We start from the raw sequence: 72,089 nt of genomic DNA on the forward strand, positions 1-72,089 counted from the left end.
CTGTGTTAAGCCACCCAAGGTTCCAGCACAACCTACCTCTCGTCCCACTCAACTTCTTTAGAAGATTGCCATCGAAATATGACTGCATGATATGAGAAAAAAGATATGCAACTTTCTGCTTCATTACAAACCTCTTGGTCTTTGCCCTACAAATATGGTGCAGAATCACAAGGGAGTTCCTTCAATTATTCTTCTCTCTCATGCATGTAGCAGAAGAGTATTAATTGTTGGTCTGCCTTTTGGCTTGTAGTTTAAGTTTGTGTTTTTGTTTGAATCAATAAGTTGTTATTAGTATGTAGTAGCAATTATCTTAGCTAGGCGTACAATAATTATGTTGGACTGGCTTTTAAATGTGTGTGAATTGCGTAATAAGTTTGACATGTGCTCTACAAAACATGCTTCTAAATAGTAAATGATGTGTCTTATTAGTAATAAGTTTCACGACAGCTTTGAAATAGCACTAAAGTCCTTAACAAAGTGTCCATAAATTCATGCATGTCCCAACTCCCAACTACAACCGATTCCGTAATCAGAAACTTTTTCTTCTCCAAACTTGGTACTAAACTTGTCCCCGTGTAATGTTTTATAACTTTTTTACAATTGTTAGAGAAAATTATTTAAATGATGACCCAAATATAGAAGAATCACCCGTGAAGATTTTAAAAATAATCCAGACCATGTGAGAAAAAGAATATCATAAGGCTTTGAAAAGTAGTATGGGGAATGTAAGTTGTTTTTATATAATTTGAATTACATTCACGGAAAGCAAAAATAAGATATATATTTGAACAATCCATACACTAATTTAATATGTTTGTTTGTGTTCCTATGCCTAATATTTTAATTAGGATTAAACTAATTTAGTATTGAAAAACCTTTTTTTTAAATCCAAAATACCATATGATATTACTAAACTATCATTCTTAAATTATAACAATAGGATTAAACTGATTTAATTAGAATTGAAACCAATTTAATATTTAAAACTTTCAAGCCTTCAATGTCATTTTTTAAAGCTTTCGACCAACATATATTCAAAATGTAATAACATGTAAATGAATAGACAAAAGTCATAAAACTACATTATTTAATATAAATATTAATGTAAAATAAGTCTAAGAAAAACAAAATTCTTTTGATGTCAATGTTGGTTTAAATTGTTTGTTGTTGTTAACTTCGTTAATCAAATATCGACATAATGCTATTCAATTGAATCAATACCCATATTAGTAATCGCAAACCCTTTTACGCAATTGATAAACACACAAGTCTATAACACTAGATTTTCCCAAACTCCAAAGAACATCTAGTGAACGATACCAAAATGCTTATAAACACTCCAAAACATTAGATCTATGCATAAGAATCATAAATATTGAATCTTTATAACTTATAAATGTGCAGAAGATGATTGACAATTTTAGAACTTCATTGTATTTTGTTTCTCTAGCACAAAAGACACGTTCTCCTCCTTCTAACTCAAGGCACTAGAACACCGTAAAGGGAAGAGAGGAGGCTAAGGTTTGCTTCTACGGTTCTCTCTGAAGGATCAAGGCTACAAATGAAAGAAACCCTAAGAGTTAGAGTCTTTAAACAGGACCGAAGACCCGAGACCTAGGGTTTTGAGTTTTGCGGTGGTGCGTCACGCCTTGCACTTAAGACATGTCGCGCCCAACACACGCCACAATAGATGCTCTGCGTTCCAACTCAAAATCAACATTCTCAAATTCATGAATTTATAAAGAAGGTGTCACAGAATATGGGGTGTTAGATGGCCAAAAGGCCCAAAACAATTTGCTTTTGGTCATTTTGAATGTCAAACACATGTTTTGCTTTTGCAAATAAAGCCTAGGAAATTAACGGGTGTGTAAGAAAAATTCTTAATTTTTGTGTAACTTTTAAAAATACTTGATAAATTTAGTGAGATTTATCTGTTTTTTCTCTCAAAAAATTATAATCGAGTAATCGTCAAAAAAGTATATAACTATATAAGTAAAATAACTTGAATTGGGTTCGATCGTTTGGTTTGGTCTAACCGTGGATACCATCAGTGCAATTTTTGAAACAACAGAAATCAACCAGAAGGAAGAAAGACCTTGGAAACTAGTGTAGCGATGGCGGAGGAAGATGATGATTACATGGGCGACCTCTCTCAGTTTCTACCTTCCGAATCCCAACCCTCTCCAAATCCTCCCGCCCAAAAGGTGAGCCATGCAACATATAGTAATTGATTTTACATATCAAATGAATATTTGTCAAAACCCTAGCTTTTCAATTTGTATCAGGTTCCTAACATCAATGGTGGTAGTAAAGCAACTTCCTTACAATCTTCGAAGAAGAGACCCAAAACTCGAAATTGGCAAGAACAAAGAAAGCTCAAGCGAGAAATCAAGCAAGTGGAAGAGGATGAACGAACCCTAGCTAGCCTAGAATCAGCCATCCCCCAATCCAACATCGGTTTCAAGATGTTGAAGCAGATGGGCTACACTCCTGGGTCTGGTTTGGGTGGTTCGGGTCGGGCGGAGCCTGTGGGGCTGGAGATTCGGAGGTCGAGAGCTGGAATTGGGCGTGAGGATCCGATAAAGGAGAAACTGAGGAAAGATGAAGAGATGCTTTGGGAGAAGCGGAAGAAAGAGGAGGAATTGATGGCGGATTTTGGGTGTAGGGTTAAGGAGAGGTGGCGGAATAAGAGGGTGGTGGTGAATTTTCACAAGGCTAAAGGGGTGTTGGATCAATTGGAGAACAAAGAGGTTGTGGAGGTAGAGAAGAAAGATGATGATGATGAAAAAGACGATGAAGATGATGAAGAGGAGGAAGTGATCACAGAAGAGGTAAATAAAATGGTTGCATTTCTTTGATTCTGACAGACACATTATTACATCAATGATTTTATTTGAATTCAATTCCATTTGTCAGTTGATTCATAGAAATCAGTTCTTGGTTTTTAGATTTTTGTTATTAAGTTGTCATTTTAAACTCTTTAATTATGCAGGATCTGCACGAAATATTAATGAAGCTGAGGGATGATTTTAGTTACTGTCTGTTTTGCGGATGTCAGGTGTGTTGTTGTTTTATGCTTTCTAGTTTAATCATTTGTTTCTTGTTCCCAATTGTTTGTTTGACTTTTGTTGACTCTGTTTCAGTATGAATCAATGGAAGCACTCTTGGCTAACTGTCCTGGCATAAATGAAGATGATCACTAGCACTTGTAGAGATAGTGGAAATTTTTTGCATTTAGGTATAATGAACAAGAGATTCATGATTGTAATTAACATTCTGATAAGTTCATTGAAGAAGGTACTTTTTTATATATGATCATATACAAGGATAGTTGCATTTTATGTATTATGTGGGATGAATGGTGTTAAGGAAGAGGCCAATTTGCCTGAAAAGCCCTAGATGCTTAATCTAACTGTAGAAATCCTTATGGTTGTATAGCTTGTTAAAGGAATGACATGGTATTTGTTATTTTGTGATATAGTTTTGATGACATTTCTATAATGTTGCAAATGGATATCAAGAATAGGTTTTCCTCCTTTGAAACAATAGATTTGCCTCCCTTTTTTTTATCTCTGTTTGGTGATATGAGTATAAAAAGGTATTATTATCTAACTTCAGATTAGTAGTTGATGTTTGTTAGAATGAAAAATCAAATGAATTAGATAAAGGATCACATTTAAATAAAAAAATAAAAATAAATAAATAAATAAATAAAAATTTGTTTCAGATAAGCCTGTAAAAAGTGTTCGAATTTACTCCAACAAAAAAGATGTACTATTATATGTGGTTTTAAAATATATAAATATATTCAGGATAAAAATCCGATTTTGCGAAGCGGTTAAAAAGATGGTAACCTTTATGAAATCGGGTTACAAATCATCGGATCCGACAAACCTATTTGGTTTTTCTTTAAAAAAGCCCAATGTTTTAAAACCCGGGTTTTTAGTTGACCCGGTGTGATGATCGATTCACGGGTCAACCGGTTGAACCGTCGGGTCAATCCGGTTTATGGTCTTTTTCTATTTTTATATACTTTTACTTTCCTTCATAATGCATAAACATATAAACCAATAATTTGATGTCCACAAAGTTTAAACATTGAAGAAACCGCAAACCGCTCGTTGTTTTGGCGTTCACTATTTGTATCCAACTATCCAAGCCCTATTAAAACGGTTATCCAACTATTATAAAAACGGGTCAATCCGGTTTTAACCGGTTCAACAATAAGCGGTCGAACCGTGGTTTAGGGGAAACCCGGCCGGTTCGATCCAGTATGTATTTTTACAAAAAACCGTTCTCAATTGACCCGCCTTCTACCCCGGGTCACGGTCCAACTGGTTGAACCGGCCGGGTCGACCCGGGTTTTAAAACATTGAAAAAGCCGCTTGGTTTACTTTTGGATTTTATAATTTCTCCGCTTTCATTGCATGCAAATTTTTCGCAATAACTTGTGAAAATTCAAAGCTTCATTTTTGCATAAGGACTAATATTATAAAAGCCCTAAATTTTTAACGCGTAATTGGAAAAAGCCCTAATATTTTTTTTATTATTGTTATGACCACAACTTTCTCGCAGAATTATTGTTTTAGCCCACTTAACGAGTTTCATGGTTAACTTGGTTATTTTTTTTTTTGCAAAATCAGTCTTAATAAGTTCAAATTTGGTTCCTGAGGTTTGCAAAAAATTACACCACATGGTTTTTTAACATTATTTTTCGTTTTTTGTATATTTTATTTATTTTCGGGTTTTTTATAAATATATACATTTTTTATTTTCTTTTTTATATATATTTTATTTATTTTCATTTTTTAACTTTATTTTTCAACAATTTGAACTTTTTTTTTTTACCTTTTTACCTTTTGTTTTCTATATATTTTTTTCTATTTTAGTTATTTATGCTTTATCTAATGTTTTTATTTATTTAGATTCAAGAACTTGAATTCAATTTAAATTACTATAACAAGTTTTTTTATAGAGACCGATTATTATTATATTTTTTATTCTTTCTTTTAGTCTATTATCAAATTGAAAAATATTATCTTCAATTTAAACTATTGATATCACATATAAAAATATGATTTAATTTGCAAGTTATACAACACATTGCAACACTAACTCTCAATAAAAAAATCTATTTTTTTTTAATTTTCATTTTTTCGTAACATAAATATAATAGCACGAAAGAAAAAAAGAATAAAAAGAAAATAAGTTGGACTGAAATTACAAATATAAACATAACTATTTTATTTACTCGAATAAAAATAAAAAAATTACAAAAACTATAAATTATCAAAATTGTAATATACTCTAATATATTAATACCTTTTACATTTTTTGAAAAAAGTTAAAAATACAAAAAATTAAAACAAATAACTGAAATACAAATAAGAAAAAAAATAAATAAAAAGATAAAACGGTTAAAAATATAATATGAAAAAAAACTATAAAAAAGAAAAAAAAAACTCTAATATACTTTATATATACACTAAAAAAATAGAAAACAAAAGGTAAAAAAAATCAAATTGTTGAAAAATAAAGTTAAAAAAATGAAAATAAATAAAATATATATAAAAATAAAAAATGTATATATATTTATAAAAAAAACCCCGAAAATATACAAAAAACGAAAAATAATGTTAAAAAAACATGTGGTGTAATTTTTTGCAAACCTCATGGACCAAATTTGAACTTCTTAGGACTGATTTTGCAAAAAAAATTAACCAAGTTTACCATGAAACTCGTTAAGTGGGCTAGAACAATAATTCTGCGAGAAAGTTGTGGTCATAGCAATAATAAAAAAAATATTAGACTTTTACCAATTACGCGTAAAAAATTTAGGGCTTTTATAATATTAGTCATTTGCATAAATATGGAGAAAGGTTTTTAAGTCTTGCATTAATATACTACATTACTTGTTGGTTATTAGCTTCAAATTTAAAGAGATGTTTGAGATTATTTTCCAAAACAACTTATTTGCTTATTGGCTTTTTGAAAAACTAATAAATTAAAAAAAATGTTTGGCAAACTCAAAAGCACTTTTCAGAATAAATTTTCTATTACCAAAAGACTTTTGGCCTAACGGTATATAGTGATCATCTCAAATAAGAGGTCATGGGTTCAAGTCTCTTAGGAGACATCAGTGTTGTAAAACTCGCCGAGTTGGCCAATTACTCCTCCGAGTACTCGCTACTCGGCCCCTTGCCGAGACGAGTTACAGAATCCCGAGTACTCCCCGATCGACCCCTTACTAAACTGAGCAGTGTTGTAAATCTCGGTCAACTCGGTGATTAATATGTATAATATACTTAATGATTTATTATTTAACATACACACATGTGATTATTACTACATATATATCTTAAATTTTCAGTAATTAGTCACGAAGTGAGACCATTATTTGTTTTTTTTTTAGTTTTTGTGTATTCACATGTATCTAATTTTGTTATATATTTCAATCAACTTATTATTTTAACTTATGATTTTGACATATATAATTTCCCTAAAAATATTACTACATGAATTACCAAATCCGAGTACTCCCCGAGTACTCCTGGGTACTCCCGAGTACTCGCTACTCGGTAGTCGGCCGAGCAGGTACCGAGTAACGAGTTCTACAACCTTGGGAGACATACATGGTATTTAAGAGTAGGTTTATGAAACGACCCAAAATACGACTCAAATTTTTTTTTTGTTTTAATATAACTAAAAACCAAATCCTCGAATATAATAAAATCATGGAATGAGTAACTCAAATGTCATAGTACTATGTCAAAACAAAACTATATCAATCATAACAGTGTCCGAAATAAACTCCCAGGATAAACTGAAGTTGTGGTGTGTGCGATACCATCAACCCGAGCTCTTCCCTTTGCAAGCGGAAGTACCTGAAACCAAAACTGAAACTGTAAGCACGAAGCTTAGTGAGCTCCCCCAAACTACCATACAATAACACATAAGCAACTATTGGGGATTGCCCACTGCATCGGACCGAAGTCCGGAAACTGCATCGGACCGAAGTCCGGGACTAACTGGGACCGTGTCCTCTGCATCGGACCGAAGTCCGGAACTAACTGCATTGGACCGAAATTCGGAACTGACCGGGACCGTGTCCCCTGTGTTAGCCCTTTGTATGTATGTTTTTAGCTTAATTGTTCTTTCCTTTTTCTTGCATTTCATCATATTCATGTTAGTCTCTAGAACAACCTCATTTGCACACTTTCATGTCTTTTTCAGGTAAACCGGAGCTTGGAATGCGCTTTGGGAGGTGCCGGGAAGCATCGGTAAAGATTTCGGGATGATCGGGCGAAGAACGAAAAAGTTGAAAAAAATCAAGTTGGGAGTCGGAGTCAGAAGGGTACACGGGCCGTGTTGGTTTACACTGCAAAATCAACACGGGCCGTGTTGACCAAAAATGAAAGCTGTTGACCAAGCTGAACACGGGCCGTGCCCTTTTTGCCTTATGCTGAACACGGGCCGTGTTCGGCCCAAGAAAACTAACTTTTGGCAGTTTTTCTATTTTTCATATTACGGAAAATTGGGTCATTTTGGGGGACACACAACATATCAGAGCACCATTGGAGAGGAGAATTCGAAGGTTTTCGCAAGGGTTTGTCCGTTAATCATTTGGAAACATTAATTCTCGTTTTTGTAAGTTGTAATTACACTTAATTTCATCTTTTAGACTTGTGATCTTGTTCTAGCCATGTGTGGCTAGAACCCTAACTTCTCCAATTTCATGTTTTGACTTTTTGGTTGTGAATCAAATCATATGACCTGATGTTTGTGTTTAATTTCTATCTAGTGAAATTGATTTTACTTCAATCGAATGTTTGATTCTAATAATGATTCTTATTGGCCATTTGAATTAGGGTTAGGTCATTCAAGTTATTCATTCTGCAAAATCCGTAATTGTTTTGTGAATTGAACTAAGTAACAAGCATTAAATTGATTTCTTATGAATGAATTTAGTGTAAATCTTTTCACACATTCTTACGCTCCCGAGCTTGTGAGGAGTATTGGGTGTTGTTGGGAACATTCACAATAAGCTTAATGCAATCTTTTAATCTACTTCTAAGAGCTTGTTTAGATTAGGTTAGTAAGGTTAGGATTAATCAAAGAGTTTGTTTTGATTGATTAGTGTGGTGAATGGAAAGTGTTAGAGCTTGTTAACACTTTCAAGTACCAACTTAGATAGAATGAAACAAATGTCTTGTCATCTTTGATTCACATTGCTGGATTGTCATACATGGAGTTGGAGTCCTTACAAAATCTGAACTTAATTCATTAGTTTAGTTGTTTACTTGTGTTTTATATTGGTTTGCTACATCATTACACTCAAACCCCCCCTTATTTAATCTTTTGTGAACAAATACCTTACGCAAAGAGGTATATACTAATTATCTCGTGTCTCTGTGGATCGACCCTACTTGCCTTGTACTATCTTTCTAGTGCAATAGAGTAGTGTACTTGGAGTCATTTGTACCCCTTTATTTGTTGGGTTTGACACGCCTAACACCCTGCATCGGACCGAAGTCCGGAAACTGACTGAGCATAACATAAATATATCAACTAGCATAAGCACATATACTGCATACTGCATCGGACCGAAGTCCGGATCTACTGCTAACTAGACGGGTCGGCATTGTGGCCGTAGACCCGTTCCTACTGGAAGGAAACTCACCTCGTAACGCTGACTGTCGAGATGCTAAGTCTGAAACTGCCTGACCGTTGTTCCGGAACTCCCCGGCTACAAATCCCATAAACACTAAATCAAATACTGATAACTAATCTCAGGGTAAAATGATTATTTACCCCTGGGCAAGTCAAAGTCAACTTCCTGGTCAAAGTCAACTTCCTGTTGACCGGACTCGCCGAGTTGGGCCGTCAACTCACCGAGTCCCTATCATCCATACTAGACTTCTACCCGCTTCTACTTGTCGAGTTTGGCAAAGACTCGACGAGTTCTTCCTCGATGCTAACATCGAGTCTAACTTCATCCGACTCGCCGAGTTGTATGAACAACTCGTCGAGTTCTCCTTCAACATATAAACACGTCCAGTCTGTGACTCGCCGAGTCGTATGAACAACTCGTCGAGTCTGAAGAACAACTCGTCGAGTCCCAAGCATGCTATTACTATACAGTCGATTCCAGTGCTTCCAAAACATAGATCTGAGCTTCTAGGACCGGTTTTACACGTAAAGTTTCCAACTTTACGTGTATGCACAAGGGTATGAGGCTAAAATACCCAAACTCATCAAATACTAAGCACTTAGGGTTTGGAACAAGGCCAAGATTGCATAAAGGTGGCTACAATGAGCTCCTGGAGTTCAAGAAAGGCTAGATCTGAAGTATAACTCGATCATAAGGCTTTATTACAAAGGATTTGGGGTTTTTGAGCGTAATATCAACAATTTGGGGACAAACTAGATCTATAAGATCAATAAGCAAGATGGAGACTTTATTACCAAAAAAGATGACCACAAAGGAGTGTGTTCTGGATCTACTTCCTCTTCCTTGAACTCTTCAACCTTCTCCTTCTTCTACTTGCTCCAAAATGCACCAAAAGTTCCTTCACAAAGCAACAATCACTCACACACTCTTTAAGGGGCTAGGGTTTGGTAAGAAATGCTCTGAGGCTGATGGAGGCGAAGTTGGGGCTCAATAAGATGTTTAAATAGGGTGCAAACCCTTAAAATTAGGGTTTCATCCAGACAGGCGGACTCGCCGAGTCCTAGCATATGGACTCGTCGAGTAGTCAGCTCCATTTGCGTGATCATCCCGCCTCTACTCGACGAGTCGGGCTACAGACTCGTCAAGTACCCCTTAAGAAATGAAAATACTTATTTAAATTACATACCAGAAAATGGGACGTTACAGTTTAGATAGTTTGCCGTTAAAAAAAAGAATAGTTTTTCTATTATCTTCAAAAAACACTTTTCAATAAGCATGTATGACTTGACTTTTTGAAAATGATTATGACATTTTTAACTTATTAATTTATTGGTTTTTTCACATAAAAGTTAATCCAAACTTTTTAAAAAACAATTTTAAAGTTCAAAAAACATTCTAAACACCTCTAAATCGAATTAGATGGCATAGTGGTCATTTTATCGTACTTAGTATACTATTAGAAAACGAAATGACATTTCCACTTAAGAAATTAATCATCTATATTGTACAAATTAGTAAAATATATATTTTATATAGATGAATAAAATCCTTAAGCGGAAATATTACTTCGCAAAAATATACATTACTTGTAAAGAAATAGATTCATGAAAACCGTAAATAAGTGGGATTAGAAAAAAGCTATACCCAACATTTGAATACACTATAAAAAAAGTTATCTCCCATTGGTAGAATGCTAGAATCAAAGTACTAATGAATTCAAACGATTAACAATTTCCATTCCTAAATCCATAAAATATGAACATATCAAATCCTTCTGCACAGTACAAAATAAACAGTCATTAAATCCTAAAAAAACTAACAAACTAAAAATAAACATAGTCATAAAACCCTAAGAAAACCTAACAAACTAAAAAAATCAAGCACAAACTGCCTCCACAACTAATCTCTTTCTAACACCATGATCGCAATTCGTTAATCCAAATACTCCTTCATTTGCTTCAATCGAACATACTTCTTTTCCAACACATTCCTGCAAGATTCAGTAACATTAGTATCAATTCAAAACAACAAAACAAGTAGATCATATAAATTACTTTCACATACCTTCTGAATTACAGAGATCACGTCATTTTTCGCTTGACAACTTCCTTTCCTAAACGACCCACAGCTTCCTTTCACATCACCAAACGAAGCAAATCGAATAGAAGAAATCGATCGATTTTGGCACGAAATCTCCATCGTCTTGTTCTCATACGCATTACCACATGTCCTCCCAACCCTAACTGTCTGGAAATTCACCGACATTGGATTGCCTCCGTATTCTTCGAAAAGGACCAATTCATTCTCACCATTCACCAAAAACGATCGAGGAACATGGTACCTAAATCGATAATTTCAAACAATTTAGCCTCAAAACAAATCCTACGTAAACCCCAATTATACCCTAGAAATCTTACCATTTTTGCGTAGGTTTACCACAATTTGTAACGCATTTAGTGTTATTATATGGCCCACGATAATCACAAGCTTCATTCGAGCAACCGGTTTCTTGAGCGATGTAACTCGGCCAGTATCTTCCGATGTTGTTTCCGTTAACCCAAGCGACGCCTTTACCTAATCCTTCCAGATCCAATGACACAGGTTCGTTTCCTAATGGAGCCTTGAATGTTGTCTGATTACAAACAATTAACAGAGATTTCATTAATCAAAACCATTAACAAAAACAGATTTTGGTTTGATTATTGATTCAATAAATACCTTGTACCAAATCATCTTTTGAGAAATAGGAAGATCATCAACTCGCCATTCGGATGTATTTCCAGAAAAGAATTTGTTGTCAAATCCATCCAATCCAACTTTGTAATACCATTTTTTGGTTGATAAGTCTTTGATTATCGTCTCGTCTCCTTTCTTTCCTATAATTTGGACTGGACCAGGGACTCCTGTTTGAATCAAATCGAATTTTGGCCCATAATTCTGCACAAAATGTCAACGAAATATTACTATAAAACTGAAATTATCTTTGATTCGGTCTTTACAAAATTATTGAAAATTACCTGCAACCCAATTGTGGCACTGAGTAGAATGATCTTATTAGGACCAGGGTTCAACTTGATTTTCTTCTCAAACACATAATTAAAAACACCATATGTAGCACTTTGGTCACTAAGATACTCGCCATTTACATATACATGAAGAACTTGACCAGTAGCGTTGACTATCAGACTCATATCATCGCTCCATACGGGGTCGTTTTTAGTAAGGTAGAAACTATGCATAGAATTACAAAACTTGGTTAGAATATGATAAATTTTAAAAACTTTGTTAAATTTAAATAAGAAGAGTTAAAATTATTACTTTGTCATGTACCACAAGTAATCACTAACATCATTTGCAACTTTCTGATCAATAAGTTTCTTGGCACTAACTCTACCAGTGCCTCTAAGGGCTAAATCGTCAATTAACTCCGGCCTCCATACCCATTTTAATGCTTCGGGTTCACTTTCTGCTTCGTTACATTGCTTTTTCATGACCCAACTCTCAGTATTTACCTATCAAGAAATTAACCATTTTTCCATAATAAATAAATATATGAATGTATTCGGGTTTTATTTGAATTTTTATTCTTACCTTAGCAGTGTTGTAAATTTCTTGTTTACAGTTACGAAGTATGCTAACGGACCAAGCAGGGATATTGTAGTGGTTTCCTTCGTAAACAATATCAGCATCTGTTGTAGTGTTGGCATTGACAAAGAAGCAACTTTGTCCATTTGTTGTCGCATATATTGTGCCCTTATCATATTAAAATATTAATATAGTTAGTGATTATTTTAGTATAAATGAAATGTATAAAAGAAGAAGAAGAAGAAGAAGAATTACCGAAACTGAATTGCCAAAATTAATGTTTGTAATATTTCCATGTGTAAGAATGTTTTCCATTGAATGAAGAACATCATGAAGCTCCTTCAAATGCCCGTATTTTGGTTGATTTAAGTTACCTATATAACAATAACAATATAAATATACAAAAGTTCAAGTTAAAAACATTAATATTCTTTATTATATAAATAATAGTGAAAATGATTTAAAATTTTAATTACCATATTCATCAAGTGGTGCATCATAATCATACGAAGTGGTAATATATGGACCTCCGGCAGTTCTACCAAAATTGGTGCCACCATGGTACTGATTAAAACATATTATTATCGACAATCGTCAACATAATAAAAATAAATATTTTCGGTGATAAAAAGAATCATTTTTTTTAATAATTAAATACCATATAGTAGTTTTGGAAAGTGCCACCACTTTGAAAAAACCTTGCAACAGCAAAAGCAACATCTTCAGCTGTTCTCTTCGGGTCTAAACCTCCCCAGTTTTTAAACCTAAATTCAAGGAAAAGTAATTGAAATACTACCATTAAATATATGTAAATGAAATAAATAAATTTAAGATAATAAAACGGAGTATGAAAGGAACTACTAACCATCCAGTCCAATTCTCAGTCCACATCTTTGGGCTGTTAGGATTATTTGGAGTGAAATTATCACAATACCATCCATTACAAGTATTTATCTACCACAAAACAAAAATTAAAACACCAAACTTTAATCAAAATATTATTTTACAAAATTCTAATAATAATATTAATATCTTAAAAAATATTACCATGGGTTGTGGAGCATCTGGCTGTTGACACATAATCCAAGGAACTCCAATATCAAGTGAATTAGCCATATTCGCACACCAGTCGATATAAGCTTTCCCCGCAGCTCCATATGATGAAATTACATTTCCATATTCATTCTCAATCTGTTATTTTTATATAAATTAATGATTGATTTTCTTCTTTAAATAGTAAATATTTAAAGAAATAGTAATAAGAAAAAATAGAAAAAGAAACGAAACCTGAGCAAGAATAATGGGTCCTCCCTGGGCAGCAAAGAGGTTCTCTTCTTTAACCATATTCACAATCTTTGTCGTAAAATTTTGCATCTCATTCTATTAAAAAAAATGTAACATATTAATAAATATGTTATTGACTCATTACAATATTTTTAATAAAATAAATATACAGAAAAAAAATAATGATATATACCATGAAGACAGTATTTGCAGTACGAAGCTCAATTCCAGGCATGTTATGCAACCACACAGGAAGGCCTCTATAAATTTTTATAAAACAAAATAATATCGTTGGTAAAGTTATTAATTATGGCATGAAATAATAAAAGGTGATTTAAACTGAACTTGAAAGGAAATGAAAATATACCCATAATTCCATTCAGCACAAACATATGGGCCAATACGAAGAACAGCATAAAGTCCTTCACTTTGAATGGTTTTAATAAACCTTATAAGATCCAAATTACCAGAAAAATCATATTTACGAGGAAGAGGCTCATGAGCATTCCAAAAAACATAAGTTTCAATAGCGTCAACACCTCCTTCCTTCGCTTTTCTAATCAAATCAGGCCACATCTAACCAAACAAACACAAGAAACAGTAGTCAATAAATACATAGTTTTTTCAGCAACATTTTAGTAGATATATATTTTTTGTGACTCCATTATTACCTCAGCAGTGCTACGAGGGTAGTGAATAGAACCAGAAATGATGATACGACGTTGGCCATCAATGGTAATTGCTCGCCCATCATGAGAGACTTCAGTGGCATTAATGGTATTGAAGAAACACAAGAGAAGAACCAAGCAAAGCTTAAGTAAACACTGAAACTTGAAAGAAGTCATCGATCGTTCATAATCAAAACGATGGTGTTATCCTTTGTATTTATACAGATGAAAGTAGAGTCAAATTTCGTTCCGGATTATGAGAATATCTAGGGATTTTCTTTTGACTAAGTTGGATAAAATTTGGATAATTATCTTTTAGTTCTCATCTAATACAACGTTTTTGTGGGTTGAGTTGGCATCATAACCCCCTCTATTGTGGACTTATCTTGATACGATCTTTATTGGATAACAACATTTAGTCTTCATAATTAAACCGGAAATACAGACAAATACATATATTTTGGGTACAAAGGTTTATGATTTAATGTTTGTAATTATCGTTAATAGTAATCAAACTTAATCAATCTTATTGTTAATAGTAATTCTATATCTAGCATTTTGATTACTTTGTTTCGAGTTCTTTGACAATTTTCTACTTGAATTCATTCAATTCTTAATAGAAACTAGTAGATCCTTTACAATTATTTTATGTTAAAGCAAAACTAACGTTTAACAAGAGCGTTATTTGATTAATCAAGACAACAGCTTGGAAGTAATTATCTTAACGGTTGGACTACAAATCCGTTCTATAATAAGATTTGAAAACATCAATGAATAGAGAAATTATCTTTTAAAAGTTAACAAAATGGCATATGCTATGAAAGTCTAAGCATTTTTTTTCCTTAAAAACCCTGATGGGCTGTTTGGCAGGATCTGAATTTTTAAGATCTGGATTTTTAAGTGGTCTGAATTTCTAAGAGTGTCTGAATTTCTAAGAGGGTCTGAATTTTTAATATCTGAATTTTTATCATGTTGTTTGGTTGAAATCTCTGAATTGTTGTCTGAATTATAAAAATAACCATTTTACCCTTTTGTATTATTTTTTTCTAAAAAAATGTTTTTGTTTAGAATATAATTGGACCAACTTCTTTGATAATTATAAAAATATATAGATATAAACACCATACAAAATCCACATTAAACAAAAATCAAAATTATACATAAATATTTGACAAATCTAATCCAATTACCAATCATAGTTGCTTTGTTTTGGATGACATTTCTTTAACTAAATAGATTTTTCAAAATACAATAGAGGTGAAAGTTTGACTCAATAATAAAGAAATCAATAAAAGTACATTGCTATTTCTTACATATCATGACAAGTACAAACACATTCTTGAAAGAAAAACCCTTAATAGTTATTCTTGAAAGTAGTTTACAATTTGTATCAAGGAGAGTGGCAACTCATGAACCGGCAACAGAGCATGCAAAAAGGCATAGAAACATGCCCAATTAATGAACTGGAGATATAATCTCCGATGAACTGGATTTGAAATTCCGGACATATCATTGATGGTGGTTCCTTTTGTTTTAGCTGGAATCAGAACCTTTGCAAAGGACTTGGGCGTTGGAATTGCTGGTATCATATCACTTGTCAGCAATAGCTTTATGCTCAACTACATAACCACAAAGAAGGACAAATACATCATGAAATGGATATAACGGAGTTCACAGCTAATGAATAGAATGAAAAGAAAAAAAAAGTTAATAGAAAAGGATAAAACCCTTCTATGGTAAGATTGTATTCTTATTGAACTTTTGTTGCAATTTATTTACAGACTTCATCTGTGACCTAATCAATACACAGAAAAATGAAGGCAAATGTTGTTGGGTTTTTATTCAAAAATCTGGTTTCACAACCGATAAAATTGACAACGGAAGCTTTAAAAATGTTGAATAAAACTAAAACTATTTTACCCACCAATGATCATTTTGCAAGAGTTAGGAAGATTAAAACAACCATAGAAGGGAAAGCATAACAACCTTTGAAGACTTTGATCCTCATGGGAGGTTGGAAGTTGATGAAGTGTGGCATGAAACTCTAAAGCAAGAGTTCTCTACAAGTATCCACCAAGCAAGAGTGGAACCATCAAAACATGCTAGTATTCACTTGTAATTTGTTGTTCATAAGCCTTTGAAATATATACCAAATATATGTTCAAAGGTGAAGCAACAAAAGGGACATTCTTTTAACATCAAATGCAAGAGAATGGAGGAGAAGAAGGATGATTTAACTTCAAAATTTGGCGGCCTCTTGGGAGCACTTTTGCTCTCAGTTTTGCTAGCCAAAGAAGAGGAAGAATGAAGGCTTTCAAGCGTACCATCTAACCTTCCATGTCATCCCTTATATAGAGGCCAAAAAAGCAAAGGGAGACCATAAAGTAAAAGAGGGACAACTTTGTCCCAAGCATGGCAAAAGAAGACCATGCTTGGTCTCCTTACAATTTTCGAAAAAGGCATGTCCAAAAGAAGACAAAAGTTGTCTCATGACTAGTTTTTATACACATACATGTTATTTTTATAAAAATCAAGTATTTTTTATAAAGAATTCCCAATATATATATATATATATATATATATATATATATATATATATATATATATATATATATAACTAGTCATATATAAATATCTTATTTTATATAAAACTATCTTTTATATAAATTGTAACTAGCTTATTAAGATATAAATATGAATATATAAATATCTTATTTTATATAAAACTATCTTTTATATAAATTGAACTAGTTTATTAAGATATAAATATAACTTATAAATAATCATACTTTATGATATATTTCATAAGTTGTTATTTCTCCAATAAATATTATTTCCATAAATAATAAATTCTCAATTAGTAAAATATTATTTCCATGAAATAATAATTTTCCAATTAAATACAAGTGTTGATATATTTATTAATAATCAAATTATACTAATAAATAATCAATTGACGGTAACTTGCTATATGGTGTGACTCTATAGGATCATATATTATTAGCAATATCATTGTATAATGACTCTTGGGCATACTAGATCTTTCTAATGTTAGCTTTGAGGAGAAAGAAACTAAACTACAAACAGTCGCATTCTAATATAACATACATAAAAAGATTACTTAAATTTAATTAGATAAAAAGATTACTTAAATTTTTTTGAAAACTGATTTCGCATAAACTATCTATTAAACACAAATATTGTAACACCCCAATTTTCACGTCCAAAAATTTCTTTTTTGATTAATTGATTTGTAAAACATTTGTAATAAAACATCATCCGATCATATCATTTCATAAAAATATATCTCGTGTCTGAAAACCAAATCATAAAAATAATAATAATGTCAGAGTACAATCCCAGAACATCTCATAATGCGGAAAAACCAATGCGTGTGTGCATGTGTGCCGCTACCGCGCCAGCTCCTTCCCCTTCGCTGAAGAACTACCCGAAACAAAACTGTAGACTGTAAGCACGAAGCTTAGTGAGTTCCCCCATCATCCACATACCATACAGTCATATAGCATACATACTGCCAGGCATTTCTGGGGCGCCTGACCTACCCGGTACGGCTATTCTGGGGTGCCGACCTACCCGTACGGCCATTCTGGGGTGCCGACCTATCCATGCGGCAATTCTGGGGTGCCGTCCTACCCGTGTCAAGCCATTCTGGGGTGCTGACCTACCCGTGTCGAGCCATTCTGGGGTGCTGACTACCCTTCGGTCCTAACAACCGAACCTCGGGGACTATTTCACCCCCTACTACTACTATCGCATATATCATAGCATAATCTACTGTCAGACATATCTGGGGTGTCCGACCTACCCTTCGGTCCTGACAACCTAATCTCGGGGACTATTCCTCCTCCTACTACCCCTATCTCATATAACATATCATGCTAGCAGCTAAACATATCATAACATACTGTTAGGCATATCTGGGGTGCCTAACCTACCCTTCGGTCCTAACAACCGAACTCTATCACTATCACATATCATATCACGCTAGCATATAACATATCAGGTAGTAGCAACACAGATGAATATCACAAAGACAAACATCTATCATACGATCCCTACTGGTGGGCCGGCATTGTGGCCGTAGACCCACCGCTACTGGAAGGTAACTCACCTCGTAGTAGCTGCTGATCTGTGCGGGAACTCTCTATCTGCTGCTGCTGCTCCGAAAATCCTCCGACTATAAATCCCACAAAACACACCATCAGAGTCTGATATCTACTCTTTGGGTAAAATGACCATTTTACCCCTGATCAAGTCAAGTCAAAGTCAAAGTCAACTTCCAGTTGACCTGACTCGCCGAGTTGGCTAGCCAACTCGCCGAGTCCCTAACCTTCCATTTGTCCTTATCCACGACTCTACTCGTCGAGTTGGGCCGTCAACTCGACGAGCTCTTCTCTCATATGAACGTCACATGAAAACTCATCCGACTCGCCGAGTTGATGAACAACTCGTCGAGTCCACCTTCATCTGATGAACAAGATCTGTCCTCGACTCGCCGAGTTGATGAACAACTCGTCGAGTTCTAAGAAAATTGCCTTGGACTCGCCGAGTCCATTCATGCACTCGCCGAGTCCCATGGACTCCAGGACAATGGCTTAGTCAAGAACGTTGGGTCACTCCCCGGGACCTTCCTGAAATCTTACCACACTCAACTGGGTCCTCATGACCCTCAACTGATATGGAACAGAAGCTTGGACTCGCCGAGTCCAAGAATGGACTCGTCGAGTTGGTCACATCCTCTCACTAAATCTTCGATTTCTGATGTACAACCCTTGATCAAAAGATAGATCTATGCTTCTACAATCGATCTAGCACATAAAGTTACAACCTTTACGTGCTTGCATGGGACTTTGAGCTCAAAAGGTCCTAAAACAAGCTCTTACAATGCATGGGGCCTTCTTTGAGTGCAAAAGCCACTCCTTTCTGCCTTGTAACCCCTCTAAGGACCTAGATCCGAAACATCAACCCCAAACCATGCTTGCAATCATGGTTGGTGACCAAAATAGCTTAGAAAAGCCCTAAAACTCCACAAAATGGGATCTATCAAAAGAGCAAGCAAGGGATAGACTTTATACCTTCTGAAGACTGCAAATGATGCTCAAAACCGAATCCTTCTAGCCTCCTCTTGATCCTTCAAGCTTTTCCTTCCTTCCTTGGGTCACAAAAGCACCAAAATCACTCCAAATGCCTTAGATTGCTTCAATAACGGCTAGGGTTTGCTATGGGGGTCTTCTGGGAGTAAATGGGACGAAGGAGGCCGAGTTAAGGTGTTTAAATAGGGTGCAAACCCTCGGGTTAGGGTTTTTTGTCCAGACAGGGCCTACTCGCCGAGTTCGGGACCCGACTCGCCGAGTCCACAGCTTAAACTTCGCGTCCCATCCCGCTTCTACTCGGCGAGTTGGTCCTTCAACTCGCCGAGTCCAGGACCTAAAATGCAAAACATTTAAAGATTTGATAAAAAGAATATGTACCAAGAACCAGGTGCTACAAATCTCCCCCACTTATTTTAGACTTCGTCCTCGAAGTCTGCTGCTCGTTCCTGAAACAGCTCGGGGTAATGCTCCATCATCTCGTCCACCGGTTCCCAAGTCCACTCCGACCCCTTCCGGTGCTGCCATTGCACCTTCACGAGTTCCACTCTTTTGTTCCTCAGATCCTTCGACTTCCGGTCAAGGATCGCTACAGGTCGCTCGATGTAATTCAGGTTGTCATCAACCTGAATGTCCTCCAAGGGTACCACTGCTGAGTCGTCCACCAGGCACTTCCGCAGCTGAGAGACGTGGAAAGTGATGTGGATCTGTCTGAGCTCGGCTGGCAGATCCAACCGGTACGCCACCTTGCCCACCCGGGCTACAACCCTGAAAGGTCCAATGTACCTGGGGCCCAACTTGCCCCGCTTCCTGAATCGGATGACGCCCTTCCATGGCGACACCTTCAGGAGAACCATATCCCCGACCTGGAACTCCAGGTCTGATCGGCGCTTGTCGACATAACTTTTCTGCCGACTCTGAGCAGTCTGAAGCCTGCTCCGGACCTGCTGAATCTTCTCTGTCGTCTTGAGCACTACTTCGGTGCTCCCCATGACCCTCTGGCCAACCTCGCCCCAGCATATCGGGGTCCTGCACCTCCTCTCATACAACATCTCGAAGGGAGGACGGTCGATACTCGCATGATAGCTATTATTATACGAGAACTCCGCCAACGGAAGGTAGGTATCCCAGCTACCTCCGAAGTCTAAAACACATGCCCGCAGCATATCCTCCAGAGTCTGGATGGTCCGCTCGCTCTGACCATCTGTCTGCGGGTGAAAGGCGGTGCTAAAATGCAGACGAGTACCCAGCTCGTCATGAAACTTCTTCCAAAACCTGGAAGTAAACCGAACATCCTTATCCGAAATCACCGAAACTGGCACTCTGTGTCGCGCCACCACCTCCCTGATATAGATATCGGCCAATTTCTCGGCCGAGATGCTCTCCTGAATCGGGATAAAGTGGGCGCTCTTGGTCAATCGATCGACGATGACCCAGATCGAATCCACTCCCCACGCGGTCCTGGGAAGCTTGGTGATAAAATCCATCGTAATATCCTCCCATTTCCACAGTGGAATATCCAACGGCTGCATCTTGCCGTGTGGTCTCTGATGCTCGGCCTTGACCTTCCTGCAGGTCAAGCACCGCTCCACATACCATGCCACATCCCGCTTCATGCAGGGCCACCAATAGTCCAGACGAAGATCCCTATACATCTTCGTCGCCCCGTGATGAATGGGGAATCGGGATTTGTGCGCCTCCTCCATCAGGACCTGGCGCACGCCTCCGAGGTATGGAACCCACACCCTGCGGTGTAATGTCAATAATCCCCTGCTGTCATAGTCGAAGGAGGAAACCTGACCCACTATACGCTCACTTTTCCGATGTTCCTCCTTCATGGCCTCCTGCTGGGCCTTCCCGAATCCGCTCCAATAGCGGAGTTACCACTGTCATCCGCATGCAGATATCTCTGATCGGCGCCGCCTTGCGGCTAAGCGCATCGGCCACCACGTTGGCCTTCCCCGGATGGTAAAGGATCTCGCAATCGTAATCCTTCACCACGTCCAACCACCGACGTTGCCTCATGTTTAGATTCGGCTGGTCCATGAGGTACCTCAAGCTCTTGTGGTCCATGTAAATCGTACAACGAATCCCATAGAGGTAATGACGCCAAATCTTGAGGGCGAACACAACAGCCCCCAGCTCCAAATCATGCGTCGGGTAGTTTGCCTCGTGAGGCTTCAGTTGCCTCGAAGCGTAGGCCATGACATGCCCTCTATGCATCAATACTACGCCCAAACCTGAGATGGACGTATCGTAGTACACAACAAAATCCTCCATGCCCTCTGGCAGGGCTAAAATTGGCGCCTCGCACAATCTCTGTCTCAGTGTCTCGAACGCGGCCTGCTGCTCAGGCCCCCAACGAAAGACCACGGCCTTCCTCGTTAGCCTGGGCAGGGGTAAGGCTATCTTGGAGAAATCCTGGATGAATCTCCGATAGTAGCCAGCTAATCCCAGGAAACTCCGAATCTCAGATGGAGACCTCGGGATCTCCCATCTCATCACGGCCTCCACTTTGGCCGTATCTACCGAAATCCCGTTCTGGTTGACAAGGTGCCCAAGAAACTGCACCTCGCGCAACCAGAACTCACACTTGGAGAACTTGGCATACAAGTTCTCCCTCCTCAAAGTCTCTAGGACCTCTCGCAGATGCTCCTCGTGCTCCTCCTGCGTCTTGGAGTAAACCAAGATATCATCAATAAACACTATCACAGACCGGTCTAACATCGGTCTACACACGCGGTTCATGAGGTCCATGAACGCGGCAGGAGCATTGGTGAACCCGAAAGGCATCACCACGAACTCATAGTGGCCATAACGCGTCCGAAACGCCGTCTTCCGCACATCCTCCTCCCTGACCCTCATCTGATGATACCCTGAACGCAAATCAATCTTGGAGAACCAAGATGCTCCCTGTAGCTGGTCAAAGAGGTCGTCAATCCTCGGGAGTGGGTAACGGTTCTTCACCGTTACCTTATTCAGCTCCCTATAGTCAATACACATACGATGCGACCCATCCTTCTTCTTCACAAACAGAATCGGGGCTCCCCAAGGCGAACAACTCGGTCTAATAAAACCCTTGTCTAACAGCTCCTGCAACTGTGTAGACAACTCCTGCATCTCAGGAGGAGCCAACTGTTACGGTGCCTTGGCTATCGGAGCCGCACCAGGGACTAGGTCGATCCTGAACTCTACCTGTCGCTCCGGAGGTATCCCAGGCAGCTCCTCGAAGAATACGTCCGCGAACTCTCGCACCATGGGCACATCGCCCACCGTCGCCCTATCCGCCTCCCGGGTATCCATAACATAGGCGACATAACCTGCGCAACCCTGCTGGAGGTAACGCCTAGCTCTCGCTGCTGAACATAAAGTTGGTCCTCGCTGTGGCCTCTCGCCCTAAATCACCAGCTCTCCCCCACTTGGGGTCCTGATCCGCACCAACTGTTGGGCGCAGTCGATCACTGCCCCATTGGGGCTCAGCCAATCCATGCCTATAATCACCTTGTTCCCTCTCAAAGGAATAGGAACCAGGTCTACCAGATAACGCTCCTCGAACAATCTTAAAACACAATCTCGGAAGACCTCAGATGCTCGCACTGACCGGTCGTCCGCAATCTCGACCTCTAGAGGGCAATCCAACATGCCCGAAGACTCAGAAAACTTCTTGCTAAGCGCAAGAGAAACAAACGATCGGGTAGCACCCGAATCAAACAATACCTGAACTGGGGTATCGTTCACATGGAACGATCCTAAACAGAGCACATATCAATATCATAAACATCATATAAATAATTCAGAGGGAAAGAATCATACCCGTCACCACATCGGGTGCGGCGCGTGCCTCCTCGGTAGTCAACTGGAATGCCCGGCTCCTCACCACTGGAGCCTCTGCCTTGCCCTGCCGGCCATCAATAATTCGCAGGGTCGCTGGAGCTGGCGCCTTCACTGGCGCTGCTGCTGTCAACTGGGGGCAGTTGGCCTTCTTGTGGCCCCTCTGGTTGCAGTGGAAACACAGCAACTCAGACGTCTGAATAACCGGTGCAGGGGCGGTACAATCCCTGCTGAAGTGCCCCGTCTTGCCACACTTATAGCAGCCCGACGATCCCAACCTACACGCCCCCTCATGTGGCCTGCCGCATTTCCTGCAGCGGCCCGGTCCTGACTGGCCTTTCGGCCTACCATCTGATCCCTTAGGCTTCTTCCCCGAAGCCCTTATCGTCTGTCCCTCCTCTGTCTTCCTCTTCCGGATGTGCTCCAGATCTATCTCCCTCTCCCTTGCCCTGGCAATCATAGAATCCAGGGTAGGGCAAGCTGAAAAACTGACATGCTCCCGAATGTCGGCTCGCAACATGTCATGGTAGCGGGTCCTCCTCATATCCTCATCACCCGCATACTGGGGCACCAGTAACGCCCTCTCCCGGAACTTGGCGGTGATCTCCGCCACAGTCTCCGTCGTCTGCCTCATATCCAAAAACTCCCTGGCCAGCTGTTGAAGCTCTACAGCTGGCGCAAACTCTGCTCTGAACCGGGTCACAAAGTCTGGCCATGTCATAGCCTCAACAGTCGAGGCTCCCAATGAGTCACCAACAGACTCCCACCAATCTCTAGCTCTGTCTCTCAAACATCCTGCTGCATATCTCACCTTCGACCCCTCGGGGCAGAAGCTGGTCAGCTGCGCAGACTCAATGTCTGCGATCCATCGTCTGGCTACAATGGGGTCCTTCGCCCCATGGAAATCCGTCGCACCACTGCTCCTGAAGTCCTTAAAGGACAGTGTGCGAGATCCTGCATGGCTAGATGCCATGTCACTCCTGAACGCCCTGAGGCGGTCCTCCATCAGCTCAACTATCCCTTCCTTGATCGACCCGAAAATGACGGGGGTCGACTCAAGGATGCCTCTGGTGATCTCTGACGCGATGAACTCGCGTAGCCTCTCATCCACTTGTTCGAAACCTGAACCCAAACCCGATCCCTCTCCCGAACTGCCAACTGCTGGCCTCGAACGTAGTACCACCATTCTGCATCACATAACGACAACTGTCAGTGGTACTGATACATCTAGAGGGATCACATCTACTGCAAGGTTCCTGGTCTCGCCTCAGCCTTCCTCAATTCAAGTACGGATCCTCTGCTTCCAGTAGTACGGGCCCATACTACCTTCTACATCTATCCGTACTTTCCTCAAGAACTGCCTCGACTCCACCAAGTCCCTTCTACTACTATTGCTGATCTCATGCTAACCTCATCCTAGGCTTGCCCTAAGTAACCACCAACCCACTCTCCGTCATCAGTTGCATAAGAAGTCCCTGCTTTCTTCCCCTAACTAGCTCGCGAATACTATTACATATTACTCAGACTAGATAATTCTTCGAATGAGGGATCCTACCCTACAACGGTTGGACTCAAACAAGAGCTGCGAAATAGGGCTAGACCCAACCTTCTGAAATTATTTAGTCCTTGCAATATGTAACTTAACATATTCGTTTACTAGTTAGTGAAAGACAGCTAGAACTCCTAAAAGCACAAAGCAAGCAACATTCAGACAAAGGAAACTACTCAAGCAATCTATTCTCATAACAAGAAACTGCACTAGCATACAATGCTAAGCTCATACTATCAGGCATAACCTAAACAGGCTATCATACTGCTGTCTACTCAATACTAGCATGCAATTCACATAAGCTGAAGCACATAAGGCATCATTCCTAGATCCTTAGTCCTATTCTAGCATGTTGTTCTACTGAAACTGGTAAAACATAACATAAACTTGTATGGGTATTCTGGGGAAAACTTACTTGAGCTCGGCCGGTCGCGCACATCACACACCTTGTTCTTTCTCAAAACTCTTTTACTTAGCCTTTAGAAAATCATTTCTTTATAAAAATCTTTTAATCCCTCGATTTGAGTCCAGACACCCCCGAAGGTGTGTCTGAATCCCTCAAACCAGGGCTCTGATACCAACTTGTAACACCCCAATTTTCATGTCAAAAAATTTCCTTTTTGATTAATTGATTTGTAAAACATTTGTAATAAAACATCATCCGATCATATCATTTCATAAAAATATATCTCGTGTCTGAAAACCAAATCATAAAAATAATAATAATGTCATAGTACAATCCCAGAACATCTCATAATGCGGAAAAACCAATGCGTGTGTGTATGATGTGCCGCTACCGCGCCAGCTCCTTCCCCTTCGCTGAAGAGGTACCTGAAACAAAACTGTAAACTGTAAGCACGAATCTTAGTGAGTTCCCCCATCGTCCACATACCATACAATCATATAGCATACATACTGCCAGGCATTTCTGGGGCGCCTGACCTACCCGGTACGGCCATTCTGGGGTGCCGACCTACCCGTACGGCCATTCTGGGGTGCCGACCTACCCATGCGGCAATTCTGGGGTGTCGTCCTACCCGTGTCAAGCCATTCTGGGGTGCTGACCTACCCGTGTCGAGCCATTCTGGGGGGCTGACTACCCTTCGGTCCTAACAACCGAACCTCGGGGACTATTTCACCCCTACTACTACTATCGCATATATCATAGCATAATCTACTGTCAGACATATCTGGGGTGTCCGACCTACCCTTCGGTCCTGACAACCGAATCTCGGGGACTATTCCCCCTCCTACTACCCCTATCTCATATAACATATCATGCTAGCAGCTAAACATATCATAACATACTGTTAGGCATATCTGGGGTGCCTAACCTACCCTTCGGTCCTAACAACCGAACTCTATCACTATCACATATCATATCACGCTAGCATATAACATATCAGGTAGTATCAACACAGATGAATATCATAAAGACAAACATCTATCATACGATCCCTACTGGTGGGCCGACATTGTGGCCGTAGACCCACCGCTACTGGAAGGTAACTCACCTCGTAGTAGTTGCTGATCTGTGCATGAACTCTCTATCTGCTGCTGCTGCTCCGAAAATCCTCCGGCTATAAATCCCACAAAACACACCATCAGAGTCTGATATCTACTCTTTGGGTAAAATGACCATTTTACCCCTGATCAAGTCAAGTCAAAGTCAAAGTCAACTTCCCTCAAACCAGGGCTCTGATACCAACTTGTAACACCCCAATTTTCACGTCCAAAAATTTCCTTTTTGATTAATTGATTTGTAAAACATTTGTAATAAAACATCATCCGATCATATCATTTCATAAAAATATATCTCGTGTCTGAAAACCAAATCATAAAAATAATAATAATGTCAGAGTACAATCCCAGAACATCTCATAATGCGGAAAAACCAATGCGTGTGTGTATGATGTGCCGCTACCGCGCCAGCTCCTTCCCCTTCGCTGAAGAGGTACCGGAAACAAAACTGTAAACTGTAAGCACGAATCTTAGTGAGTTCCCCTATCGTCCACATACCATACAATCATATAGCATAAATACTGCCAGGCATTTCTGGGGCGCCTGACCTACCCGGTACGGCCATTCTGGGGTGCCGACCTACCCGTACGGCCATTCTGGGGTGCCGACCTACCCATGCGGCAATTCTGGGGTGCCGTCCTACCCGTGTCAAGCCATTCTGGGGTGCTGACTACCCTTCGATCCTAACAACCGAACCTCGGGGACTATTTCACCCCCTACTACTACTATCGCATATATCATAGCATAATCTACTGTCAGACATATCTGGGGTGTCCGACCTACCCTTCGGTCCTGACAACCGAATCTCGGGGACTATTCCCCCTCCTACTACCCCTATCTCATATAACATATCATGCTAGCAGCTAAACATATCATAACATACTGTTAGGCATATCTGGGGTGCCTAACCTACCTTTCGGTCCTAACAACCGAACTCTATCACTATCACATATCATATCACGCTAGCATATAACATATCAGGTAGTAGCAACACAGATGAATATCACAAAGACAAACATCTATCATACGATCCCTACTGGTGGGCCGGCATTGTGGCCGTAGACCCACCGCTACTGGAAGGTAACTCACCTCGTAGTAGCTGCTGATCTGTGCGGGAACTATCTATCTGCTGCTCCTAAAATCCTCCGGCTATAAATCCCACAAAACACACCATCAGAGTCTGATATCTACTCTTTGGGTAAAATGACCATTTTACCCCTGATCAAGTCAAGTCAAGTCAAAGTCAAAGTCAACTTCCAGTTGACCTGACTCGCCGAGTTGGCTAGCCAACTCGCCGAGTCCCTAACCTTCCATTTGTCCTTATCCACGACTCTACTCGTCGAGTTGGGCCGTCAACTCGACGAGCTCTTCTCTCATATGAACGTCACATGAAAACTCATCCGACTCGCCGAGTTGATGAACAACTCGTCGAGTCCACCTTCATCTGATGAACAAGATCTGTCCTCGACTCGCCGAGTTGATGAACAACTCGTCGAGTTCTAAGAAGATTGCCTTGGACTCGCCGAGTCCATTCATGCACTCGCCGAGTCCCATGGACTCCAGGACAATGGCTTAGTCAAGAACGTTGGGTCACTCCCCGGGACCTTCCTGAAATCTTACCACACTCAACTGGGTCCTCATGACCCTCAACTGATATGGAACAGAAGCTTGGACTCGCCGAGTCCAAGAATGGACTCGTCGAGTTGGTCACATCCTCTCACTAAATCTTCGATTTCTGATGTACAACCCTTGATCAAAAGATAGATCTATGCTTCTACAATCGATCTAACACGTAAAGTTACAACCTTTACGTGCTTGCATGGGACTTTGAGCTCAAAAGGTCCTAAAACAAGCTCTTACAATGCATGGGGCCTTCTTTGAGTGCAAAAGCCACTCCTTTCTGCCTTGTAACCCCTCTAAGGACCTAGATCCGAAACATCAACCCCAAATCATGCTTGCAATCATGGTTGGTGACCAAAATGGCTTAGAAAAGCCCTAAAACTCCACAAAATGGGATCTATCAAAAGAGCAAGCAAGGTATAGACTTTATACCTTCTGAAGACTGTAAATGATGCTCAAAACCGAATCCTTCTAGCCTCCTCTTGATCCTTCAAGCTTTTCCTTCCTTCCTTGGGTCACAAAAGCACCAAAATCACTCCAAATGCCTTAGATTGCTTCAATAACGGCTAGGGTTTGCTATGGGGGTCTTCTGGGAGTAAATGGGACGAAGGAGGCCGAGTTAAGGTGTTTAAATAGGGTGCAAACCCTCGAGTTAGGGTTTTTTGTCCAGACAGGGCCTACTCGCCGAGTCCGGGACCCGACTCGCCGACTCCACAGCTTAAACTCCGCGTCCCATCCCACTTCTACTCGGTGAGTTGTTCCTTCAACTCGCCGAGTCCAGGACCCAAAATGCAAAACATTTAAAGATTTGATAAAAAGAATACGTACCAAGAACAGGTGCTACAAATATCATGAATGGTTCTTTGACTGAAACCAAGACGAAGTCGGGGATAATGAATTTAGGTTATTAATAAAATCAAGAAATAAATCAACATCTAGAACATAAACAACCCAAAAGTCACGACTTCTTATGGGGTCGTTTGATTTGGGTTTCTGAGGAATCACAGCCTTTTCACGGACGAGAATCTTACCGGTTGGAGTAGATGGGGTGTTGGTGTTGTGAGAGGTCGATTATAGGGGCGACGGCACTGTACGATCGACTGGGTTGTGCAGCAGCATCGGAGATGTGCGAATCAGAGATGTTGGCGGTCAAAGTTGATTTGGGGAAAAAAAAAAGGAAGAAAAACTCGAATCAGTCGGTGGTGGCCGATGCAAGATTCGGTCGGAGGTGGTCAGCATTGGAATTGGTCGGAGATGGGAGGAGACCAGCTGGTAGCGAAGGGCCGGTGGAGGTTGCAGATCATCGGAGGGGGTGGGAGGGAAAAGGAGTTGTGAGAAATAGAAAGGGAAGAAGCGTAGGGTAAAGAAGGAACAAACGCGTCTTTTTTATTTTCAGACACAGCCCCACATCTGAAATATTAAGAGCCATCTTAAAAATTAAAAGGCAAAAATTAGGATGTTACAAAACAATCTAAATCTGAATTTTTAAGAGCTTACCTTTTAATTTTTCAATTAAGAGGCTACCAAACAACCTTAGGTCCCGTTTGTTTACCTCTTAATTGTAAAATTAAGAGGCAATGTCTTAAATTTTCAGATTCAGATTGTTTGTTTGTATATTATTTTTTACCTCTTAAAATTATAAATGCCTCTTATTTTTTCAGATATTGAACAAAGTCTGAAAAATAAAAAAAGAGGCGCGTTCCTTATTTGCCCTAAACAAGATCGACCGCCTCCTCTTCTTTTCTTCCCTTCGTGCCTGCTTCTTCGCGTCTGTTTCTCTACACCTTCCGACGACGCCGCTGAAACGACGCCCGCCCACCCAATACGTCGACGACGCTGCACCCAGCAACGTTGCCGCAAGTTCTTCCGTCTCCAACTCGTTCTTCCGCCGACGCAACAGGTTTGTTTCTCTTCTTCTTTTAAAATCGAATATGTTGCTCTCCTTCTGTTTCTTCTTTCTTTCCCCCCAAACTTGAAAATCAAAAATCCAAATCAGGTCTTGATGTTATGCTATCTGTTTCTGATTTGATCAATCAAAATCAATATTTGATGTTATGCTCGATTTTATGTGATAGTTTATGTGAAATCAGTTTTCAAAAATCAAAATCAATATTTGTGTTCAATAGATAGTTTATGTGAGGTGTATTCAAACTATGTTTTTTCCAACCAAACGTGCCCTTATAATCGTGAGCTGTGAAATCTATTATATCCATTTCTATTAACTTTTTTTCTTTTCCTTCTATTCATGAGCTGTGAAATCTGTTATACCCATTTCATGATGTATTTGTCCCTCTTTGTGGTTATGTAGTTGAGCATAAAGCTATTGCTGACAAGTGATATGATACCAGTAATTCCAACTCCGAAGTCCTCTGCAAAGGTTCTGATTCCAGCTAAAACAAAAGGAACCACCATCAATGATATGGGCTGTAATTTCAAATCTAGTTCATAGGAGATTATATCTCCAGTTCATTAATTGGGCATGTTTCTATGCCTTTTTGCGTGCTCTGTTTCCAGTTCATGAGTTGCCACTCTCCTTGATACAACTTGTAAACTACTTTCAAGAATAACTATTAAGGGTTTTTCTTTCAAGAATGTGTTTGTACTTGTCATGATATGTAAGAAATAGCAATGTACTTTTATTGATTTCTTTATTATAAAGTCAAACTTTCACCTCTTCCTATTAGACCATTGTATTGTATTTTGAAAAATCTATTTAGTTAAAGCAATGTCATCCAAAACAAAGCAACTATGATTGCTAATTGGATTAGATTTGTCAAATGTTTATGTTTGATTTTTGATTTTTGTTTAATTTGGATTTTGTATGGTGTTTATATATATATTTTTTATAATTATCCAAGAAGTTGGTACAATTATATTCTAAACAAAAACATTTTTTTAGAAAGAAATAATACAAAAGGGTAAAATGGTCATTTTTATAATTCAGACAACAATTCAGAGGTTCCAACCAAACAACATGATAAAAATTCAGACCTCTTAGAAATTCAGACCTCTTAAAAATTCAGATCTTAAAAATTCAGATCCTGCCAAACAGCCCCTTAGTTATATATCGGTAAAAGTCATCTTATAGTTTAATTAATTGTTTTTTTAAGTTAACGCAACTCATATTGTTTAGATAAAATTAACAATTCCTTAATTTTTATTTATTTATTTATTTATTTTTTTTTTTTTGAAAGGTAGCAAATCAACCAATTTGGTGAAACATTTAAAAGATGGAAAAAATGCGTTTGCCGGGAATAGAACCCGAGTCTATTGTTTAAAAGTTAACAAAATGGCATATGGTATGAAAGTCTAAGCATTTTTTTTTCCTGGAAAATCTCATTATTGATTTTTTTTTTCCTTAAAAACCCTTTATACTTAGTTATATATATCCGTAAACTCATACTGTTTAGATGAAGTTAACAATTCCTTAATTTTTTTTTTTTCTTTGAAAAGGTAGCAAATCAACCAATTTGGTCAAACATTTAAAAGATGGAAAAAATGCGATTGCCGGGAGTCAACCAATTAAAAGATGGAAAAAATGCGTTTGCCGGGAGTCGAACCCGGGTCTATTGCTTGGAAGGCAATTATCCTAACCGTTGGACTACAAACGCTACATGGTTTATTCTTTTCTTGTATTTATATAGCAATAAATAGTCCGTAAAATCAAAAACTCCATAAGCTACAAAAGGCTTCATATTTTTCTCTTTTTCATGAAAAATACATTATTGAATTTGTTTTATGATAAGAACACCCAAATCATCACCTTTCAATTCTTTTTGCAATGCCACATATTCAATTTTATATGCTATATACATATTTTTCTTTCATCTGTAAGGCTTTCAAAGCATGTAAGTGGGCCATCTTATTAGATTATTACTTTTTGATTAATATATATTTATTAATCGCAAATGGACTTTTAATATATTTAGAATGGAATGATGAATATCAATGACATGGTAGTCCATATCATTTACAAGAAGTTATTAAAAGACACAAACCATCCATGGCACCGCACGGCTGTGGATGATCTAACTATTTCAAATTTTTGTTACTTTTCCATAAATAAAATTATCTTGATCAATGATTACAGATGAAAAAAAAATCAAATCATAACTAAAATAATATATTTCAACTGTAAAAGTAAAACCTCAAGACTCAAATTGAAATAATTCAACAATCAATTTTCTTGTAAGAACTTGTCAAATTCAAATAACTTAATTTTGAAATATCAAAACAACAACAAATCCAAACATTCGCCCAAACTCCATCCATCAACTCAACTCTTTTACCAAACCTACAAATCAATTTCACATAAAAGAAATACAACCGAATTCACTATCATCAACCATACAACCTATCATACTAAATATAAATTCGAGCTTAAATTTCCAAAGGAAGTACACATCAAGACAATATATATACAATTTAAATATCATAGAAATTTGACTACATATATTCTCATAACCCAACACTTCAAAAATAAAAAGAGCTATTTCGCTTTTATAAGTGATGAGCTATTATTAATTATTATCACCAACATCTATCATTCATTACTTAGTGCCATAGTAGGCATACCCCCCTGTTGGTGTTATCAAAGAATTCCCCACATTTTCCTTCCTTAAAATATACTGTGAGTACCCAATCTGAGTTTGGATTGGATACTCAGCGGTTGCAGCATGTGGGCCCGAACCAGGATAGGCTGCAACCGCCTGAGAAGGGAAACCGTAACCGCCACTCAAATGTGTCTTTCCCGGCTGTCCATATCCAACCATCTGAATCGGAACCATTGTTCCTCCCGGTAGTATTTGTGTCTGGACCATTTTGCCCTTCTGGTTATCAGCAAGCTTCACTGTTATATTTCGACCCTGCATCAAGCAAGTCATACATATATATCAACAAAGACATTTCCCATTTTTTGGACTCAATGAACTGTCTGAATGAGAGTAATAAATGACCACTTTACCCCTAACATCTTTTGAGGGTTATCAATAGCCTTCTTGGCAGCCTCTACAGTCTTGTAAGTAATGAACCCGAAACCACTTTGAGATTAAAAAAACACATGCAAAAAGACCACGATTTTTTTTCAGATGCCATATAATTAATAAATGAATTAATGAATCCATTTTTTTTATTTCACATAACTTACCGTGATTTGTTTGTGTCTTTATCATATGCAACCGAACCTTCTTCTATCTCACCATGTTTTTTAAAAAACAAAAGCAACATCTCACTTGTTATTTCAGGGGACAAACCACCAATATAAAGCTTCCTTTGTGCTTGATCAGTAGTAGTAGTAGTAGTATTACTACTACTACCTATTGTACTTATGCCTTCACATGCTAAAGTGCAAACAGCCATACGTCCCTAAAACAGAAATATTCAAGCATCAGTTATCATAATCATGAAACTCATCAAAAGACACACAAACAACACTTACATCGATGAGTTTACTAGGTGCTTCTAGAGCTTTTCGGGTTGAATCTATATATTTATATGTAATAAAACCATACCCACGTGATTTTCCAGTTGCTTTATCAAGTATAACAGCACCCTCTTCGATTTCACCATGTTCTTCAAACGCCTGAATGTAATCATTAACCTTGTTATCTATATTGGAGTATGCTAGAATGTATCCATACGTCAAAAATGCAGTTAGGTCAAACAACACACAGAAGCAGAAAAACAAGCATTGACAATATATGCACTCACAGCATACAAGGTTTCTGTGGTGGTATTCCAGGCTAAGCCACGAACAAAAAGCTTTCGGTTTGCTGGATCTGCACTTGCAACACTTTTAATTTCTTCAGAAATAGAAGGGTATTGGCATCCTCTTCATGACACACATGCAAACAAGCACACATCGCATAGTCATTTCACAGTTCAATTGAAAAGGACTCTTGATGTAGCCAAGACAGAAAGCGTTTGTGGAATGATCAAGCATACATGAAAATTGAAAATGAAATGAATTGTAGACAACAATAAAAGGTTCACTTCTATATGAAGAATCGTGATTTCCTTTTTCATGTTTTGAAAACCAAACGTCGTAACTTGCAGAATATCTATTAGATGAAATGAAAGAGGTTAGGTATTAAATTCTCAGAATTCAAATAAACCAGGATGCTGAAACTTAAAACAGATAAGATACAGAAATTCATGGGAAGTATTTATGTGGGAAGTTATGAATTAGAAACGTACAGCTTTGATAAGAGATCAACCAACTGAGTTTTGGAGAGTGGGTCTAACAGAGAACGCAACTGATCCTCCGACGTATTGGAAGTAATTTCGCCATTCGCGTTCTGCTCAAGCTTTCTCTTTTTAATTTCCTCCATCTCCCTCCCCTCTCTGTATCAATCTCGAGGGTCAAAATTAGGGTTCCTGTATATTAGATATAGAAATGTATATTTGGTCACTTTATGTACTTATGTAATAGTTGAGGATTAATTCTGTAATTTATCATTCAGTTTGTTAGAAGTCTGTATATAAATGGTAGAGGTGTAATTCATTTCAATCTAATGAAAAGATTCTATCACTTTCTCTCATAATATGGTATCAAAGCTTCCGATTCTAATTTCATATTTCGATTAAATCTTTGTTCATTTTTCTTTCTCGATCTTGTTTTCAATCATACTTTCTTTCTGTTCTTCGTTGATTGTGCTATTTCATCATGTCAACCAATTCTGGTTCTAGTTCTAGATCTATTATATCTCACATGGATGATAGAACACACCCATATTATCTTTCATCATTCCGATAGTCCCGGATTTGTTCTTGTTTCATAATTGCTTACTGGCGAGTATTACAATTCATGGAGCCAAGCAATGCAGATCGCATTATCTATGAAGAACAAGTTTGGATTTATTGACGGAACTCTTCCAAAGCCAAGCTCGTCTGAAGTTTCTAATTTCAATGCATGGATGCGCAACAACAAATTGGTAATTTCTTAGATTTTAAACTCAATTTCCAAAGAAATTTCAGCCAATATCATGTTTACTGAAAGTGCTTTTGAAATCTAGAACGATTTGAAAGATCGTTTCCAGCAGAGTAATGGACCGAGAATTTTTCAAATTCGAAGCAAATTATCGAATCTTAGTCATAATCAAGATTCTATCGCTACTTCACAAAACTCAAAACGATTACAGATGAACTGGTCAATTTCAGACCTAATTGTACCTGTAACAAATGTGATTGTGGTGGTGTTGAGAAAATCAAGCAGTATTTTCACAATGAGCACATAATGAATTTCTTAATGGGATTGTGAATAATTCATTCTCCCAAACCAGAGGTTGGATCTTGCTTATGGATCCTTTGCCTTCCATTAATTGGACTTTTTCTCTAATTGTTCAAGGAGAGAAACAAAAATCTATTCACGGTGATGTACAACATTCAATGGTTTTGTTGCTAAAGCTTCAACTCAAAATCGTGGCAAACCTCAAAACAACTTCAAGAATAACAATCATGACAGGCCTTTCTGCACTCATTGCAAGTTGCAAGGTCACACGATTGATAAATGTTACAAGCTCCACATATATCCTCTTGGTTATAAATCCAAAAGCAAGGTTGCTGTAACATACACGTTCAGTTATCGTGTTATGTAATTTTAAAAGTGAATAATATAGTGAAATATTATATGATTTTGAGCGTTGAGTTCTAACAGATAGTTTTTACTAGAAATGAAATAAAACTATGTTTAGAATTACTCGGAAAATAATGGAAGTCTTATGAGATTCCAATCAAATGTCAAATATTGAAATTTAACGAAAATATAAAATTTGAAATAAGTATAATTTTATTATTGAAAGTTGTAAAGAATCTCGTTAGAAACATTTAGGCAAAAATCTCATCGAAATCCGAGTTATAACGAAGAAGTTATGACCAATCGAAGATCCGCGACAAAACCGGCAAACACTATTTAGCGTAAAAAGTGAGTTTTCGATAAACTACTTTTTAGCCTTAGTGATCTAAATGAAAGTCGTAGTATTCGTTATGGATTTTTAGCCTTAGTGATCTAAATGAAAGCCGACGGAGTCTAAACGAAAGTTGTAGAGCATAATTCACCTACACGTGGATATAAAGAACGTCAAAAACGGAGCTCGTATGCGAAAGATATGGATTTTTGAAGTTCGGAGCACAAACTTCAAGACCTGGCTGCATTCACGACGTGAATTATAGAAATTCACAACGTGAACTACTTGCAACGACACCTTTCGAGCCTAGAAGACACACGACAAGCCTAGGGGATGACCAGGATCAAACTCACGACGTGAACAAGCATCGAAATTCAGCATATAAATAGAAAGCGAAGCCCTCCGGAAATGGTTGATACTTTTCATTCCTCTCTCACTCTATACTCCCTTTTAGCCTACTTTTAACCCCCCGAAGTGCCAGTATCATCCCCGACACCCGAAGCAAGTCCCGACGTTCCGAACTTCCCGAGAAAATCATATTTTCAAGTCGAAACTCTGCCCGAGTAAAGCCCGATTTTCAACTAAAATCCTCGGTTTCATCACAGAAAGTCATATTTAGATTCGAAGTGCTGCCCAAATTATAATTTATTCCTTCGATTATTTGTCACACCCCCGAACCGTCAGAACGGACGGCGGAAACGTCCGGGGGCGGGTGACGTCATGCGTAGTATCACAACAATCGTATCATAGCAAGCAAAGTAAACACAACCATTACATTACAATATGAATATTTACATCTGTTTGAAAACATAGTTTGTACATATCAGTATATTCGAAAGTAGCAAAAGATAAAGACGAGACTCCAAAATTGCTCCGTCTTCACCAAAAGCTGGCACGGGTACCTGTCTATTGTTGTCCTGAGAATACAAACGGTTTTGAAAACGTATCAGCATAAAGCTGGTGAGTTCATAAGCATATTTTTGTATTGGAAACTAGTCACTGAATTTGTAAAATTGATTTCTTTTCATTATAAGTAAATATCGTTTGTGACTAAAACCTTTGATATCAAGTTCTGAAATGTGTATGCATGCTTTCCAAGAAAATCCCATATTCTCTAACATGTTTGTAGATTACTGTATGAAAAGTATGTTCCGTTTGAAAACCCTGGTTACCGCCAGTATGAATAGTAGTTTTATTACTCAAATAAAACCAAGAGTTGGATCCCTAGAATATCCTCCAGTAAATAGATAAGTAGTTTTATTAATTAAATAAAACTATCGAAGAAAGAAATCCCGTAAACAAAGGTTAGTTTATACTTATTGTGAGTCGTATAACCATACTAATATGACCCGTGACCTCCTTGACGTTTCTTCAGGCGTCGTATGATTACAAAATTTGTCACCCCAGGCGTGCCCGCCCAACTGTAGCTAACGGTTCAGATGTGGGATTGTCGGTCCCGAATAGATCTATTCACAAATTCCACGCTCTCCCTCCAGGAGACTCTGGTTATACTACCGGGGAGGATTTATTGGTACCCCAAAGGGCATAACGAAGATAGATCTCACAATCCTGTATTAACTAGTTTACATATAGTTCGGTTGTTCTCGAGTTCGAAATCGTTGTAAACGATGTAGAGTATAAATAATTATACACAAAATACTCTAGTTATCTGTGTGGATAAACTAAATTTGTCATAGTTTATGTGTGTGAATCTGTAAAACCGGTAAAGAATTCCCCAAACTATACCTATTATAGTTTGACTGATAAGTTGTGTTTATGTACTGTTTTGGAAAACTATGCAATTTATGTTTAGAAAACGTCCCTTATGCTCTGCATATTACAAAAGGGATAAAGTATCTAGATGTTTGGTAAGACCGTTGTAATTGCATCAGTTTTTAAGTAATGAAAAGCTTTATGTTTAGCTTGTATTCCCCCCCTGAAAACGTTTTAAAAACTATAAAAGCGTAGGGGTATGAACTCACAGTTTGATGTAGGATTCGAGCGTATGATCGGTGTGGATGCTGAGTGTCAACTAGTGTTTCGTACGCAAGTGGATCCTATTAACATATGGTAACACATATGTGTGTTAGAATTAGGGTGTTTCATGACTAAACATGACGGGAAACCACCCTAAGGACCTGGAAATGCTTGAACTAAGTGTCGGGACCTTATATGATCGAACGAGGGAGGTGTACAACCACCCTTTGGGTGTGTACGGCCATGGGTGTACGGCCCATGAGTGTACGGCCGTACACTCATGATGGGGAGTGTTTTGAGGTGTTTTTCAAGGTCCTAACAAGCATCCAATGAGTGTTCTAGGTCCCAAACTGAGTGTTATTGCAAGTTTGAGGCCAAAAATGAGCATCAAAGTGGGTGTATGGCCAAGAGGATGTGTGTGCGGTCGTACAAGGGAGTGTGCGGCCGTACAGAGGGGTGTGCGGCCGTACACTCTTCATCCATGCCCAAAATGTCGATTTTTAGGTGTTTCCATGCTAATACCAAGTCTAACTAGCAGATGGAGGCCAAACTCTCACTTTGGAGAGTCTTTAAGGTGTGTACGGCCACCTTATGAAGGTATGCGGCCGTACACCTTCAAGGATGAAGAACAACATGAAACTTGATGAATTAGGGCTTATATTAAGAAGTCTTACAAGTATAACAAGCTAGATGATAGAATGCTTACGATTTTGAAGCCTTTGGAGGGTCCTTATGTGAAGATTCTAGAGAGAGAAAGTAGTGTGCAGCCAAAAGGGAAAAAGAATGAATGAAGGGGTCTCCTCCTTTATATATAGGTGGGTGTACGGTTGAGGGGTGGGTGTGCGGCCGCACACCCATGTGTACGGCCGTACACTCCTCCCGAGAGAGTCTATGGCCCAAATGTTGTACTATGACTTGGTATTACTCGACCTAGAACCCAAACTTTGATTGTGCGAGGCTTAGAACGCTTTATCAAACCCTTAAACGGTGTAAAATGGTGATAAAATCGAGTTTAATATTGATATAAAGATCAATTGTATATGATAGAAGTTCCGGGTTGTCACATCATCCCCCCGTTAGAGGGAATTTCGTCCCGAAATTCAAGAATAAAGCTACAAATCATGGACTTGGAAAAAAGCTGGGGGTACTTTTGTTTCATTGAATCCTCACGCTCCCAAGTGAATTCAAGTCCTCGCCTGGCATTCCAGCGAACCTTCACTATCGGGATGCGACTTTGCTTTGTTCGTTTGACCTCCCGATCCATGATTTTGATTGGTTCTTCCACAAAATTGAGTTTTTCGTTGATTTCAATCTCATCGAGAGGGATCATAAGGGTTTCGTCTGATAAACACTTTTTAGGATTCGAGACGTGGAAGACGGGATGTATGTTACTAAGCTCTTGAGGTAAACGGAGTTTGTAGGCTACGGGACCGATCCTAGCGAGGATCTCGAATGGTCCTATGTACCTCGGACTTAGCTTTCCACGCTTTCCAAAACGTATCATGCCTTTCCAGGGTGAGACCTTTAGCAGGACACGGTCTCCAACCTGGAACTCCAAGGGTTTTCGTCGTTTATCGGCGTAGCTCTTTTGTCTATCTCGTGAGGCCTTCGGTCGTTCTCGGATTTGTATGATCTTTTCTGTGGTTTCGCGGATGATTTCTAGGCCAGTGAGAGTGCTGTCAGGGACTTGCCCCTTGGCTAGCTGTGTGTCGCCCACCTCAGCCCAGCACAGAGGGGATCTGCACTTGCGGCCATAGAGGGCTTCGAAAGGCGCAGCCTTGATGCTGGTATGGTAACTGTTGTTGTAGGAAAACTCGACCAAGGGAAAATGGGTTTCCCATGATTTACCGAAGTCAATGACACAGGCTCTCAACATGTCTTCCAAGGTCTGGATGGTTCTCTCACTATGTCTATCTGTTTGAGGATGGTAAGCTGTGCTCATATCCAGCTTAGTTCCAAGAGCTTTCTGCAGGGACTGCCAAAATCTCGAGGTGAACCTGCTATCTCGATCGGAGATAATGGACACAGGCACACCGTGTAGTCGGACTATCTCTTGGATGTAGATTCGCATGAGTCTCTCCATTTTGAAAGTTTCTTTGATTGGTAGGAAGTGAGCGGATTTCGTCAATCGATCGACTATTACCCAGATGGTGTCATACCCACTCGGAGATTTGGGTAATTTGGTGATAAAATCCATAGTAATCCTTTCCCACTTCCACTTAGGTATATCCGGCTGGTGGAGTAGACCTGAGGGCTTCTGGTATTCGACCTTCACCTTGGCGCAAGTCAGGCACTTGCCCACGAAGATAGCGATCTCTGCTTTCATGTTAGGCCACCAATACAACTTCTTGAGATCGAGGTACATCTTATCCGAACCTGGATGAATGGAGTATCTGGTCTTGTGAGCTTCGTTCATGACAACCTCTCTGTAACCACCGAACCTTGGAGTCCAGATCCGATTCATGAAATAATAGACTCCGTCTCCCTTGATCCCTAGGTTCTTTTCCATTCCTCTCAAGGCTTCACCCGACATGTTCTCTGGTTTTAAGGCTTCCAGCTGAGCCTCTTTGATTTGCACGGATAAATGGGAATGGATAGTCATGGTCAGTGCCTTCGCTCTACGACCTGAGTACTCCTTTCGGCTAAGGTCATCTGCCACCACATTGGCTTTGCCGGGATGGTAGCGTATTTCGCACTCATACTCGCTGAGTAGCTCTACCCATCGTCGTTGTCTCATGTTCAACTCCTTCTGGTCGAAGATGTGCTGCAGGCTCTTATGGTCAGTGAAGATAGTGCACTTGGTTCCGTAGAGATAATGTCTCCATATCTTCAATGCGAAGACCACTGCTCCCAATTCCAGGTCGTGCGTTGTGTAGTTGACTTCGTGTACTTTCAGCTGTCTGGAGGCATAAGCAATGACTTTTCCCCGTTGCATGAGCACACAGCCTAGGCCCTGATTTGATGCATCACAGTAGACAACGAAGTCTTTCGTCCCTTCGGGCAGAGACAAGATAGGTGCGCTGCACAGTGCCTGCTTCAACGTTTGGAATGCAGTGTCTTGCTTTTCACTCCAACAAAAGGGTACGCCTTTCTGAGTCAGAGTGGTTAAGGGTTTGGCAATTCTGGAAAAATTTTGGATAAATCTGCGATAATAGCCAGCTAGACCCAATAATTGATGGACGTTTGTGGGCGTCTTCGGTGCTGACCAGTTCTTTATCGCCTCGATTTTGGAAGGGTCCACGTGTATGCCCTCCTCGCTTACCACGTGACCTAGGAAGGTTACTTTTCGAATCCAGAATTCGCACTTGGAGAATTTCGCGTACAGCTTCTCCGCCCTTAGAGTTTCCAGCACCGAGTCTCCACCGCTCTTCTTCTCCTTCTTCTTCTACAGTCGCTGCAACGAGACGTTGCATCCACCACCCGCTACCTCGCAAGTCGGAGTCGCCCAACCGCCAATGGAAGCCATAACCACCGCCATGGCGTGCGCTACTGATGCTGTGTTTCGACGACGACAAGACCGCCGCCTGCTGCCTTGGTAATGAGCGCCTTCGCAGTGTGGTTGTCGGAGGCGTAACCGAATCGTGAAGGTGTCGCCGCCACCTCCCTCGTTCCTGTTGCGTCGTCACAGGTCCACTGCCGTCGTTAGCCACTTCTGTGACGCCTTCGAGCTCCATCCGTTGCTGCCATCGATGATTGTATGTGCTACTGTCGCTGCCGGCCGCCATACGCCACCAAGAGGGTGGCTGGGTTATTTTTGCAACCGGGTGTGTGTATGTAGTTGTATTTCCACTGTTGGTGTGTGATGTGTGTGCTTGGGAGGTTTGTTTCGCCGGAAAGCAAGTGCACCACCATAGCAGCCAACCATGGTGGTTGCCGCCGGTTATAGCTTTCTGCCACCACCGGCCACCATAGGGGTGGCTGTGTGTGCGTGTGTGTTATTTTTAGTGTGTATGTGTGTGTGTATTATCGAGTTGTACATTGTAATGGTGCCAAAATAATAATAGAAATCTAGAAACCACCACCGTGAGGTGGTGGCTGCGGCCACCGGCCGCCGTGTCGGGTGGCGGTGTGCCTCGTTGTATGGTGACTCGTTTGTGGTGTTTGGACAAGGGACATAAACCCTAATGGGCCCAATGAAGCCCTAATTGACATTAAAGCCCAAACATGTGTCTAATGGGCTTAATGGACCCTAATGGATCTAAGGACTTAGCTAATGGGCCTATTGGGCTAAGTTGGGTTGGAAACCCTAATTAGGGTTTGGAAAACCCTAATGCCATGAAACCCTAATTTGGGGTTTATCGGGATCGCATCGGGATTAATTAATGAACTCAGAATATTAATTAATAATCATTGTAATCAACCTAAGTCAACATTGGACTTAATGGATTAAGTCCTTAGTGGGTTAAGTCCTTAATGGGTTAAGTAGGAAACTTAACCATAATCATCATTTTATGTGAAACCCTAATTTCACTTGGGTTTATTGTTGGGCCTTCTATTGGGCCTTAATGATTGGGTTATTAAATGGGCCATACAAGATCAAGCAATTAGACTAGAATAATCTAATGGGCCTAGGGTAAGGCCCATGTAAGGGGTTTGGGCCCAATTTGGAAAATTGGGCCATAGTTTGGGCCTTAATGATTATATGATGTTGGGCCTTAGAATAAGACCATGTATAGGCCTGGGCCCAATTTGGAAAATTGGGCCATATGTTGGGCTTTGATTTCTAATTGACTTTGGGCCTATGGCTTGGGCCTTGGGCTTGCATAGAGCCAAGCTTGGGGTAATGTAGTAATTATCCAAAGTATGTACTCATGGTTATGTAGTGGAACCCAATTATTAATTGGGTGTTATTTTGGTGTTGATAGTTCGGGAATCTGTCAGCCAGCAGCTGGGGTTGAGTCTGCGGGACTTCAGCAGTGTGGGATTGTATCTACGGGACTTTAGCAGTGTGAGGTGAGTTACCTTCCAGTAGCGGTGGGTCTACGGCCACAATGCCGACCCACCAGTAGGAGTTGTATGTTGCATGATTGTCTTTGTGATATCATATAGGTTTGCTACTATCTGATATGTTATGTGCTAGTATGATATGATGTTATATGTTAGTAGCAGTAGGGGAGATAGTCCCCAGGATTTCCGGTCGATAGGGCCGAAGGGGGTAGTCATACCCAGTCATGCTAGATAGAATATGATTATGTGTACATGTTATGTGGTAGTAGTAGAGGGGTGAAATAGTCCCCAGTATCCGGTCGAGAGGACCGAAGGGGAGGCCAGCACCCAAATATGCTAGGCAGTATCCGGTCGACAGGACCGAAGGGGTAGGCCAACACCCAAATATGCTAGGCAGTATGTGATTTATGTTTATATGCTAGGGTTTTATGTGGTAGTGGTAGGGGTGAAATAGTCCCCAGTATCCGGTCGAGAGGATCGAAGGGGAGGCCAGCACCCAGATATGCTAGGCAGTATCCGGTCGAGAGGACCGAAGGGGAGGCCAGCACCCAGATATGCTAGGCAGTATCCGGTCGAGAGGACCGAAGGGGTAGGTCGGGCACCCAGATATACCTGACAGTATATGTATGTTATATGATTGTATGGTATGTGGTATGATGGGGGAACTCACTAAGCTTCGTGCTTACAGTTTTCAGTTTTGGTTTCAGGTACTCGTTTTCAAAGTAAAGGAGCCGGCTTGATCGCAGCGCATCACACTATGTTTTCCGCACATGAGATCTTTGGGATTACACTCTGATATGGTTTTATGATAATATGTTTTGATTACTGACACTTTGGTTTGACACGAGATATTATTATGAATGTTTTTATACTGATGGTTTTATGTAATAACTTATTTAAAAATGGAATTTTTGGCCTTGAATTTTGGGACGTTACAACTACAAATTCATAATGACCATACCGAGTCCGAAATGCTGTCTTAGGAACATCACTCTCGTGGACTCACAGTTGATGATACTCTGATCTTAGGTCTATTTTGGAGAAGTAGCTGGCTCCTTGAAGTTGATCAAAGAGGTCGTCGATTCGAGGAAGAGGGTAACGGTTCTTAACGGTGAGTTTGTTTAGTTCACGATAGTCAATACACATTCGGAAGGATCCATCCTTCTTTTTCACGAACAAGATCGGGGCTCCCCAAGGTGAGGAACTCGATCTGATGAATCCTTTGTTGAGCAGCTCATTGAGCTGACTAGATAACTCCTGCATTTCTGCTGGCGCTAAGCGGTAAGGGGACTTAGCCACGGGGGTAGCTCCGGGGATTAAGTCGATGCGAAACTGGACTTGGCGTTCGGGAGGAATTCCCGGAAGCTCTTCGGGAAAGACATCAGGAAAGTTGCAGACTTCGGGGATGCTCTCGAGGTCTTTAACTTCCTGCTTCTCGTTAATGACATGAGCTAGGAATGCATGACATTCCTTTCACAGAAGTTTATGGGCTTTGATGCACGAAATGATGCGGAGGTTTGAACTGAGTTTATCGCCATAGATCATGAGAGCTTCGCCAGAGGGAAGATTAAGACGAATGGCTTTTTCGTAACAAAGGATATCAGCACGATTGGGGCTCAACCAATCCATGCCGATGATGACATCGAAGCTTTTTATGGAAATTGGCATAAGGTCGATGGGAAAAGAATGGTCATTTAAGGTAAGGGTGCAACCGCAGATTATATCTTTAGTGCTCTCTTTCTCACCGTTAGCCATCTCGACGGTAAACGTTTCGGTTAAGGGTTGAGGTTTATGTTTAAGAAGATGTTTGAATGCATGACTAACAAAACTTCTCTCAGCACCAGAATCGAAAAGAATGCATGCATAAGAGTTGTCAAAGAGAAACGTACCCGTAACAACGGTAGGGTCAGCAACTGTCTCCTCTTGCCCCATTGATAGTACTTTCCCTGTGTTGTCGGTCGTTGCTGCCTTGGGGCAGTTTCTCCTGAAATGCCCGACTTCCCCACAGCCATAACAGGCTTTACCGACACTTGCTCCAGAGGCCTGATCGGTTGGTTGGACTGGTGTTCTGCAGCTTCAAGCCATGTGACCCTTCTTGCCACAGTTGCTGCAGAGCATTTCACGGCATGGGCTGGGGATGCGGTGATGATAGTTGTATTTGCTGCACCAAGGGAGGGTACCAGTATATCCACTGGTAGGTGCTTGAGTTGCAGGAGCAGCGGCAGGAGTAGTAGCAGCGTGAACTACCACCGTATGTTGTTTCTTGGAGGGCTCCTGCGAAGACTGACCCTTTCGTTGCTTCCAAAACTTTCTTTTCTCACCACTTCCCTTAGCTGGTTCAGGAGTGGCTGTCACATTATCGAGATCAACGTCGTGATCTATGAGAGTCTGTGCCAAACACTTGGCGCTGTCAAAAGTGTTTGGCCTGGCGGCCAAGACTTTCCCTTGAGTTGGGGGGCGTCAATCCCCATATATATCTTTCAATCTTCTTGCTCTCTGGGGTGACCATTCCCGGGCAAAGAAGTGCTAGGTCTTCAAACCTAGAAGTGTAGGCAGCAATATCGGAACCCTTCATCTTTAGGGTCCAGAGTTCGTGCTCCAATTTCTGTATTTCGCCTCGTGGGCAGTACTCAGCTAGTATGAGCTCCTTCAAGCTCTCCCAACCCATAGCATTTGCTATTGGTAGAGTTAAAGATTTGACCCGACCATTCCACCAGGTCAATGCTCTGTTGGAGAAAGTGCAAGCGGCAAATTTCACCTTGTTAGCTTCAGAACAGGAACAAATTTCGAAGATAGACTCGATCTTCTCGAACCATTGAGTCAGGGCAATAACACCTCCATTGCCGTCGAAGGATGTGGATTTCGCAGTCATGAAGTCTTTATAGGAGCACTCCTTCTGGTGCCCTTGACTCCCTTCAGGATTTTGGGGATGAGTACCACCTCCCGACCCGCCAGATCCGCCAGGATTAATCTGTGACATTGTAGCAGCCACAGCAGCAGTAACATCTGCCTGGAACATGGTAGGATCGAACTGAGGAGGTGGCGGTGGTGGTGGTGTGTTGTCGTTCCTTCTGATAGGTCTTCGTCGGGGAGGAATCTTGTTCTAGAAACAACCAGGAAGAAGAGGATGGTAAGTCCTCTGGAATCGAATCAAGAGATATGAAGCAATATATATCTCACTATGATAGCTAGAGTGTTCTACTAAGTGATAAACAAGGAAAAGCTACCAATGCAAATGAGTTATCGCTAAAAGAAACGAGTAGTAACACTTGGAAGTGAATTTCTGCAATGAATTTGACTCTAGTAAAATACTCCTATATTATTTTAGGTTGTCTAATTTGTTCTATCGACGTCTTGTTGTATGGATACTTGGTAAGTTTTAGGCCTGCTGCAATCCCACAGTCATTCCCAAGCACATGTTGGTCATGTCTCGAATGAATATAGTTGATCGGGCTATATTGACCCTAGACATGATTACATAACTGCCCAGGTTTAACCGCAGTGTCCAACATCCAAATACTTTTGTTTTGTTCTACCCATAATATTATTTCTGGTATGTAGGTATACTTGTATACTTTTCGTAAAAATACTTATATTTTAAAAGCATACTTTTAGTTCAGAGCACTTCAGCCCCTTAGTGTTTATAGTTGTATACCACGTAAGGTTCAGTATACTTAGTTCACTATAAACAATGGCTCTGATACCAATCTGTCACACCCCCGAACCATTAGAACGGACGGCGGAAACGTCCGGGGGCGGGTGACGTCATGCGTAGTATCACAACAATCGTATCATAGCAAGTAAAGTAAACACAACCATTACATTACAATATGAATATTTACATCTGTTTGAAAACATAGTTTGTACATATCAATATATTCGAAAGTAGCAAAAGATAAAGATGAGACACCAAAATTGCTCCGTCTTCTCCAAAAGCTGGCACGGATACCTGTCTATTGTTGTCCTGAGAATACAAGCGGTTTTGAAAACGTATCTGCATAAAGCTGGTGAGTTCATAAGCATATTTTTGTATTGGAAACTAGTCACTGAATTTGTAAAATTGATTTCTTTTCATTATAAGTAAATATCGTTCGTAACTAAAACCTTTGATATCAAGTTCTGAAATGTGTATGCATGCTTTCTAAGAAAATCCCATATTCTCTAACATGTTTGTAGATTACTGTATGAAAAGTATGTTCCGTTTGAAAACCCTGGTTACCGCCAGTATGAATAGTAGTTTTATTACTCAAATAAAACCAAGAGTTGGATCCCTGGAATATCCTCCAGTAAATAGATAAGTAGTTTTATTAATTAAATAAAACTATCGAAGAAAGAAATCCCGTAAACAAAGGTTAGTTTATACTTATTGTGAGTCGTATAACCATACTAATATGACCCGTGACCTCCTTGACGTTTCTTCAGGCGTCGTACGATTACAAAATTTGTCACCTCAGGCGTGCCCGCCCAACTGTAGCTAACGGTTCAGGTGTGGGATTGTCGGTCCCGAATAGATCTATTCACAAATTCCACGCTCTCCCTCCAGGAGACTCTGGTTATACTACCGGGGACGATTATTGGTACCCCGAAGGGCATAACGAAGATAGATCTCACAATCCTGTATTAACTAGTTTACATATAGTTCGGTTGTTCTCGAGTTCGAAATCGTTGTAAACGATGTAGAGTATAAATAATTATACATAAAATACTCTAGTTATCTGTGTGGATAAACTAAATTTGTCATAGTTTATGTGTGTGAATCTGTAAAACCGGTAAAGAATTCCCCAAACTATACCTATTATAGTTTGACTGATAAGTTGTGTTTATGTACTATTCTGGAAAACTATGCAATTTATGTTTAGAAAACGTCCCTTATGCTCTGCATATTACAAAAGGGATAAAGTATCTAGATGTTTGGTAAGACCGTTGTAATTGCATCAATTTTTAAGTTATGAAAACCTTTATGTTTAGCTTGTATTCCCCCTGAAAACGTTTTAAAAACTATAAAAGCGTAGGGGTATGAACTCACAGTTTGATGAAGGATTCGAGCGTATGATCGCTGTGGATGCTGAGTGTCAACTGGTGTTTCGTACGCAAGTGGATCCTATTAACATATGGTAACACATATGTGTGTTAGAATTAGGGTGTTTCATGACTAAGCATGACGGGAAACCACCCTAAGGACCTGGAAATGCTTGAACTAAGTGTCGGGACCTTATATGATCGAACGAGGGAGGTGTACAGCCACCCTTTGGGTGTGTACGGCCATGGGTGTACGGCCCATGAGTGTACGGCCGTACACTCATGATGGGGAGTGTTTTGAGGTGTTTTTCAAGGTCCTACAAGCATCCAATGAGTGTTCTAGGTCCCAAACTGAGTGTTATTGCAAGTTTGAGGCAAAAAATGAGCATCAAAGTGGGTGTATGGCCAAGAGGATGTGTGTGCGGTCGTACAAGGGAGTGTGCGGTCGTACAGAGGGGTGTGCGGCCGTACACTCTTCATCCATGCCCAAAATATCGATTTTTAGATGTTTGCATGCTAATACCAAGTCTAACTAGCAGATGGAGGCCAAACTCTCACATTGGAGAGTCTTTAAGGTGTGTACGGCCACCTTATGAAGGTGTGCGGCCGTACACCTTCAAGGATGAAGAACAACATGAAACTTGATGAATTAGGGCTTAGATTAAGAAGTCTTACAAGTATAACAAGCTAGATGATAGAATGCTTACGATTTTGAAGCCTTTGGAGGGTCCTTATGTGAAGATTCTAGAGAGAGAAAGTAGTGTGCAGCCAAAAGGGAAAAAGAGTGAATGAAGGGGTCTCCTCGTTTATATAGAGGTGGGTGTACGGTTGAAGGGTGGGTGTGCGGCCGCACACCCATGTGTACGGCCGTACACTCCTCCCGAGAGAGTGTATGGCCCAAATGTTGTACTATGACTTGGTATTACTCGACCTAGAACCCAAACTTTTATTGTGTGAGGCGTAGAACGCTTTATCAAACCCTTAAATGGTGTAAAATGGTGATAAAATCGAGTTTAATATTGATATAAAGATCAATTGTACAGGATAGAAGTTCCGGGTTGTCACATCATTTCACGGTGAGTTCAATATATATGAACAATTGTATGTTATGTGTTATATGTGCTATGTGATTTTCCGTGTTATCATCTCGTGTTATTATTTCCGCTATTATGGTAGCAAAGTTGTACCTTTGACCATGTGATCAGTGAAAGAACTTAGATTCACGGTGGTACTGGTATGTAGCCTCTGGTCATGTAGAGCATGTCTCGTAAGATAATGACTTCTATTCTATGGCATTAGCAGAAGGTTAGATAGGGCTAAAAGCCTGAAATTTACCAAAATGTTTAATCACAAATCTTATGTCTTCTGTGCCATTTGTGCCAAAGTGTTATTGATGTATATCAAGTATTGAAATTGTTATGTCTCATTGATTGTATATCATTGAATCAAATCATCGATTGATATGGAAAGCTTGTCGCATTTCACATATGCCTTTGTTGTTCCTTGTACCCCTTTGCTTCTGCCATATTAAAGTATATATATGGCATAACAATATATTGTATCTATTATTGAATTCACTAAGCGTCACTGCTTACCCCTCTCAGTGTTTAACAATTGCAGGTGATAAGCATCCAGTATAGTCATATACTGTTAGAAGATTTTGAATAGTTAAAAGCTATTACTTTTGTATTTAGTACTCATGTATGTATAAAACTTTAATATCATGGGTAGTTATGTGATATACTAAAACTTAGTCGGTTTGTATCCAATCTTTATAATCAAATTATCAATGTAAAATATTATTTATGAATATGCATGTAACATGTTTTGGTGTGATAATAATGTCTTTAGAATGAAAGTTTAGGGTCTTTCAATCATGGTATCAGAGCAGTAGTTTAAGTGAACTAAATACCACGGATTGGTATTTAGACTTAAATCATCAGAATTTCAATATATGAACGGATTCATTATAAGTATATGGATACAAACCATAGGAAAGACTTAAATGGGGTATTCGGTAGTGATAAAACCTAGTATTCTAAAAATATTAAGTTACTTTAAAAATTTTCAGAGAATTAGTTTAAGTGAACTAGGAGTTTTGAGAATTTCTAGACTTAAACATGGATTGCTAAGGGGTTATGATACAACGTGTATCTAGTATATTTTAGGTTGAATACCTAAATGGACAAAAGCACTAGAATATTAGAGGAGATATGCCTTATATTCTAATATGTGCTAAATGATAAATGAATATAATGTGCCTTAGGTTGCTTACCTATATTGCTATTACTTGAGAAAGTTTAAGGTCTGTTACTGACCATAGTATGGAAGAGGAAATTTTATGTATTCCAGATTTAAAAAAATTTCTATATTAGAACTGGCATGAAACTTTTCAAAGTAATAAAAATACTTATGATAGTCGACATCGATAATTTTATAGATAAACGATTGAGGGATATCGTAAAATAATATTTATCAAGTGATATCGTAAATAGTGTATTAATACCTATAGAGTGGTGTTGTACATTCAAACTATGTTTAGTGAAATAATAACACCGTTGGAAGAATGTTGTGTATTCGAAGTACATTCGGACGAGATGAATGTTTTGGCATAACCGATGAAGTTGTTCCACCGCTGTCCAGAATGAAGTAATGATTGCTTATAGAGTAAGAAGAACCGAAGATGGTGATCAATACTTCGGCAGTATCGCAATTGATGTTGTGCAAGATTTAGAAGAATTAAATGAAGATCAAAGGAAAGGCTAATGAAGTTTTCAGACTCAATAGGCCAAGACTTTGCCTAAACATTTTGATGTAGTAGTTCAAGTAGTAACCCTATACAGGATGTTCGGACTTAGTATTTAATAATACTGAGTGACGAATTACTTCTATCACATCCTTATGGAAGTTCCATTGTGTGTTAAGCCGACTTTAACATACATGATTAGGATGGTGAATTAAGTCATTTAGTGGTAAAAGGCTAAGTAACTTACTTGTCTAAGTAAGGTATAATGCTTAGTTGAAGAAGAAATACACCCATAGTATTGTATGAGAAGAGATGTTGTAGTTAGGAATGACAGAGAACCAAGTCGAAGCTAGTAGAATATGCTGAGATGCAGTTAAAATGCAGACTTCCTAGGATAGATTCCTAAGAAGTAGACTTAAAAGATACACCCATGAGAAGAAAATTTTCGCATATAAAGGAATGACGATGTCATGAAAGGATAATGAAACGAACAAATGTGCATGATGGTTTGCATGAGTTTGAAGATGATGCAGGTAGTTGGAGACCGTTTGTCTCCATGCTGCTAGAGTAAATTCTAGTATAGTGTGTCTTGTAGAGTAGACACTACCCGAGAAAGAATTTATATGAAGAATTGGAAGTAAAATTTCTATCGACCTATGAAAAGTATTAGAATATGCTAGATTGAGCATATGCATGAGAAGAATCCTAGAAGACAAGTATAGGAAATCCAAGATATGTTTGATAGAAACGCGAAATCCCCCGTTGAGTCTAGGAGAAATTGTCGTATGTCTTGTTTGAACACATTCATGTGTGATAAGTTTATTTGTAAAAATTCTTGATATGGTGACTTGGGGACTGCGAGACAATTCTTGGAACGAGTATGAGTAGGTGTGAATGGTAGTAGAGGCCTATACTACCGGAAGCACATGAATCACACTTGGATCAGGGAAAGTCACAAGGTTACCAAGAAACTAGAAATTGATTACGTTTTTGTTCGAGTATGTCATTACCTTCGTTCCGGTGATGACTAAGAAGATGATTTTCGTTCAAACCTTAATGGTCGTAAAGAATCGAGTCCGACTAATATAGATCTGCGAAGTGGAATTGGTGCTTGTCAAATGGAAACACCATCGAGACCCAAATTATACTTGGAAAAATAAGAATGAGATAAGAACGAAATATCCCCATTTGTTTAAATCGTTATGATTTCGGGGACGAAATCCTCAAAAGGAGGAAGTATTTGTAACATACACGTTTAGTTATCGTGTTATGTAATTTTAAAAGTGAATAATATAGTGAAATATTATATGATTTTGAGCGTTGAGTTCTAACAGATAGTTTTTACTAGAAATGAAATAAAACTATGTTTAGAATCACTCGGAAAATAATGGAAGTCTTATGAGATTCCAATCAAATGTCAAATATTGAAATTTAACGAAAATATAAAATTTGAAATAAGTATAATTTTATTATTGAAAGTTGTAAAGAATCTCGTTAGAAACATTTAGGCGAAAACCTCATCGAAATCCGAGTTATAACGAAGAAGTTATGACCAATCGAAGATCCCCGACAAAACCGGAAAACACTATTTAGCGTAAAAAGTGAGTTTTCGATAAACTACTTTTTAGCCTTAGTGATCTAAATGAAAGTCGTAGTATTCGTTATTAACGTCCAAATCTGACTTCGTATGAGGAAGTTATGATTTTTATAAGATTCGGTATGGCAATAGACAGCTAAAAACTCGAAATAAAGATCGAGTGATTTTTAGCCGACACAGCCTAAACGAGAATTGAAGATCTCGTCGATTGTAGGTCAACGGTAAAAAGACAGAAGAAAACGGACGACAGATGAAGAAGTTATGAAATTTTAACGGATTTTTCCTGTCTCGGCCCGTTAAAATAATATAATATTAAAAATAAAGTCCAAATTAGTCGACAGAGTCTAAACGAAAGTTGTAGAGCATAATTTCACCTACGCGTGGATATAAAGAACGTCAAAAACGGAGCTCGTATGCGAAACATATGGATTTTTGAAGTTCGGAACACAAAGTTCGAGACCTGACTGCATTCACGACGTGAATTATAGAAATTCACAACGTGAACTACTTGCAACGACACCTTTCGAGCCTAGAAGACACACGACAGGCCTAGGGGATGATCGGGATCAAACTCACGACGTGAACAAGCATGATTCACGTCGTGAACCTCGAAATTCAGCCTATAAATAGAAAGCGAAGCCCTCCGGAAATGGTTGATACTTTTCATTCCTCTCTCACTATATACTCCCTTTTAGCCTACTTTTAACCCCCCGAAGTCCCAGTATCATCCCCAACACCCGAAGCAAGTCCCGACGCTCCGAACTTCCCGAGAAAATCATATTTTCAAGTTGAAACTCCGCCCGAGTAAAGCCCGATTTTCAACTAAAATCCTCGGTTTCGTCACAGAAAGTCATATTTAGAGCCGAAGTGCTGCCCAAATTATAATTTATTCCTTCGGTTATTTCACGGCGAGTTCAATATATAGGAACAATTTTATGTTATGTGTTATATGTGCTATGTGATTTTTCGTGTTATCATCTCGTGTTATTATTTCCGCTATTATGGTAGCAAAGTTGTACCTTTGACCATGTGATCAGTGAAAGGACTTAGATTCACGGTGGTACTGGTATGTAGCCTCTGGTCATGTAGAGCATGTCTCGTAAGAGAATGACTTCTATTCTATGGCATTGGCAGAAGGTTAGATAGGGCTAAAAGCCTGAAATCTACCAAAATGTTTAATCACAAATCGTATGTCTTCTGTGCCATTTGTGCCAAAGTGTTATTGATGTATATCAAGTATTGAAATTGTTATGTCTCATTGATTGTATATCATTGAATCAAATCATCGATTGATATGGAAAGCTTGTCGCATTTCACATATGCCTTTGTTGTTCCTTGTACCCCTTTGCTTCTACCATATTAAAGTATATATATGGCATAACGTTATATTGTATTTATTATTGAATTCACTAAGCGTCACTGCTTACCCCTCTCAGTGTTTAACAATTGCAGGTGATAAGCATCCATTATAGTCATATACTGTTAGAATATTTTGAATAGTTAAAAGCTATTACTTTTGTATTTAGTACTCATGTATGTATAAAACTTTAATACACTGGGTAGTTATGTAATATACTAAAACTTAGTCGGTTTGTATCCAATCTTTGTAATCAAATTATCATTGTAAAATATTATTTATGAATATGCATGTAACATGTTTTGGAGTGATAATAATGTCTTGAGTATGAAAGTTTAGGGTCTTTCAGTTGCTGCAGCTACTTCTCACGATGATCTAAATGTTCAAATGCCATCCATCAACAATGATTTGTCCAACATGTTCAAAGGGTTTTCTCACGAACAATGCCAACAATCATGTCAGCTCTCTCCAATCATATGATAGCTGTTAATCCAAATGAGGAAACAACTATTGGTAAATGTTATTCCATTTCTATTAATTCAGGGCAAAAATCACAGAAATGGATAATTGATTAAGGTGCAACTCAACATGTTTGTCATGAATTCTCTATGTTTTCCAGCAAAAGAAGAGTTTCTCATTACACTGTTACTTTGCCTAACAAGATTACTCTTCTTGTTAATCTCATTGGTGACATAATACTTGATCATCTTCTTGTTTTAAAAGATGTTCTATATGTTCCATCTTTTGACCAGAATTTGATTTCTATGAGTTCTCTTACTAAGAATCAAATATTGATGATACGGTTTACTTGTCATCATGCTTTGATCCAGGATATGAAGGAAATGAAGATGATTGGCAAAGCTGATTTGTGTCAAGAGCTTTATGTGTTGGATGAGAAAAGCCACAAGATAGATATCAAAATTTGTTCTATTTCGTTAGATGTTTGGCACACCAGATTAGGGCATCCATCTAATAAGTGTATATCATCAATAAAAGAGTTGTTATCTATAAAAGTTGCTACTGCAGATCTCTCTCATTGTTCCATTTTCCCTTTAGCCAAACAAAAACAATTTCCCTTTGTTTCTGTAAACAATATGGAAAATGATTGTTTTGCCCTTGTGCATTGTGATATTTGGGGTCCATTTTCTACTTCATCTATTCAATGATTAAGATATTTTGCTACAGTTGTTGATGATCATAGCATATATACTTGGATTTATATGTTGAAAAACAAGTCATATGTTATTACCATTATTCCAGCTTTCTATAAAATGGTTCTTACTCAATTTGATAAGAAAATTAAAGTCTTTAGGTCTAACGATGCTAAAGAATTGGATTTTATAGATTTTTTGTCATTAAAAAAGGATTATTCATCAAAGTTCATGTGTTGCTAAACCTCAACAAAATTATGTGGTGGAAAGAAAACATCAACATTTGCTCAATGTAGCTAGAGCATTATGTTTTCATTCAAATTTACCTTTGAATCTATGGAGTGAATGTATTTTAACTGCTGCTTATCTCATTAATCGTCTGCCTTCTCAAGTTTTGAACAACAATACTCCTTATTAGAGATTACTTGGTAAACATTTTTCTTATTCTCAGTTAAGAAATTTTGGATGTTTGGCTTATGTTTCTACTTAGGCTGCACACAGATCAAAATTCTGTCCCAGGGCAAAATCTTGTGTTTTTGTTGGTTATCCTCCCAACATGAAGGCTTACAAACTCTATGATCTTTCCAAAAATGAGTTTATCATTTCTAGAGATGTTGTATTTCATGAATCAATATTCCCTTTTACAAATACTCAAGTTCAGACATCTTCTTTTTTTGATCAATTTGTGCTTCCTATTTCCACAAATGAAGATGTTCCATTTCCAGTTGAGCACAATGATCATTCTCATTCTGATCATTCACACGATTCCAATTCTTCTTCTGATTCTCGAAATTCTTCTCATAATCCTAGCATTGCCACTAGTAAGCCTACTAGAAACAGACATCCACCATCATACTTAATAGATTTTCATTGTAATTCTCTAACACATGAAAAGTTATCCTCTACTACACTCTATCCTTTGGAAGATGTTCTTAGTTATGACAAGATTTCTCCAAATCACAAAGCCTTAGTCATGAATATTTCAGCAATTTTTGATCCTCAAAGTTTTATTCAACCTACCAAATGTCATCAATGGTGTAAAGCAATGGATGAAGAACTAGTTGTAATGGAAGCATACAACACTTGGACCATTATGCCCTTGCCTTCTGATAAACATACAGTTGGATGCAGATGGGTTTATAAATTGAAATATGGAAGTAATGGTCAAGTTGAAAGACATAAGCTCGATTGGTTGCCAAAGGCTTTAGCCAACAAGAAGGAGTGGATTTTTTTGACACATATACCCCTGTTGCCAAGTTAGTAACTGTCAAGATGCTCCTTGCTATTGTTGTTGCCAAGTCATGGAATTTAGTCCAATTAGATGTCAATAATGCTTTCCTCAATGGAGATAAAAAAGAAGAAGTTTTCATGGAAATACCACCTGGTTTCAAAATTCAGAAGGATAAATATCCTAGAAATGTTTCTTTGGCATGTAAACTCAATAAATTCATATATGGTCTTAGACAAGCTTCAAGACAATGGTTTGAGAAATTTTCTTCATTCATGTTATTTATGGGCTTACTCAATCAAAGTCAGATTATTGTTTGTTTTTCAAAGGATCAGGATCCACTTATGTTGCTCTTTTAGTATATGTAGATGATATCTTGATTACTGGATCATCTAATACATAAATAAATTTTCTTAAGCAGAAACTAAGTGAAAAACTCAAGCTCAAAGATTTGGGTTCTCTGGGATATTTCTTAGGATTAGACGTGGCTAAATCCAAAAAAGGAATCTTTTTTTCACAAAGAAATTATACACTCCAATTGATTGAGAATTTGGGTTTCTTAGCAGCTAAACTTGTTTCTACTCATATGGATCCTAGAAATAATCTGCAAAGTGATAAAGGTGATATTTTTGATGATCCTGCACGATATAGAAGATTAGTGGGTCGATTATTATACTTAAACATAACAAGACCAGACATTTCTTTTTTAGTTTAGAAATTGTCCCAGTTTATGTCTTCTCCAAGAGTTCCTCATTATCAAGCTGCATGTTATCTGGTGAAGTATTTGAAACAAAATCTTGGTCAAGGAATTTTCTTATCTGCTAAATCCAACTTGAAATTAAGGGCTTTTTGTGATGCAGATTGGGGTAAATGTTTAGATTCAAGAAGATCTATTACTGGATTTCGCATATTTCTTGGTGATTCTTTAGTCTCGTGGAAATCTAATAAACAAGCTACTATATCTCGTTCTTCAGCTGAAGCAGAGTATAGAGCTATTGCTTCTACTGCTTGTGAGATAATATGGTTGAGATAGTTGTTACAAGATTTTGATATTAATAATAAAGAAGCAACATTATTATTCTGTGATAACATCTGAACCTGAGCCTGAATGTATTAGAGTAACTGCTCAGATGGTAGTTGGTGGTATTGAGGAGATTCACTTTCACACATCTTCTCACACTGAATATCTGGAGAAATTTCAAGAGTATCTTGAATGTATGGAAGAAAATTTATGTATCCTTAATGAGACAATAGAAGCACGGGTTAAAAAACTTCATGTCACTATTGAAGACTTTGAAGGCACAACTGCTTATATCAAAGGACAAGTTGCTCGGAACATGCGGAGGATCGAAACTCTAGATCAGAAAATTCACAACACTACTGAAGATTGTCTATCTCCGATGAATCAGAAGATAGATAACTTTATCCAGTCTAGATTTTGTCTATGAAGCCAAGTTAGATTATATGCAGAATCATGTCACTGCTCAAGACCGATACATATCCACTCTTGAGAAGTCCATTGCAGAACTATCTAAAGCTTCGACATCATCCTCCACCTCTCCCTTTTCGAGCATTTAGTGAGCAAGTTCAACTTCAATTGGATTCGTTACGATTGGACATTGTAAATCTCTCAAAATCCAATTCCCAGAAAGACAATAGCTCAGCAGGTGACATATCTTCCCTTCATAAAACTATTTAGTTGCTAGTCAATGAAGTCAAGGCTATAAAGACACAATCTTCCTCTTCTTATCTATGTGCTCTTTAACAAAAGGTTACATCGACTTATTCGAAACTTGACTTGATCTTAGCAAAGCTATCTGGTTCAAACGATAGGCCACCTGAACCAGAGGGCGAAAAGGTCAACAAAACCAGATCAAGTCAGTCTCCTGTCATACATCATATTCCAGACTCACCAAATGAGTCTGAGAAAATGATACAAGAGAAATTAGAGTCACTCGACAAAATGGCTGTTGATGCACGATTTAAGGCTCAACAGAACAGAGCAAAGATGGAAGAGAAAGAAAAGGAACTCGTTCGATAACAAGGGATCAATGATCCATCTTGAAAAGTTTCAAGAAGGAAAGATGTTTACTTCTCCAAACCTATCACCATATCAGAACCAATCACTCAATCAAAGCTTCCTCAAACTAATCCCAAGGATAAGGGAAAACAAAAGATTGTCTTCAAATCTAAGAAGGAATTAGCTAAAGAAGCTCAAATGGAGATAGATGAAGAATTAGCTAAGCAAATGAAGGCTAAGGAATTAAAGTCTAAACAAGAGGTGCTTCTCAAAAAAGAAATCTTCAGAGATCTTGCTTGAAGAAAGAATTACATGGCATGATGAACAATTTAGAGCACCATCTCCTAAAAGAACAATCTTCTTCAATACCGATAGAGATTCTTATCAGAAGATCAAGGTCATCAAGCCCACAAATTCCTTCACACCTCCTTCAGACCTCACTAAAGAAAACTGGGATATTCCTGCACCCCCGAATGGTATGAAGTTCAACTTATTGCCAAGTGCAATTTATCCAGTTGAGCCTGATGTAGACATTGAAGAGGTGAAGAAAAGATTTTTCCTGAGAAAACCAATTCAAGTTGTCTATGTATGGTCAAAATTCAAGATTTTTTCAATCATCAAAATTGACATACGGAAATTCAAAAAGATGCCATATGCATTCTTTCAAGGAAAAAGGACAGACAACTTTGAAATCATGTTTTCTGAAGCTAATTTACCTAAAATAAATCAAGCTGATATCAGATCACTGCTCATTTGGTTGAAACAAAGGGTGAGTACAGATAAAGCTTTTGCAGATGTCCTACAACACCTAAGGCAATATGTGCTCGACATGGTTATTGATTTCAGCGTTGACTGGGAGATTGGACAGCTGGGAGAAAAGGAAGCTGAGGAACCAATCTTGGATCTAAATATGAAAAATGAGTCACCTGGGAACATTCTAAAGAAACCACATAGAGGTGTTGTATTCTCTTCTAAAGGTCGACTGAAATTCATGAGAATTTCCCAAAAACATCTATTCTCGTCTAAATTTATTCAAGGTATCATCGGTTTATTGAAGAGAATAGGTGATCAAGATGAGTCCCTGAGAGTGAAGATCATTGAAGAACTTACTTGGTTTTTAACTTCTCGATAGTGGTTAATTAACTTGAGAAACAAAGTTTAGATTGTGTGCTTTTGTTTTGTTTTTAAAAAAACCATGTGGATGATGTTTTCTTTTTGCTACTAGTAATTTATCCTTTTGTTAAAATTCATCTTGCATGTTATTACTTTTATTTTTTTCTTTTATTTTTACTCCTTATTTCAGTAACCATCACATAGGGGGAAACTGTTGGAAGATATTTGTATGTGATTATCACTTGAAATCAGTCGAGCCTTTATATATATATATATATATATATATATATATATATATATATATATATATATATATATATATATATATATATATATATCTAACAAACATTATCAGAACGTTTCAGGTTGGAAAGATCCTGAAGATTCAACAAGTGTTTGAAGAATCAGATGTTGGAGCACTTGATGTACACATAAAGCACTTGTTGTTGACATGGAGCACTTGAAGAATGAAAGTTAGACCATCATGATCTCAGCTGGAACCTCTAGATCATATGTGGAGCATCAAGATATTGGTGGATCATCTGGAATATTGATGGCTCATCAGAAACATTGTTGGCTCATCCACAACTCTATGGCTTAACAAGAGGTTGATGGATCAACATGAATACTTGGTGGCTCAAGTCAAGTCAATGGATTAACATGATCACATTGATGGCTCAACAAGATTGCACATGACTCATCATGTACAATGAAGGCGTGTCCAAATGCTCAAAGGCACATAAATTTCGTCCATGGTCCATAATGAACATGTGGTGGTACATCTTCAAGTTCAAGACACGGTCAACATTCAAGAAACAACTTAACTTCATTAACAACACTTCTGGAAGTCGATGACATCTAAGAAGACAATTGAGCAACATGATGCTCATGTTGCTCATCTCATTTTAAATGTTGATCAAGAAGGCTCAAGAATTATGAAGACTCATAACTTGGATGGAACCCTAACGGAATACTAACAGAATTGGAATATTCCATCCATTTTCCGTTAGGTAGGGCAAAGGTGTCAACTGATGACTAAGTCATGATGACGTGTCAACACCTGATTGGTCAAGCCATGTCATGGGATTTTCCAAAGCCTATAAATAGGCTCCTTGGGATCCATTATAAAGTTCCTCTTCCTGGCTCTTCCTTGCTCATTCCAGATCATTTCTGCACAATTGATGCTTATACTAGTTTTCAGAGAGCCATTTGAGTGTTTTAGCTTGTCTATCATTCAAACACTTGTAACTGATTCTTGATGAATATGAGACACTTTTGAATCATTGATATTGAACATATAAAAAACGTTTTTTATCATTAACTTGGTGATTCAAAACTCTTTATTTTCCGCATTACTTGTCACTTGACGATTCTGAAACTCTGTTTCAGTATATTCAACACTTGGACTATTCTAGTCTAGGTTTACTGAATTTTTCTCATTTCTTCACGGACCATCCAGAGACTTGAGGATATGTTGCAAGCTTGTGTGATCGATTTTGGTGGGAGTTGGGACTCCTACTTTCCTATAGCTGAGTTTTCATAGAATAATAACTATCACTCCAGTATCGGGGCACTGTCATACGAGCTTCTCTATGGGCCCCAGACTACTGGGGAGAGGTCGGTCATAGGGATATGGGAAGGACCGAAGTAGTCCTTCAGACGACAGAGCTTTTTTAGCAAATCATGTAGACGTTATGCCGACAGACACCGATGGAAGTTGGAGTTCCAGGTCAGCGATATGGTTTTACTGAAGGTATCACCCTGGAAGGGTGCAATACGCTTCAAGTGAAGGGTCTAATTAGTGGTTTGGTCTAGGCTTTCTATGTAATAGGTTCTTTTGAGTCAATTTATAGCTTTTGGTAGTTTGTGAGTTGTTTACGGCCCGACAATGAGTTTACGGCCGTAAACCTGTTTACGGCCGTAAACCCAAGGTCGGCCCAGGTCCAGTATATATAAAGGTATGCTAGGTCATTTATTAGTTGTTGATGCCACAGAGTTCACGGTTTTTATTACCACAAGTTGTACCAGACGTTATTCTAATAGAAAGCGTGTGCAAGCTTGTTATCATTCTTGTTTCTACTTGTTCTTTATTGTTAACTGATTGTGTTTGCTGTTTGATCAATGGTAAGATCCGTTTCAGGACCTTACAATTGGTATCAGAGCAAAACCAGCGTCAAAAGGACTCTACAATCGATTTGTGACCATGTTCTTATTTGTTTGCGACTGAAGTTGGTGTTTGCTGAGAAAGGGTTTCAAGCTTCATTCAAAAACTGCGTTTTTTCTCAAGTTTCTGGGAGATTACGGCCTTAGCTTACAGCCGTAAACTTAGATTACGGCCGCAAACTCCCATCAGTTCTTGAACCGTGAACTTGGTTCTTGGGCCGTGAATAAGGATTGTTCATAAACCGGAAACTTAGATTCTTGGACCGTGAACTTAAACCGGAAACACCTTACGACCGTAAACTCCGGACCGTGAACAGAGTTTACGGCCGCAAACTCTCTTTTGACCGTGAACATAGTTTACGGCCGCAAACTCGCCTTTGACTGTGAACTTGTGTTTGACCGGAAACTTAATTTATTTTTTTATTATTCCTGTTTGATATTAATTTAATATTAATGGAATCTCAAAGTCAAAATCATTTTCACGAACTTGATACTGTCATGGGCACTACTACGCGTATTCCAAGGCTAATGTCTGGAAGTACAGGATTGAAAAATATATTAAAATGAAGGATTTCAAAGTATTGAGAAGCATTCTTAGAGGACCTGTCAGAATCACTGTTACAGTTGGAGGACAGGTAATTGACAAGGCTGTTGAGAACTACACTGATGAGGAGTTTGAGAAAGTTAAAGAGCAGGAAAGGGCTTTAGCCACTTTAACCATGGCATTATCTCCTGATATTGCTCAAGGTTTTAGAGAATACACTTCAGCTAAGGATTTGTGGGAAGCCCTAATTGAGGTATATGAGGGCAATGAAGATATGAAGGAGAGTCGCCAGGACATGTTGAGACAAAAGTTCAATATGTTCAACTACATTCCAGGAGAGACTCTTGAGGCTCAGCTGCAACGGTTCACAACTCTCACCACTGACATAAGCATATCTGGGATTTTTCTGACCAAGTCAGAGATTAACAAGAAACTTCTGAATGCTCTTCCTAGATCATGGGACATGAATGTTGTTGTGATCAAGAAGACCAAGGATTTAAATCGCCTCACTCTTGCTGAAATCATGGCGATCATCAAAGCTTGTGATATTGATGACAAGCAGAGAGACATAAACCATGTGAACTCGTACTCTATTGCAAATCTTGGAATCTCATCCAACAATGCTCTCTCATCAATCATGTCTTCCTCAAATCAAGCTTTTGCTGCTCAACAACCTCAGATTCAGACTCTTGCTGCTGCATCATCCATCCCTCATTCACAAAATCAGTCATTTGTCACTCCACAAGCTGTTCCCCATCCAAATGTGCCAGTTGTAGCATCTTCTTCAAACACAAAGGATACTGATGAAAATCTGGCTCTAGCTACTGGGCTGGTTAACTGCTACAATGCTTTTGTAGCTGGAGAGCTTCCACCTCATCTATCATTTGCTGACCTGGATCAGATTCATCCCGAGGACGTGGAAGAAATGGACATCACATGGCAGATTGCTATGGCTGTTTTCAGGGCCAATCAGTTTGCTAAGAAGACAAGGAAGAGCAACTGGGGCATGAATGCAGACAAGAAGGTGGGTTTCAACAAGGGCATGATGTGCTGTTTCAACTGCCACGAGCCGGGTCATTTTGCTCGTGAGTGTCCAAAGCCAGATCGTCGATTGAACAACAACAGGACAATAGTTGCAGTGGGAAACAATCGTGCAGGTGCTGCAGTTAATGGTGAGACTGCTATGGTCTCTCAATCTTTTGACTGGGCGGACCAGATTCAGGCTTTGAATATCTCAGGGCCAGAAAATGCTCACCTAGCTCAGATTGATGATGCTTCCTTGGAGAATGATGCAACTGATCCCGAAGCAGAAATGATGAAGCTGCAGTTTGCTATGATGGTGTCTACTTCTTCTGAGCCCAGGAAAAATGAGGTAAATCTACCGTCTTTTTCTCAAGCATGCAATGAATATGTTAAACTTCTTCATGATGAAATTAAATTATTGCGTAGAGAAGTAGAGGACCTTAGATATGAGGGCTATCAGCTTAGGAAAGGTTAAAAACCCCTTAAGGCCAAGTTAGAAACTAAAATAAAAGACTTTAGAAGAATTCAAACAGAATACAGTGAAAAATGTGAGCTTTATGATTATGTTAAGAGACAAAATGATGAGCTAATTACTGAGCTTGATACATTAAAGAAAGAGTTTGATTCTGCAAACTTTGTTTTTCAAAAATTTGATGGATCAAGCGAGGTAGTTGCCACCATGATTGATCACTGCATGCAATTTGAACGAAATCAGTCTAAGGGTTTAGGATATGATAGTGTACCTCCTCCTTATAATCATACATATCAGTTTCAACACCTATCCAAGGATGAGATTGCCAACGAACCATTTATGGTTTATGGCAAGCCATTTGGTTTCGTTTCAGGCGGATTTATTAATGTTGAAAGTACTAACATTTCTAGTTCCCCTGCAAATCAACCCTTAGACCAGGCAAAGCGTGGAGTGGGAGAACCTGTTTCTGTTTCTGTTTCTAATTCTGATAGTTTTGTTTCAAATGACAATGTTTGTGTTTCCGATGTTAAGACTGATAATGTTTCGTGTGATGCTTCCACGTCTGATACTTTTGAATTTAATTTCTTTGATATGTTTGATGAACTATTTGGTAATTCTGATGCTTGTAATTCTCATGAAAAACCATCAATTCCACAAGTCACACCATCTAAGGCACCCTCACTCATCTCACAACCTATTTCTCATGCATGTTCTTCTGAGAAGAGTAAGAGTGCCTGTCACGAAAATAAATCTGAGAAATGCAGTACAAGTTCAAATAATAAACAGATTTGTTTTAATTGTGGTGTTGGTGGTCATATAGCTAGGAATTGTCAAAATAGGATCTTTGTGAACTATATGTCACCAAGAGGAGAGAACGAATCTCGAGGAAGGTCTTTAATTAGAAAAACCTCAAGAGCTCGTTCTCGAAATGATGATTGGAAAGATGATCGAAGCAGAAAAGGGCTATTTTTCAAAAGAATAAAAAGGTTTTCACTAACAAAGCTCAAAATAGTTTGCCAAAACCAAACAAGGCCCCGTCAAGATCGGTTTCGTCAAAAAGCAATTCTGGATCTTCAACCACTTCTGGTAGAACATCCAGAGGCTCATTGCAAACTCATAAGAAACATATTTCAAAACCACCTGAGAATGTTGTAAAACCTAAATATCATTGGAAGCCCAAATCAGTTTCTAATCCATCATCTACATCCTCTGAAGTGATTAGAAATGAGGATCCTAATTTGAAATCTTTAAAGGATAAATCAGAGAAAGTGAAAAGGAAACCCAGGACAGTGATGACCTGGGTTCCTAAATCTAAATGATCCCACTCATTTTTCAGGGACAGTTGCGGAGGAATGTCGTCCGTCCTTGGTACGTCGACAGCGGCTGCTCCCGGCATATGACTGGAGACATCTCCCAATTGACTGAAATTCAATCTTTTAATGGAGGGTATGTTTCCTTTGCGGGTGGAGAAGGTGGAAAAATCACTCAAAGAGGAACCGTCACAAATGGGGTGTTAAGTTTCGAGAATGTCAATTTTGCTCCCGAATTGAAGCATAGTTTGTTGAGTGTGTCTCAGATATGTGACAAAGGCTATTCTACCCACTTTACCGATAAAGAATGTATGATTCTCAAGCCAGGCATTGTCATCCCGGAAGAGTGGATTCTCGTCAAATCTAAGTGGGATGGGAATGCTTACATTATTGACATGAACAGTAACCTACCTGAACAAGTCACTTGCCTATTCTCAAAAGTCTCCGAACAAAACGCAATGTTGTGGCACCGATGGCTCGGCCATGCTAACGCGAAAAACCTGAATCACCTTGCCAAGAATGAGATGGTCCGAGGCTTACCTGTCAGAGACTTCATTACATTTGAGAAGTGTGTATCCTGTGCCCAAGGAAAACATCATAGAAAACAACACCTACCCAAGCAAGTCAACTCAATCAGTCAGGTGCTCCAATTATTACATATGGACTTATTTTGTCCGGTCAACGTCCTGAGCATCAACAGAAGCTCGTACTGTGTTGTTGTAATCGATGATTTCTCTCGGTTCACGTGGGTCTTCTTCCTTTCCAACAAAGCGGGGGTTGCTGATCTGATAAAGAAGTTCGTGGTGATGATTGAGAAACAAACCAACAACCAGGTGAAGGTGCTTCGTACTGACAATGGAACTGAGTTCAAGAATGCGGTTCTTGACCATTTTTGCGCAGAAAAGGGGATCGTGCATCAATACAGCTCTGCTCACACGCCTCAACAAAACGGTGTTGCTGAAAGGAGAAACAGAACTTTAAAAGATGCTGCAAGGACAATGCTTTGTGATTCCAAATTACCTGTTTTCTTTTGGGCCGAGGCGATTAACACTGCTTGCTACGTGCAGAATCGTGTTCTAATCAACAAAGCTCAGATGAAGACACCGTACGAGATTCTCTATGGACACAAGCCTTCAGTCATCCATTTTCGTGTATTTGGCTGCCCTTGCACCTTTCTTCACTTGGAATCCAACCCTAAATTCAATGTCAAAGCCGATGATTGTTACTTTGTAGGGTATGCTACGCGCACCGCTTATAGGGTTTACAACAAGAAGACTAAGCAGATTGTCGAATCCTATAACGTGCGCTGGTTGGAGGAGAATGAAACAGACGCTCGAGTGGGTCCTGACTGGCTATTTGATTACACATCGCTTTTCAAATCCTTAAATGTGTCTTCAGATGACTCAAATGGATCCTCTTCTGGTTCGAAGATTGTTCCTGACGAAGACGAAGACGAAGAAGTTGTCTACAGACCTCCAACGGTTGAGGGGGAGTCCTCTGCTCCATCTGAAGGGGAGTCTTCTGCTCCACCTGAGGGGGAGTCATCTGATCAACCTACTAGTCCAGAGTCTAAAGTTCAAGATAGAACTCCTGATGCTGATGCTATACCTCTTACCCCTATTGAAAGAGAGTTCATGTCTAGAGATGCTTCCGCTACCACTTCAACTTTTATGGAACTACTCTTTCCTGAAGAAATTGCAAATGAGTTTGTAGCAGATTCATCACATATGGATCAACCAGCAAATGATGGAGATTTCAACATCCACACTCTTCCTGTTTCACTCAATGATATCAGCCAAGACATTCCTTCAAGAATTCAACGCGATCATCCAATCGATAACGTCATTGGCCAGCTGGGTGACGGAGTTAAAACCAGAAGTCAGAGTGGAGATGTCAATGCATGTCTCTATTCTTGCTTTATATCTCAAATAGAGCCGAAGAATGTTGAAATGGCTCTGAATGAGCCCAGCTGGGTAGATGCAATGCATGAAGAGCTAAATCAGTTTGAAAAGCTTAGGGTTTGGAAATTGGTTGAGTTACCAAAGGGAAAAAGGTCCCTTGACATGCGTTGGGTCTATCGTAACAAGCAAGATGATTCTGGTGTAATAGTGCGAAATAAAGCAAGGTTGGTGGTTCGCGGGTTTCGACAAGTTGAGGGTCTTGATTATACTGAGGTGTATGCTCCTGTGGCTCGTTTGGAGGCTATTCGTATCTTTCTCGCATACGCTTCCTACATGAAATTCACGGTCTACCAAATGGATGTCAAGACTGCCTTCTTGTATGGCAAGGTGAAGAAATCTACGTTGATCAACCCCCTGGGTTCGTTGACTCGAAATTTCCTAATCATGTCTACAAGTTGGACAAGGCATTGTATGGGTTACATCAAGCTCCTCGAGCGTGGTATGCGACTCTAACAAAGCATTTGCTCGAGCATGGATACTCTCGCGGTACTATTGATCAAACTTTATTCATCAAGCATGTTGGTAATGATCAGATACTAGTTCAGATATACGTTGACGACATTATCTTCGGGTCTACCAATCCACAACTTTGCAAAGAATTTCAAGGCGTGATGAAGAAGCGGTTTGAGATGAGTTTACTGGGTGAAATGACCATGTTTTTGGGGCTTCAGGTCAAACAAAATTCAACCGGAATCCTGTTACATCAAGCTAAGTATGTGGAGGATATTCTTGAGAAGTTCAGCTTTAAAGACGCAAAACCTGCATCGACACCAATGGCTGAAAGACCCCTGCTGAATCCAGATATTGATGGCGAATCCATAGATCAGACGCACTACAGATCGATGATCGGATCGTTGATGTATCTTATTGCAAGTCGTCCCGACATCATGTTTGCAGTTTGTCAATGTGCTCGCTATCAGGCTAATCCTAAACTCTCTCATCTTATTGCTGTCAAAAGGATTTTTCGGTATATCAAAGGCAGCCCAAAATTGGGTCTTTGGTATCCGAAGAATTCTGAATTTGATTTATATGCTTTTGCTGACAGTAATTATGGAGGCTGTGAGCTTGACAGGAAATCTACCTCAGGAGGGTGCCAATTCCTTGGTGATAGGCTGGTGTCGTGGCAGTGCAAGAAACAACATACCGTCTCTACCTCAACAGCAGAAGCGGAATACGTTGCTGCATCTGCGTGCTGTTCTCAAGTTATCTGGATCCAACATCAGCTCTTGGACTATGGTTTGAATTATCTAGAAACCCCAATTCACTGCGATAATGAGGCCGCAATTCAAATTGCCAAAAATCCAGTCCAACATTCTAAAACCAAGCACATCGATATTAAAATCCATTTCATCAGAGATTGTTATGAACGTTCTCTAATCCGGCTGGAACAGGTTCCCACTGCTAACAATGTGGCGGATCTGTTCACTAAGCCTTTTAACAAAGCTCGTTTCGATGTGCTTGTGGGTTTTCTGAAAATGATTCGTTTTGAGGATTAAGTTTTTCTGTTTTATTTTTTTTCTGTTTTCTTAATTCTTCTTAATCTTTAACTTTATTTTTGTTTTTGAAGGTAAATGTTTTAAATTTGCGCATTTTATTTCCTTTTATTTTTACTCTCACCCATGCACAAATTTAGGGGGAGAAATAATCAAAATCCAAAAACAATAAAAATTCCAAAAAATCCAAAAACATCAAAAATCAGAAAATAAAAATATTGCTGATAGTCTTGGTTGCAGGTGCTGTGACGGGAAATGATATTAGCAAGTGATAACGGGCAATCTGGATTTGCGTAACGTACCTAAATTGAATTGTCTACGCTCTGTGCTCGATGCGCTGGTAGGCATGAAAGATGTTAAATGGACTTGACTAGGAAGAGTTGAACCTAAGGAATTCAAGGACTTGAAAAACATTGACCTAGTTAGATCCGTTTAGCCTGACATTACGACGCTTGAATAGGTTGAGCAGGGAGATATACATGAAAATCTACCGGTCACATTAAATGAACCCGTATCTAGAACTGTGGATTCACTTTTCCTCGATGTGCGGATTCTGTCCTTAATCCCGGTTTGATGGGGTGACTGGGGAATTCCGATAAACTAGGTATGTAGAAGATTATTTTCTTGCTTTCTGTCTGTTAGTCATATGTTGCCTCCTCTGCGTGATCGAGAGATCCTACCTGGACTGTAACATATGCAATTTTATCTCTCTGCATCTTCTCTCTATGCAATTCTTTCTATCTGTTAGCCACATACTGTCTCCTTTGCGTGACTCATAATCCGACCTGGTACACAGTATATGCACCATTCTCTTCTCAATCCCTCTAAAACTTCAGTTAGTCATATGTTTCACCCTCTGCGTGATTGGAAGAGATCTGACCTGGGTGTATAGCATATGCACTCTTAATCTATTTTCTCTCTTAATAATTGTCTGCTCACCCGGTGTAAGGAGTATTCTGGAAGTCCTTGATGGCTGGAGCATATCAGGAAGCGAGAAACACGTTCTAGTACAATTAAAATTGAACACATACAGATTGTATGTAGATCTCACTGCTCAATTTAGGTGGACAACAATATCCCTAGTTGTCGTCAGCTAAATGGTCCCTAAGAAATTTACTTAAGAATAAGGGCTAAAAGTGTTATGTTATTGGTAAATTGTCCAAAATTATGTCACAAATGTTTCGTGCTTAAGTGGACCACAATACTGGCGATCGATCAGACGAAGATGTGAAAATAAGGGTACCGACAAGTGGAATAAGGTTGTCCAACAACTTTGATCTCAGCGTCACAAACTCATTCTCAGTAATTAAAATTTTTTTAAGTTGTATATTTTATTTGGAGTTATGTCTATTTAATTTAATTTATTTTACTTTTATTTTTATTTTCATTTTTATTTTTTATTTTATTTTGTTAACTGTAAAAATCTAACAATTACTTTTAATTTTAAATTTTGCAGAATTAATTTTATTTTATTTTATTTTAATTTTAGTTTTAATATTAATCCTCGAAAAGATTTGTTTTTTAAAATTTTTGAAAATATTGGACTGTGTTGGATCCTGCCTTATACTGTGTGGACATCAGGTAAAGGAAAGCTAGGTATAAAAGGGGTTTACAGCCGGAATCCTCCTCATTTTTCTGATTCCGGCCGCAAACCCTCCCACACTCTCTCTCCTCGAAAAATAATTCTTCGATTTTTGCAAAATTACTCCGATAGCTTTGAAGGTATCTCATTTCCGACCATGAATATGCATTTCTTTCAGTGATTTGATGATTTCTGAGCCTGAAATCGACGAAAAACTGATCGACGGAGTTTACGGTCGAAGCTTACGGCCGTGAAGAGTTTGCGGCCATTAGCATACGGTCAAGGGTTTACGGCCGTAAACCCTCGTTGACCGTAAACCCTCATTGACCGCAAACTCTGACTTTGACCTAATTTAAAAAAAAAATTATTAATTCATTTTGGGGTCAAAAATTAAATCATTTAAAATTTTAATTGCTCATTTTTCTCTCTTGTCTTACTTGGTATGTTTTAGTGCAGATAAAATGGCAGCTTTAAAATTTGCAGATATGCACAACCTGGCGATGGTTCTTGCTGACCCTCCGGCGGCTCATCAGGAATTTAAATCAATGATTCACGGATTGCGAGAATGCTGCTTGGCCTCTGCCATTACAATGAACACTGCTGTCTATCAGAAAATGATTTGTGAGTTCTGGCAGACTGCCAAAATGACAAGGGATGATAATGGAGCTGTCACTGTGGATGCAATCGTTCAGGGATGCAAAATTGTTATTGATGAGACCTTTGTGAGAGAGACTCTGCTGATCAACGACCTTCCGACCTTTCCCACGGAAATTGGTATTGGTGATGCTCAAAGGATTCTAAGGAAGATGGGATACGAGGGTGATTCTCCACCAATAATGAAGAAACTTCTGCCGCCCTATTGGAGACTTCTAGCCCACGTGTTCGTGAGCTGCATCTCCGGCAGAAGGTCTGGTGCTGATGAGATATCCCTGAGAAACACTGGCGCTATTGTTTCTCTCGCTGCGGGGATCGGCTTCAACTTCTCTAGGTTTATTCTGGACGAATTTGTGGTCAACATTAATTCCACTACTCGGGATACCTTCCTAATGTACCCTCGGTTCGTTCAGCTCTTCATCAATAAGCAATTTCCCAACTTGGTAAAGGATGGAGAAACACTCGATATGAAATCATTGGGCCCTCACACCGTTGGGCTCATTAAACAAAATCCCAGGGGGAAGGTGATCTTTCAAGGGTTGTATCCTGTGGTTAAGTTCAGACGATTTGCTGAACCAAATGAAGCAACAGAGTCACACGGATCCTCAGATAAGATATCTTCGGAGCACACTTCGTCAGAGAAGGTGATCTCAGAAGGAGATGTGATCACCGTGTCAGATCAAGAAGGAGAAGAGACTGTTTCTCTTGCTGTGTCAGTAGCCGAGGAACATCACCTACAAACAGTTCAAGTTGAAGGAGATTACAATGAAGGGTCTTCCAAGAATACTGCTGAGCCTACTCAATATGAAGACCTTGATCTCACAGGCTTCGATACAGATGAGATTCCAACTAATTTTGGATCTAATGATGATTTTCTGTCAAACGTCAACCTCAACTCGCTGCTAGATAATCTCAGTGATGTTGCTCACACATCAACGGAGAGTAGGGATACAGAAGACGCTCTCGAATCAACCCCCATTACTACAGAACAAGTGGTTGTCTCTTCCATTCCAATGGTGACAGTATCAGGGATTCCTCCCCGTGATGTTGTCTCACCTACATCTGAACCACTTCAGGGTGATTTCTCAACAGACCAGACTTCACAGCCTCCGTCTAAAAGAAGACGACGAGATCCTAGAATCGGACATCTGGATTCTATCTTGTCTTAGGACTTGACATTTACTCCAACTACCACTCCTGCAACTGTAACTACGGAACCTTTACGTGAAGGCCCTAGCACATTTTTTGAACCCGATGGCTCCTCTATTCCACCAGGATTCTCTCCTCCAAGACCTGCTCACGATGCAACCTCTGTGCGTTTGGCCTTGCATCTTGCTCAGGAACAAGCTGACGCACCTTCCTCTAAGGGCAAAGGAATTGCTTTTCGAGAAGGTCATTCAAGAGAAGATGACTCCGTGATAGACGAACTTCAGAAAAGAGTGAATGTGTAGGATTAGAAAATTATTGAGTTAAATATTCGTGTTGAAGATCTCTTGAATGAGAATACAAATTTGAAGTTTCAAGTTTCTGATCTCCAAGAAGATAAAGCAATCAAGTCCAGGCAAATCTCTGAGCTCCAAGATCATTTCAATCTTTTGACCTCCAGCTACTTTGATCTCAAGAAGAAGCTTGAAGAACAATTTGGTGATAAGTATAAGACATCCGCAGATGAGCATAGAATTGATCTTCACTCTCAGGCTCATTCTATTGCCATGCCAACTGCTCAGACTTCTCGAGTGGTGAATCGTTTTGAAGAAGAACCTGCTCATGCCCCACATGTTGCACAGATTATTCGAGATAAACAAGACAAAGCCGCCGAGAAGGGACAACCCCTGTTCAAAAGGAGTTCCGACAAGAATGCACCAGGAAATCAATCCACAATCACTGTTACTGATCTCGAAACCGTAAGGTTTAGAGACACGTATGGTGATAGGTCCGGAATCGTATCATGGGGTTTTCATGATCCCCAGAAAATGTGGATTGTTCGC

General features: G+C 39.1%; 5 protein-coding genes and 1 non-coding gene across 6 annotated transcripts in view; 3 read left to right on the forward strand and 3 right to left on the reverse strand.

Moving 5' to 3' along the window:
* Positions 1–394, forward strand: part of LOC145134635 (FT-interacting protein 3-like) — a 4,734-nt gene extending 4,340 nt beyond the window's left edge. Inside the window, exon 3 of the mRNA XM_079069481.1 lies at positions 1–394. This exon is cut by the window's left edge and continues 2,269 nt beyond it. Coding sequence (XP_078925607.1) covers positions 1–95 — 95 coding nt within the window. The 3' untranslated portion in view covers positions 96–394.
* Positions 395–1,995: 1,601 nt separating this feature from the next.
* On the forward strand, positions 1,996–3,478 carry LOC145129083 (D111/G-patch domain-containing protein). The gene is made up of 4 exons (XM_079063834.1): positions 1,996–2,204; positions 2,286–2,831; positions 2,993–3,058; positions 3,144–3,478. Exons 1-4 carry the CDS (start codon positions 2,115–2,117, stop codon positions 3,201–3,203), a joined length of 762 nt encoding a protein of 253 aa, XP_078919960.1. The 5' UTR covers positions 1,996–2,114; the 3' UTR covers positions 3,204–3,478.
* A 6,904-nt stretch (positions 3,479–10,382) lies between these two features.
* Positions 10,383–14,320, reverse strand: LOC145129977 (beta-galactosidase-like). Its single transcript, XM_079064812.1, has 16 exons — positions 14,212–14,320; positions 13,908–14,116; positions 13,734–13,800; positions 13,544–13,636; positions 13,304–13,447; positions 13,122–13,210; positions 12,915–13,020; positions 12,733–12,820; positions 12,512–12,630; positions 12,263–12,424; positions 11,990–12,183; positions 11,689–11,902; positions 11,390–11,608; positions 11,089–11,303; positions 10,736–11,012; positions 10,383–10,661 (listed from the first exon to the last, which is right to left on the reverse strand). Exons 2-16 carry the CDS (start codon positions 14,114–14,116, stop codon positions 10,548–10,550), a joined length of 2,310 nt encoding a protein of 769 aa, XP_078920938.1. The 5' UTR covers positions 14,212–14,320; the 3' UTR covers positions 10,383–10,547.
* A 17,059-nt stretch (positions 14,321–31,379) lies between these two features.
* TRNAG-UCC (transfer RNA glycine (anticodon UCC)) lies at positions 31,380–31,451 on the reverse strand. Its single transcript has one exon. It is a non-coding gene; the product is annotated as a tRNA-Gly (tRNA).
* Positions 31,452–32,200: 749 nt separating this feature from the next.
* LOC145128316 (UBP1-associated protein 2C-like) lies at positions 32,201–34,236 on the reverse strand. Its single transcript, XM_079063122.1, has 6 exons — positions 34,036–34,236; positions 33,550–33,670; positions 33,278–33,421; positions 32,987–33,204; positions 32,804–32,879; positions 32,201–32,705 (listed from the first exon to the last, which is right to left on the reverse strand). The coding sequence occupies exons 1-6, from the start codon at positions 34,167–34,169 to the stop codon at positions 32,391–32,393; spliced, it is 1,008 nt and encodes a 335-aa protein (XP_078919248.1). The 5' UTR covers positions 34,170–34,236; the 3' UTR covers positions 32,201–32,390.
* Positions 34,237–55,094: 20,858 nt separating this feature from the next.
* LOC145130792 (uncharacterized) lies at positions 55,095–55,799 on the forward strand. The gene has a single exon (XM_079065557.1). It carries the CDS (start codon positions 55,095–55,097, stop codon positions 55,797–55,799), a length of 705 nt encoding a protein of 234 aa, XP_078921683.1.
* The last annotated feature ends 16,290 nt before the right edge of the window (positions 55,800–72,089 follow it).

The sequence above is a fragment of the Lactuca virosa genome, chromosome 8, assembly GCF_052849685.1.
Source record: "Lactuca virosa cultivar CGN04683 chromosome 8, Lactuca_virosa_CGN04683_v6, whole genome shotgun sequence".
In the NCBI taxonomy this organism is placed as follows: domain Eukaryota; kingdom Viridiplantae; phylum Streptophyta; class Magnoliopsida; order Asterales; family Asteraceae; genus Lactuca; species Lactuca virosa.

Excerpts from the sequence above, each read along its gene's own strand:
- LOC145130792 (XM_079065557.1), top strand. The coding sequence starts at position 55,095 with ATGAAGGCTTACAAACTCTATGATCTTTCCAAAAATGAGTTTATCATT.
- LOC145128316 (XM_079063122.1), bottom strand. The coding sequence starts at position 34,169 with ATGGAGGAAATTAAAAAGAGAAAGCTTGAGCAGAACGCGAATGGCGAA. Across the intron at positions 33,422-33,549 it reads CCACAGAAACCTTGTATGCT|GCGTTTGAAGAACATGGTGA; the intron begins GTGAGTGCATAT and ends GATTACATTCAG. Across the intron at positions 32,880-32,986 it reads AAAGACACAAACAAATCACG|TGGTTTCGGGTTCATTACTT; the intron begins GTAAGTTATGTG and ends TTAATCTCAAAG.
- LOC145129083 (XM_079063834.1), top strand. The coding sequence starts at position 2,115 with ATGGCGGAGGAAGATGATGATTACATGGGCGACCTCTCTCAGTTTCTA. Across the intron at positions 2,832-2,992 it reads AGGAAGTGATCACAGAAGAG|GATCTGCACGAAATATTAAT; the intron begins GTAAATAAAATG and ends TTAATTATGCAG. Across the intron at positions 3,059-3,143 it reads GTCTGTTTTGCGGATGTCAG|TATGAATCAATGGAAGCACT; the intron begins GTGTGTTGTTGT and ends ACTCTGTTTCAG.
- LOC145129977 (XM_079064812.1), bottom strand. The coding sequence starts at position 14,116 with ATGTGGCCTGATTTGATTAGAAAAGCGAAGGAAGGAGGTGTTGACGCT. Across the intron at positions 12,821-12,914 it reads CTTTCCAAAACTACTATATG|TACCATGGTGGCACCAATTT; the intron begins GTATTTAATTAT and ends TGTTTTAATCAG. Across the intron at positions 11,903-11,989 it reads TACTTGTGGTACATGACAAA|TTTCTACCTTACTAAAAACG; the intron begins GTAATAATTTTA and ends TTCTATGCATAG.